Source organism: Ranitomeya imitator, chromosome 10, assembly GCF_032444005.1.
Source record: "Ranitomeya imitator isolate aRanImi1 chromosome 10, aRanImi1.pri, whole genome shotgun sequence".
NCBI lineage: Eukaryota > Metazoa > Chordata > Amphibia > Anura > Dendrobatidae > Ranitomeya > Ranitomeya imitator.
In genome coordinates, this window is record NC_091291.1 from 119161225 (window position 1) to 119223866 (window position 62642).

At 44.2% G+C, this 62642-nt stretch overlaps 1 protein-coding gene across 1 annotated transcript; it reads left to right on the plus strand.

Annotated features, from left to right (window-relative positions):
• The first annotated feature begins 207 nt into the window (after positions 1-207).
• Positions 208-45089, plus strand: SDF4 (stromal cell derived factor 4). Its single transcript, XM_069742425.1, has 7 exons — positions 208-290; positions 9299-9656; positions 25851-25987; positions 26504-26617; positions 29794-29952; positions 39141-39316; positions 44357-45089. The coding sequence occupies exons 2-7, from the start codon at positions 9349-9351 to the stop codon at positions 44531-44533; spliced, it is 1071 nt and encodes a 356-aa protein (XP_069598526.1). The 5' UTR covers positions 208-290; positions 9299-9348; the 3' UTR covers positions 44534-45089.
• The last annotated feature ends 17553 nt before the right edge of the window (positions 45090-62642 follow it).

Here is a 62642-nt window from a genome sequence, read left to right on the forward strand (position 1 = left end):
TTTTACGCAGGAATTGCAGCTTTTCCTATCTGCAGGTTGCGGTTTCCTTTTCTCCTGCACTGGTCACACAGCTGTAGTGCAGTACAATGACCCAGAACCGCACTGCACCAAACCAACTCCATCCCCCTCCCCCTCCTGCAGCGGCCGCCAGGTGGAGGCGGAACCTTGTCTGCTGGTGCAGGCGTGTCCTCTATTCCACCTTCCCCCAGCTCCTGTCACTTCCGGTTTCCGGTTTGTGGCTGAGCCGTGCAAAAGACAGCAGCCAGGATCGGTGACGACGTGTGTAGCAGGTAAAATGTTACATATACATAATATACCGGTGCGTGGGTGTTTGTGTTCCTTTATCTCAGCACTACGCGCACAGATGTGCTGCTGTCATCGCACTTTCGGTTCCATTGTAAGAGATGACGGCTTCATGTTGTACTGTTCATGGTTTTTTAGTATGGTGAGTAATGAGTGTAGTAGGTAAGGCTTGTGTAAGGGAAACATGCCCCCCATCCTTAATTATTTAACATAATGCAGCAGCCAGTATGGGCAGAGCTGCAGTGTAAAGCAAGGTGCAATGACTCCTCTGTAAATGAATTAGGCTTCAGGTTATGTTCACACGTGTCAGGTTTGTATGTTGCAAATCCTACATGAAATGACTGTATGATCCACATAGGGCGAGCTAACCCTCTGCTTTTTTATGTGTTTTGTGGAAATAAAGAACCTGCTCGCAGGTGAAAATACATGTGGAATTTTTCTGTTCTCATTCATCTTGTAGATGTGGGAGAACTTTCATTTCTAGTGCAGCTTCCTTATGGTTCAATAGTAGTGATGAGCGAACGTCCTTGGGCAAGGTGTTATCTCAGCATGCTCAGGTGCTAGTCAAGTGTCTTCAGCTTGCTAGAATAATATGTTTGCGTCCTCGCGGCTGCATGGCTTATGGCTGCTAAGGTATGTACACACATTGCGGATTTGCCTGTGGAATTTTCTGTGCGGATTCTGCATCTCTTGGCAGAAAACGCAGGTCAAAATCTGCGTGTTTTTGTTGCTGATTAATTGCGTTTTGTTTACCCCTGCGGATTTCTATTATGGAATGGGTGCAGAAACGCTGCAGATCCGCACAAAGAATTGACATGGTCCTTTTTTTAAGCCACTTAGCACAGCATCTTTATTTTCCCATTGATTTACATTGTACTGTAAGTCACTTGTGGATCTGCAGCGTTTCTGCGTGGCTCAGTCTAGGTGACCAAAAAGAGGGAAAGACAGAAACATGCAGAACGGTCAAACCTAATGTAACGATGAATTGCAAAGGGGTCACCCAGGATGAGACAACAGCGAGCGGTGTGCATAACGTCACGATTCCCCACTGTGACCAAGTGGTCATGTGACCGCAGGTATATTATTTGCGTACTTGAGGTCGTGTGTCGGCTAGAGTCTCTTCAGTTTTTCTTAATTCACTTCAATTGTGAGAAGCGCAGAAGTGCATGTGGGGCGCCCCCTGTCACATGGCCAACTTGTTCAAAGGCCAGACAACTACTTTAATTTTCCCCCCTCGCGGACAGCCCTCCCCTGCACATAGACACCCCACAGACAGCCCCCGGGTGTCTGTTTCCGGGGGGACAGATGGACCCCCTTCCTCCGCTGACAGACTCCTTTGCTGACGGAACCCCCTTCCTCTGCTGACGGACCCGCCGCTGACAGACCCCCCTTCCCAGCGGAGGGCAGAGGGGTTCATCGGAAGGGGGGGTGTCCGTCAACGGAGGGATCCGTCACCACTAGTGTGGTGAGTGAACGTGTTATCTGAGCATGCCCGGGTGCTAACAGAGTGTCTTTGACGTGCTCGAATAATATGTTTAAGTCGCTGAAGCTGTTAGACAGCCGCAACACATGCATGTATTGTCTGTTAGGTCATAAACTTTGCTTATTTGGTTTCACACAGATTTGATTGCAGAAGGTTGAAAGCTTAACCCCTTTCTGCCATCAGACATACTATTCCGTCCATGTGGGGTGGGCTTTACTTCCCACGGACGGAATAGTACGTCATAGGCGATCGGCCGCGCTCACGGGGGGGAGCGCGGCCGATCGCGGCCGGGTGTCAGCTGCTTATCGCAGCTGACATCCGGCACTATGTGCCAGGAGCGGTCACGGACCGCCCCCGGCACATTAACCCCCGGCACACCGCGATCAAACATGATCGCGATGTGCCGGCGGTGCAGGGAAGCTTCCCGCAGGGAGGGGGCTCCCTGCGTGCTTCCCTGAGACCCCCGCAGCAACGCGATGTGATCGCGTTGCTCCGGGGGTCTCTCACCTCCTCCCTGCAGAAAGTCCCGGATCCAAGATGGCCGCGGGTCCTGCAGGGAGGGAGGTGGCTCACCAAGTGCCTGCTCAGAGCAGGCACTTGGTAACGCTGCAGCGCTGTTTGACAGATCGGTGATCTGTCAGAGTGCTGTGCAAACTGGCAGATCACCGATCTGTATTGTCCATCCCTGGGACAAAGTAAAAAAGTAAAAAAAATTTATTACAAGTGTGTAAAAAAAAAAAAAAAAAATCCTAAATAATGAAAAAAATATATATATATTATTCCCATAAATACATTTCTTTATCTAAATAAAACAATAAAAGTACACATATTTAGTATCGCCGCGTCCGTAACGACCCGACCTATAAAACTGGCCCACTAGTTAACCCCTTCAGTAAACACCGTAAGAAAAAAAAAAAAAGAGGCAAAAAACAACGCTTTATTATCATACCGCCGAACAAAAAGTGGAATAACACACGATCAAAAAGACAGATATAAATAACCATGGTACCGCTGAAAGCGACATCTTGTCCCGCAAAAAATGAGCCGCCATGCAGCATCATCAGCGAAAAAATAAAAAAAGTTATAGTCCTCAGAATAAAGCGATGCAAAAATAATTATTTTTTCTATAAAATAGTTTTTATCGTATAAAAGCGCCAAAACATAAAAAAAATGATATAAATGAGGTGTCGCTGTAATCGTACTGACCCGAAGAATAAAACTGCTTTATCAATTTTACCAAACGCGGAACGGTAGAAACGCCCCCCAAAAGAAATTCATGAATAGCTGGTTTTTGCTAATTCTGCCTCACAAAAATCGGAATAAAAAGCGATCAAAAAATGTCACGTGCCCGAAAGTGTTACCAATAAAAACGTCAACTCGTCCCGCAAAAAACAAGACCTCACATGACTCTGTGGACCAAAATATGGAAAAATTATAGCTCTCAAAATGTGGTAACGCAAAAAATATTTTTTGCAATAAAAAGCGTCTTTCAGTGAGTGACGGCTGCCAATCATAAAAATCCGCTAAAAGCCCGCTATAAAAGTAAATCAAACCCCCCTTCATTACCCCCTTAGTTAGGGAAAAATAAAAAAAATTTAAAAAATGTATTTATTTCCATTTTCCCATTAGGGTTAGGGTTAGGACTAGGGCTAGGGTTAAGGCTACAGTTAGGGTTGGGGCTACAGTTAGGGTTAGGGTTTGGATTACATTTGCGGTTGGGATTAGGATTAGGGGTGTGTCTGGGTTAGAGGTGTGGTTAGGGTTACCGTTGGAATTAGGGTTAGGGGTTTCAGTTATAATTGGGGGGTTTCCACTGTTTAGGCACATCAGGGGCTCTCCAAACGCGACATGGCGTCCGAACTCAATTCCAGCCAATTCTGCGTTGAAAAAGTAAAACAGTGCTCCTTCCCTTCCGAGCTCTCCCCTGTGCCCAAACAGGAGTTTACCCCAACATATGGGGTATCAGCGTACTCAGGACAAATTGGACAACAACTTTTGGGGTCCAATTTCTCCTGTTTCCCTTGGGAAAATACAAAACTTTTGTGGGGAAAAAAAAGATTTTTTAATTTTCACGGCTCTGCGTTATAAACTGTAGTGAAACACTTGGGGGCTCAAAGTTCTCACAACACATCTAGATAAGTTCCTTTAGGGGTTTAGTTTCCAATATGGGGTCACTTGTGGGGGGGTTCTACTGTTTAGGTACATTAGGGGCTCTGCAAATGCAATGTGACGCCTGCAGTCCATTCCATCTAAGTCTGTATTTCAAATGGCGCTCCTTCCCTTCCGAGCCTTCCCATGCGCCCAAACGGTGGTTCCCCCCCACATATGGGGTATCAGCGCACTCAGGACAAATTGGACAACAAATTTTGTGGTCCAATTTCTCCTGTTACCCTTGGGAAAATACAAAACTGGGGAATAAAAAATAATATTTGTGGGAAAAAATTTTTGTTTTATTTTTACGGCTCTGCATTATAAACTTCTGTGAAGCTCTTGGGGGGTCAAAGTGCTCACCACACATCTAGATAAGTTCCTTAGGGGGTCTACTTTCCAAAATGGTGTCACTTGTGGGGGGTTTCAATATTTAGGCACATCAGTGGCTCTCCAAACGCAACATGGCGTCTCATCTCAATTCCTTTGAATTTTGCATTGAAAAGTCAAACGGCGCTCCTTCCCTTCCGAGCTCTCCCATGCGCCCAAACAGTGGTTTACCCCCACATATGGGGTATCAGAGTACTCAGGACAAATTGTGCAACAACTTTTTGGTTCCAATTTCTTCTCTTACCATTGGGAAAATAAAAAATTGGGGGTGAAAAGATAATTTTTGTGAAAAAAAAATATATTTTTTATTTTTACGGTTCTGCATTATAAACTTCTGTGAAGCACTTGGTGGGTCAAAGTGCTCACCACACCTCTAGATAAGTTCCTTAGGGGGTCTACTTTCCAAAATGGTGTCACTTGTGGGGGGTTTCAATGTTTAGGCACATCAGTGGCTCTCCGAACGCAACATGGCGTCCCATCTCAATTCCAGTCAATTTTGCATTAAAAAGTCAAATGGCGCTCCTTCGCTTCCAAGCTCTCCCATGCGCCCAAACAGTGGTTTACCTCCACTTATGGGGTATTGGCGTACTCAGGACAAATTGTACAACAAGGTTTGGGGTCCATTTTCTCCTGTAACTCTTGGCAAAATAAAACAAATTGGAGCTGAAGTAAATTTTTTGTGAAAAAAGGTTAAATGTTAATTTTTATTTAAACATTCCAAAAATTCCTGTGAAACACCTGAAGGGTTAATAAACTTCTTGAATGTGGTTTTGAGCACCTTGAGGGGTGCAGTTTTTAGAATGGTGTCACACTTGGGTATTTTCTATCATATAGACCCCTCAAAATGACTTCAAATGTGATGTGGTCCCTAAAATATAATGGTGTTGTAAAAATGAGAAATTGCTGGTCAACTTTTAACCCTTATAACTCCCTAACAAAAAAAAATTTTGGTTCCAAAATTGTGCTGATGTAAAGTAGACATGTGGGAAATGTTACTTATTAAGTATTTTGTGTGACATATCTCTCTGATTTAATTGCATAAAAATTCAAAGTTGGAAAATGGCAAAATTTTAAAAATTTTCGCCATGTTTCCGTTTTTTTCACAAATAAACGCAGGTAATATCAAATAAGTTTTACCACTATCATGAAGTACAATATGTCACGAGAAAACAATGTCAGAATCACCGGGATCCGTTGAAGCGTTCCAGAGTTATAACCTCATAAAGGGACAGTGGTCAGAATTGTAAAAATTGGCCCGGTCCATAACGTGCAAACCACCCTTGGGGGTAAAGGGGTTAAAGACTCATTCAGAATCGCCCTCTGCCCCCCATAGAAAGGAAATTAACCGTTTTTCATCCATTTTTGGTCCGTGTCCTTTTTTTTTATTAGTGTTGCATAAGGTTTTGTCATATGCAAAAAATAATCATTTCCAAACTTAATCCATTAAATTGTAGAAAGCTGCACTGAAATGACACACAGACGACCTGTAAGTGCTGAGTTTTTTCATTGATTGGTGATTTTGATTGGCTTAAAAAGAGACAGGTTTCTTTTCTTTCTTCCGGATAGTCGATCTGCAAAGTTTATATCAAGAACTTTGCACTCACATAAGGATGCAAATGTGAATTCTTTATTCTACTGATGCAATCCACAACGATATATAATTGGTCTGCAAAAACCACGGGCATGTAAAGAGTCTATAATGGGTACATGTTCTATCCAAGAGAAGCACGGATGTGTGAATCGGGAATAATACGGTACAACCCAAGTAGCTGAGACAGAGATAAATCTCAGTCACACCTTGTTGAAAAATTCTGCACAAAAAAATTTGTACTGTGGACTTTCAAATCTGCAGCTAGTTAATTCTTTTTTTTTTTGTGGATTTTCTACCCCTAAGGGTACCGTCACACAGTGCAATTTTCATCGCTACGACGGCACGATTCGTGACGTTCCAGCGATATAGTTACGAGATCGCAGTGTCTGACACGCTCCTGCGATCAGGGACCCCGCTGAGAATCGTACGTCGTAGCAGATCGTTTGAAACTTTCTTTCGTCGTCTAGTGTCCCGCTGTGGCGGCATGATCGCATGGTGTAACATATATCGTATACGATGTGCGCATAGTAACCAACGGCTTCTACATCGCACATACGTCATGAAATTATCGCTCCAGCGTCGTAGATTGCAAAGTGTGACAGCAGTCTACGACGCTGGAGCGATATTGTTACGATGCTGGAGCGTCACGGATCGTACCGTCGTAGCGATGAAAATTGCACTGTGTGACGGTACCCTTAGATAGATCAGACATGTTGGGTGTTAACATGCCCTGCCCTTTTTCTTTTTTTTTATTATGGGAGATGATGTTAGAGGATCACTTGCTCCTCTCTCCCTATTATGGACGATTGCTTAGCCAAGTTGATAGACCCCATATTTGAGGGTAATAGCTGTTTGCCAACAGCTGTCTATGGCGTATTCCACCATTGCTCTGCAGTTCTGCTATAATGGAGGATGTGTGGCCATAATAGCTTGGCTACTGAAACCTTTAGCAATCTCAATGTCCGGTGCCTAGGTATGCTTCACAGGGTCAGCAGCTGGTAGATCATTGTCTATACTTTGATCAGTGTCTGGTCTATAAACCTAGATAACTGTGTGCTGACACATTGATTACTGCTGGTTGTATTAACACCATTGACTATAATCTTTGTCTTTTATAGTCTGTAGAATGTTTGCATGAAGGTAACTATTTCTATTCATTACGCAGCCATTAGAGCTATGGCTAGATACATATTAGAACAGCTTATCTTAATTGGCCTTATCAGTGTTCCAGCAAGATTTTGGCATTTTTGCCAAAAGAAAATAACCCTGCAGACATTACTTAATTACCTAATGCCCGATCACTGATATATGCACCTTGGAGTGAGGTATCTGTATCTTATAACACATGTGACCAGGACTCAGATGCACCTACTTGCTACCATCTTGTACTGAAAGATGTAAAACAAAAACATGCAATAAAATATAGAAGTTTTAAGGCCCCCATCCAAATTAATCTAACATCGGCCGATATCGAGTGGTTCAAATGACATCCTAATGTGGGGGACCTGGACAGATGATTGATGGGGGAGTTAAGGGTGCTGCATGTCTGACTTTGGACTACCTATTCTTTTGTTCTCCTTGAGATAATCTGTCGCCAGAGCGAGTTGTCTAACGAGTTGTCTATAGAGCAGAGAGGGTTTCCGGCTGAACCATGAAGCCTTCCATAAAGCACCCAAGGTTTATGGGGAGCTTAACTCTTAACGCTTAATGACATATGTCCATTGTCAGGGAGTACGATACAGATGAGATATACGGTTTTGTATACAGAGTGTATAATACAATGGGGTTTTCTGTAGCCAAAAGGGCTGAATCCAGTTGTCTAAATCAGTGGTGATATCCCTCACTGCGTGATATGAAGGTGGTGGGCTGATGAAGGATAAACGGGACCCTTTGTATGTATATTGGGGGTAAAGAGCTCACAGCTTCAAACACTTCTGTGATCACAAGGTGAGACATAGTGTCTCCAGGTTAGAGGGGGAGCACATAGAAGGGGTATAAAAGACTGAAACATAGCCCAGACCTGGGAGTGAGGAAGAAAGGAAGAAAAGACATTAAGAGTCCCTAGGGAGGATGGAAAGGATTCAGGTAGGACTCCTTGGAGGAGAGAAGAGCGTTCGGGAAGTCATCTCTTGGAAAGGGGGTACAGGGAGCGATGAAGAGGGCCCTGCCAATGACCGGATGGTCCACGGTGCTGGGGGCTCAGGAGACATAACAAGGAGGCTCCAAAAGAGAGGAAATGATTGGAGATACAGAGCCAAGTGTTGGATGGGTTCCTTCTTGGGAACTGTGACATTAAGGAAATGACTGAACGATATTGTGTTTTCTGGGGTAACGATCGCCGTATGATTCCTTGTAATAGTTGCTTGCAGGATGACCGAAGGGGTGGATAGGAGGGAAGGCTGGTTCATATCTGTGTTTTGCATCATAATGCAGAAAACTGACGGATCGCATTAGACGTCAGTGGGGTCAGTCTGGCGACATTCGTCATGTATCAGAACCGTTCCTGGCATAAACTACATTTCTATAAATTAAATTCTAGTCTTAGTTCACACGGTCTGCGTGCAGATCTTCTGGCCCAAAATAATTGCCCCGTATATGCCTAGGACACTTTCAGTTGGTCTGGACATTGTGGTCCGGACACAGACGTCTGAATTCAGCCTAATAATATAGAGTACTGGACTTCATGACCCATTACTGTGATTGGCGTATAATTAATACGCACGCCAGATCAATTTTCTGGCAGATGATGCCCATTTAAATCCATCAGCTGGACATTTACACACCAAATCCTGACTATATTGATCTGACTGGACAGAATATTGGTCAGATATGTGGACTTGCAAAGTCAGAACCCACACCCTGAGGTTTATGGGAAGAGTCTGCTGCCGGGATCCCATTATTTGGCTTGTTCTGCAGAATTTGCCTGCTCAGTTCTGTGACCTTACCCTCCTCCGTCCTTGATGTTGTGTTGTCGCAGCCGGTTTATTTATATCGTACGTTTTCTATCATTACATTGTTTTGCACTTTGCTCATTCAAAGGATCGAGCTGCAGCTGCTTTGGTAATCCGGACATTAGCACAATAAATATTTGCGTGGCATTGTGTAACCCATAGTGCCATGTTTGCTTATAAACAGGGTCCTCCACCTTGTGCTTTACCATAGCAGGTTCATAGGAAAGTTGGAGCTTGTTGCCAGCTTCTACGTGGCTGCTTTCTGCCAGAAATGATGCCCCCCTTATCCATAGTCTGTGTCTGGTACTGCACCTCAGCCTTATTTGCTGTATTGGGTCTAGACGTGAACTTTTTCGAATGATTATGACATATCGGAAAAGTGAAATGGCAAATAATTCCGGTTCCTTATCAGCCTTTTTTTGTCTCTTGCAGGAAGGAAATCGCTTCACAACTGCATCGTATTTCCCGATCTATGAAGGATCATGGTGTCTAAGCAGGCTTTCCTTTTCAGCTTAGGTTCCCTCTACCTATCCCTCCTATTTATATTCCTCCTCATGGATGTGTATGCCAGGCCGGCAAACAATTCTGCCTTAAAGGATAAACCGGTGGACAATAAGGACGAGAACGAAATCTTGCCCCCAGACCACCTTAACGGGCTGAAGATGGAAATGGATGGTCACCTCAACAAGGAGTTCCATCAAGAGGTCTTCTTAGGCAAAGAAATAGAAGAATTTGACGAGGATTCAGAGCCAAGAAAGAACAGGAGGAAGCTGACGGCCATCTTTTCAAAGTAAGTCAACGATGGAGCTTGGATAGTGGTACCATGTATGTGATCAGATGTACTGGTATAAACTGCTCCTGAAAGGATCATAGTCAAGTCAGACCTTGGTTTTACCTTTTTTTTTTTATGGCCAAAAAGTGGGTGCACCTCTAAATAACATGGGGTTAAAACACACGAGTTCACTGCAATCGTAACCTTCCATATAAGAAAAGAAACACATTGCTTAAACTGCATAAAAATATGTGTAAAATGGAGAAATTGACCATAAAAGGTGAATGTATTGCTCTTTAGCGGATGCTATTTTCCACCCCATCAAAGGGCTCTAAAAGTGAACCTGGAAATTATAGGCCAGTAAGTCTAACCTCTATTGTTGGTAAAATATTTGAAGGGTTTCTGAGGGATGTTATTCTGGATTATCTCAATGAGAATAACTGTTTAACTCCATATCAGCATGGGTTTATGAGAAATCGCTCCTGTCAAACCAATCTAATCAGTTTTTATGAAGAGGTAAGCTATAGGCTGGACCACGGTGAGTCATTGGACGTGGTATATCTCGATTTTTCCAAAGCGTTTGATACCGTGCCGCACAAGAGGTTGGTACACAAAATGAGAATGCTTGGTCTGGGGGAAAATGTGTGTAAATGGGTTAGTAACTGGCTTAGTGATAGAAAGCAGAGGGTGGTTATAAATGGTATAGTCTCTGACTGGGTCGCTGTGACCAGTGGGGTACCGCAGGGGTCAGTATTGGGACCTGTTCTCTTCAACATATTCATTAATGATCTGGTAGAAGGTTTACACAGTAAAATATCGATATTTGCAGATGATACAAAACTATGTAAAGCAGTTAATACAAGAGAAGATAGTATTCTGCTACAGATGGATCTGGATAAGTTGGAAACTTGGGCTGAAAGGTGGCAGATGAGGTTTAACAATGATAAATGTAAGGTTATACACATGGGAAGAGGGAATCAATATCACCATTACACACTGAACGGGAAACCACTGGGTAAATCTGACAGGGAGAAGGACTTGGGGATCCTAGTTAATGATAAACTTACCTGGAGCAGCCAGTGCCAGGCAGCAGCTGCCAAGGCAAACAGGATCATGGGGTGCATTAAAAGAGGTCTGGATACACATGATGAGAGCATTATACTGCCTCTGTACAAATCCCTAGTTAGACCGCACATGGAGTACTGTGTCCAGTTTTGGGCACCGGTGCTCAGGAAGGATATAATGGAACTAGAGAGAGTACAAAGGAGGGCAACAAAATTAATAAAGGGGATGGGAGAACTACAATACCCAGATAGATTAGCGAAATTAGGATTATTTAGTCTAGAAAAAAGACGACTGAGGGGCGATGTAATAACCATGTATAAGTATATAAGGGGACAATACAAATATCTCGCTGAGGATCTGTTTATACCAAGGAAGGTGACGGGCACAAGGGGGCATTCTTTGCGTCTGGAGGAGAGAAGGTTTTTCCACCAACATAGAAGAGGATTCTTTACTGTTAGGGCAGTGAGAATCTGGAATTGCTTGCCTGAGGAGGTGGTGATGGCGAACTCAGTCGAGGGGTTCAAGAGAGGCCTGGATGTCTTCCTGGAGCAGAACAATATTGTATCATACAATTATTAGGTTCTGTAGAAGGACGTAGATCTGGGGATTTATTATGATGGAATATAGGCTGAACTGGATGGACAAATGTCTTTTTTCGGCCTTACTAACTATGTTACTATGTTACTGACCTATCGGTCTTCATGATTTTGTGAGTACAGACAAGCCGATGTTAAACAGCGGCCCCCCGGGACTGCCGTTATTAGGCCATGCCAGAGATGTGCCCTAGTACGTGGTCTGTCAGTCCTTCCAACACTCATAGGCTACAATGCTTTGTAATATTTTGTACGCCAAAGCATTATTCCACCAATGTAATGATCGCTGTAAATAAAGTTTAATAGTTTCATAAGTTTTTGTAATTCAATATTAGATATAATTTGAGATAAATTATTATATACACCACATGTTATAATCAGTATGTTTAAAACAAAAAAACACTGAAAAAAAGTTATACTTTTTTAATTATTTATATTTTCATTCCTTGAAGATAAAGGAGTTGTCTCCACATAGAAATGCAGTAAACTGATTGGACAACTCCTTTATCTTCATTCAGTGAAAGTATAGGTAATTTATTACAAGTGATGAGTGAGCGTGCTCGGATAAGGTGTTATCTGAGCATGCTCGGGTGCTAACAGAGTGTCTTCAGTGTGCTCCAAAAATGTGTTCAAATCTGCACCGCTGCATGTCTCGCGGCTGTTAGACAGCTGCAACAATTGCCTGTTTGTTAGACAGTCCCTGCATGTATTGCAGCTGTCGAACAGCCGCTGGGACTCCGGCATATTATTCCAGCACACCTCAAGGCACTCCGTTAGCACCTGAGCATGCTCAGATAACACCTTATCCCAGCACATTCACTCATCGCTATTACTTATCCGACTCAGATCCAGCTACATCTCTGCTGCTGACCTGGACGGCGCGCGAATTTTTGCCTGTAGGACATTATTGCAAGAGAGCTTGGCTGAGTAGATTACACAAGAAGGAAAACACACAGCAAGTCAGCAGGATCTAGGAGCAACATGGCAGATGTGACAACCTACATGGTGAGCTGCAGCATGTGCTACATGTTCACAGATCGACCAGAAGAAGAATCCAATTTCACCTGTCAGAAGTGTAGACTAGTGGCCCTTTTAGAAGAAAAGGTGCGGGGTCTGGAAGAAAGAATAGCAACTTTGAAACTCATCAAAGAGAATGAAGACTTTCTAGACAGAACAGAAGCATCTCTACTGGTCACAGAAGGTGCAAAAAGTGTCAGAGAACCTCCAAAAGCAGATGAGTGGAAGCATGTGACCAAAAGAAGCAAGAAGACCGTGGAGAAATCACCAACCACACAACTGAAGAATCGATATCAAATCTTTGTAGAGGATGAAGATGGCACACCTAAGAATGAAGCAATACCAGCAAGCAAAAAAGAAAAGGGCACACAGCAACAAGTGACAGCAAAAAGTACAGCCAAGAAGCAACGAAGAGTGGTGGTGGTGGGAGACTCACTACTGAGAGGCACCGAAGCAGCCATCTGCAGACCGGACATAACTGCAAGAGAAGTATGCTGCCTTCCAGGTGCGATGATCAAGGATGTGACCGATAGGATACCAAAGCTCTTCAGCTCCAAGGACGTCCACCCATTTCTTCTGATACATGTTGGCACCAATGACACGGCAAGGAAAGACCTACCGACAATCTGCAAAGACTTTGAAGAGTTGGGGAAGAAAGTAAAGGAACTGGATGCACAGGTAGTTTTTTCTTCTATCCTTCCAGTAGAAGGGCATGGCACCAGGAGATGGAACAGGATCCTTGATGCAAACAACTGGCTAAGACGATGGTGCAGACAACAAGGATTTGGATTCCTGGACCACGGTGTGAATTACTGGTATGATGGACTCCTCGCCAGAGACGGACTACACCTCAACAAACCTGGGAAACACACATTCGCCAGAAGACTCGCTACACTCATCAGGAGGGCGTTAAACTAGAAGAAGAGGGGACGGGAAGAAAAACCTTAGACTCGAACATAGACGACCCAGGAAAACATACTCAGAAGGGAGGTAAGAACATTTCTAAAACAATCCACAGTGAGGAGATTGGAACAAAACAAAATCCTCTAAACTGCATGCTCGCAAACGCCAGAAGCCTGACAAACAAGATGGAAGAACTAGAAGCAGAAATATCTACAGGTAACTTTGACATAGTGGGAATAACCGAGACATGGTTAGATGAAAGCTATGACTGGGCAGTTAACTTACAGGGTTACAGTCTGTTTAGAAAGGATCGTAAAAATCGGAGAGGAGGAGGGGTTTGGCTCTATGTAAAGTCTTGTCTAAAGTCCACTTTAAGGGAGGATATTAGCGAAGGGAATGAGGATGTCGAGTCCATATGGGTTGAAATTCATGGAGGGAAAAATGGTAACAAAATTCTCATTGGGGTCTGTTACAAACCCCCAAATATAACAGAAACCATGGAAAGTCTACTTCTAAAGCAGATAGATGAAGCTGCAACCCATAATGAGGTCCTGGTAATGGGGGACTTTAACTACCCGGATATTAACTGGGAAACAGAAACCTGTGAAACCCATAAAGGCAACAGGTTTCTGCTAATAACCAAGAAAAATTATCTTTCACAATTGGTGCAGAATCCAACCAGAGGAGCAGCACTTTTAGACCTAATACTATCTAATAGACCTGACAGAATAACAAATCTGCAGGTGGTCGGGCATCTAGGAAATAGCGACCACAATATTGTGCAGTTTCACCTGTCTTTCACTAGGGGGACTTGTCAGGGAGTCACAAAAACACTGAACTTTAGGTAGGCAAAGTTTGACCAGCTTAGAGATGCCCTTAATCTGGTAGACTGGGACAATATCCTCAGAAATGAGAATACAGATAATAAATGAGAAATGTTTAAGAACATCCTAAATAGGCAGTGTAAGCGGTTTATACCTTGTGGGAATAAAAGGACTAGAAATAGGAAAAACCCAATGTGGCTAAACAAAGAAGTAAGACAGGCAATTAACAGTAAAAAGAAAGCATTTGCACTACTAAAGCAGGATGGCACCATTGAAGCTCTAAAAAACTATAGGGAGAAAAATACTTTATCTAAAAAACTAATTAAAGCTGCCAAAAAGGAAACAGAGAAGCACATTGCTAAGGAGAGTAAAACTAATCCCAAACTGTTCTTCAACTATATCAATAGTAAAAGAATAAAAACTGAAAATGTAGGCCCCTTAAAAAATAGTGAGGAAAGAATGGTTGTAGATGACGAGGAAAAAGCTAACATATTAAACACCTTCTTTTCCACGGTATTCACGGTGGAAAATGAAATGCTAGGTGAAATCCCAAGAAACAATGAAAACCCTATATTAAGGGTCACCAATCTAACCCAAGAAGAGGTGCGAAACCGGCTAAATAAGATTAAAATAGATAAATCTCCGGGTCCGGATGGCATACACCCACGAGTACTAAGAGAACTAAGTAATGTAATAGATAAACCATTATTTCTTATTTTTAGTGACTCTATAGCGACAGGGTCTGTTCCGCAGGACTGGCGCATAGCAAATGTGGTGCCAATATTCAAAAAGGGCTCTAAAAGTGAACCTGGAAATTATAGGCCAGTAAGTCTAACCTCTATTGTTGGTAAAATATTTGAAGGGTTTCTGAGGGATGTTATTCTGGATTATCTCAATGAGAATAACTGTTTAACTCCATATCAGCATGGGTTTATGAGAAATCGCTCCTGTCAAACCAATCTAATCAGTTTTTATGAAGAGGTAAGCTATAGGCTGGACCACGGTGAGTCATTGGACGTGGTATATCTCGATTTTTCCAAAGCGTTTGATACCGTGCCGCACAAGAGGTTGGTACACAAAATGAGAATGCTTGGTCTGGGGGAAATTGTGTGTAAATGGGTTAGTAACTGGCTTAGTGATAGAAAGCAGAGGGTGGTTATAAATGGTATAGTCTCTAACTGGGTCGCTGTGACCAGTGGGGTACCGCAGGGGTCAGTATTGGGACCTGTTCTCTTCAACATATTCATTAATGATCTGGTAGAAGGTTTACACAGTAAAATATCGATATTTGCAGATGATACAAAACTATGTAAAGCAGTTAATACAAGAGAAGATAGTATTCTGCTACAGATGGATCTGGATAAGTTGGAAACTTGGGCTGAAAGGTGGCAGATGAGGTTTAACAATGATAAATGTAAGGTTATACACATGGGAAGAGGGAATCAATATCACCATTACACACTGAACGGGAAACCACTGGGTAAATCTGACAGGGAGAAGGACTTGGGGATCCTAGTTAATGATAAACTTACCTGGAGCAGCCAGTGCCAGGCAGCAGCTGCCAAGGCAAACAGGATCATGGGGTGCATTAAAAGAGGTCTGGATACACATGATGAGAGCATTATACTGCCTCTGTACAAATCCCTAGTTAGACCGCACATGGAGTACTGTGTCCAGTTTTGGGCACCGGTGCTCAGGAAGGATATAATGGAACTAGAGAGAGTACAAAGGAGGGCAACAAAATTAATAAAGGGGATGGGAGAACTACAATACCCAGATAGATTAGCGAAATTAGGATTATTTAGTCTAGAAAAAAGACGACTGAGGGGCGATCTAATAACCATGTATAAGTATATAAGGGGACAATACAAATATCTCGCTGAGGATCTGTTTATACCAAGGAAGGTGACGGGCACAAGGGGGCATTCTTTGCGTCTGGAGGAGAGAAGGTTTTTCCACCAACATAGAAGAGGATTCTTTACTGTTAGGGCAGTGAGAATCTGGAATTGCTTGCCTGAGGAGGTGGTGATGGCGAACTCAGTCGAGGGGTTCAAGAGAGGCCTGGATGTCTTCCTGGAGCAGAACAATATTGTATCATACAATTATTAGGTTCTGTAGAAGGACGTAGATCTGGGTATTTATTATAATGGAATATAGGCTGAACTGGATGGACAAATGTCTTTTTTCGGCCTTACTAACTATGTTACTATGTTTGACTGCAGCGATGTGATGTAACCGCTGCAACCAATCGCTGACTAGCAGGCTTGCACCGTCTACATCGAGCAAAAAGAAACGGACAAACCGAACAAAAAAAGTCCAAGACCGAAAAGATAAACACACAATAATCTATGGAAGCATCAAAATGTAAATTTTATTTATATTACATGGACATTTGTATATACATTTATATGCCCTTTGTACTTTGTATATATGTTTGTTTTCATAGTTTCTATGGGCTATATTAGTGACAGATGTTTTCTTACATTTTGTCCATTTATATTTGTGATATATCTATTAGGTGTGTTCTGTGTGGACTGATACACATTGTGTTTTGGTACCGCATTACCAGGTTTTTCTTTCTTCTTTTGTCCCCATGTACCATAAATAAAATTTACATTTTGATGCTTCCATAGATTATTGTGTGTTTATCTTTTCGGTCTTGGACTTTTTTTGTTCGGTTTGTCCGTTTCTTTTTGCTCCAGTTTTGCCGAATGGTCTGCCATTCTTATAGTTACCCCTTATCAAGCTTGGTGATATATATCTTTTTCACCTCAAGGTTATGTTTTTTACATTGCTTGTATAGTGTGCTATTTTCTTAACGTCTACATCGGTAGAGCCTCTCTGCCCAAATGAATAGCTGCGGTGATGTTGACATTCGGCACTGCCACCAATTACTGATGGAGCCGCTGCCCCGGCACTAATGACAGGTGACGTATAACGCCAAAATCGGCTCTGATCTTTGCTCCCTTTAGTGGCCGTTCGTGCTGTTTCTTCGACTTTGATCCGCGGCGGTGACTGATGAATGAGCTGTCAGTCTGATTAATCCCTGACTAATGTGATGTGCCAGACTGATGTGACCTGTCACCGAGGTAGAAATGACATCTCACTTCCTGCAGCTTTTCATCAGTTCATGTGAAACCTCTCTTCTGTGTATGGTTTACCATAAAGGTCTTCCATTACTATATACTTCCTGTCAGCGGATTCTCACTGGCACATACAGGGTGGTTTTATGATCACGGGTCCTTGTCAGGACTTTTAACCTTTTTTTTAAAGGGAATCTGACAGCAGGTCTTTGCTATGTAATTCGAGAGCAGCGTAATGTAGGAGCAGAGACGCTGATTCCAGCAATGTGTCTACTGAGTGATAGAATCAGTTTTGCACTGCCGCAGATCTCTGAATGCTAAGCCCTGGATAACCCCAGCCCACACCACTGATTGGCCGCTTTCTGTGTATCCTGTATATTGACAAAAAGCTGCTAATCATTGACGAGGGCGTGGGTTGGACTAGGAGGCGCAAGACACCTAGTTCTCTAGTAATAATCTCCTGCTGATAAAACTGATTGAATTGAAATGGCAACACAACCCAGTAAGTGACACATCGCTGGAATCGGGGTCTCTGCACCTACATAATGCTGCACTTAGATTACATAGCAAAATCCTGCTGACAAGTTCCCACTAACGACGTGTGATATATATTTTTGGCAGTATATGGAGTGGCTCAGAAGCTTTGCCCTCCCCACACGGCAGGTGCTGGTTCTGTTATAGAGCTGACCGTTATTAGCAGCGACCATAGTTGGCTCTGGTCGCTCCTGTCTAATCAGTGGCCATAGCGTTTAAACGGTGCATTCCCATGTACTTGCCCAATGCCGATGGGTTGTCGGGGCCCTAAGAAAGGCCCTTGTCACCACTGTAATGGTGATCCCGCGGATCCCAGCCTGTGGGCTGAGCTTATAGCTGATGATTTGTGCTATATACCGCAGTACAATCGCAGGTTCGGGTCCCCTATGGGGACTGAGAAATACAGTGAGCAGTAAAGGTAAGAAATGGATATATAGCAGTTTTAACAGATGAAGCCTGGCCTTCATGCATGTGCCTCAGCCCTATACCGATGTGGACCCACATGATACCTGGGTCATCTGTTAAAAATGAGCAAGAAGGCTGCACCCAGCAGCTCCGCCATTGTGATCGCGCAGAGCGCAGCGATCGTTCATCAATGTCTGCCGCATCCGTTGTACTGAGAATCTTTTAGTAGAATTGCCAACAGGTAAAACCCCGACCATCGATTTTTGACTTTGATGATAACGTCCTCGTACAGAAAATGTCGTCATTCTGAGAAAGCCAAACCTACATAGTCGGTAATGGAGCCTTGCTTCACTCTTCCTGTTGGATTCGCCGTTTCTTGTGGCACCTTTACAAGAAATCATATATATAATTTTTTTTTTTATTGTCGAGGCAGACTAAAAAATCTGAAACGTGACTGGTTATTGTGGTTACTGAAAAGTCGCCCACGCAAAGGTGCAGATCTGTGTTACCGTATGTGCCGAGCCTGATCAAATGTGCCCTGATGGGAACACAGCCATATCTATAGGAAAGGTCCGGTGCCCCAGGTCTGCGCTAGTATTGCGGTATATAGCACAAGGGATCAAACAATCCCCTATGGAGGAAATAAAAAAACAAAACAGTGCAAGAAAAATAAATAAAAGTGAATCTCACTCCTTTTTTGCATCTACAAATTAAATTTAAAAAAGCCGATTTTTGGTATCGTCGCACCCATAATAGTCCCATCTATCGCACTATAAAAAGTTTTAAGCCATAAAGTAAACACTAAAGAGGAAAAGAAAAAAAGTAAACCCCCAAATTATCGTTTTAATGTCGCCTCACCTCCCTGCAAAAAATACATTAAAAAGTGATCAAAACAGTGTATTGTATTGGTATCAATAAAGACCACTACTCCGCATGCAGAAGGCAAGCAGTCAAAAAACAAAAAAAAGGGTCTTTAAAAATAGTGTCGCAGACCATTAAAATATTTATCTATCTATTATCTATCTATTATCTATCTATTATCTATCTATTATCTATCTATTATCTATCTATCATCCATCTATTTATCTATCTATCAAATTTTCTATATTTAAGTTTGGTATCACTGTGATAGCACTGACCTAAAGAGTTACAGGTCCTTCTCAAAAAATTAGCATATAGTGTTAAATTTCATTATTTACCATAATGTAATGATTACAATTAAACTTTCATATATTATAGATTCATTATCCACCAACTGAAATTTGTCAGGTCTTTTATTGTTTTAATACTGATGATTTTGGCATACAACTCCTGATAACCCAAAAAACCTGTCTCAATAAATTAGCATATCAAGAAAAGGTTCTCTAAACGACCTATTACCCTAATCTTCTGAATCAACTAATTAACTCTAAACACATGCAAAAGATACCTGAGGCTTTTATAAACTCCCTGCCTGGTTCATTACTCAAAACCCCCATCATGGGTAAGACTAGCGACCTGACCGATGTCAAGAAGGCCATCATTGACACCCTCAAGCAAGAGGGTAAGACCCAGAAAGAAATTTCTCAACAAATAGGCTGTTCCCAGAGTGCTGTATCAAGGCACCTCAATGGTAAGTCTGTTGGAAGGAAACAATGTGGCAGAAAACGCTGTACAACGAGAAGAGGAGACCGGACCCTGAGGAAGATTGTGGAGAAGGACCGATTCCAGACCTTGGGGAACCTGAGGAAGCAGTGGACTGAGTCTGGTGTGGAAACATCCAGAGCCACCGTGCACAGGCGTGTGCAGGAAATGGGCTACAGGTGCCGCATTCCCCAGGTAAAGCCACTTTTGAACCATAAACAGCGGCAGAGGCGCCTGACCTGGGCTACAGAGAAGCAGCACTGGACTGTTGCTAAGTGGTCCCAAGTACTTTTTTCTGATTAAAGCAAATTTTGCATGTCATTCGGAAATCAAGGTGCCAGAGTCTGGAGGAAGACTGGGGAGAAGGAAATGCCAAAATGCCTGAAGTCCAGTGTCAAGTACCCACAGTCAGTGATGGTGTGAGGTGCCATGTCAGCTGCTGGTGTTGGTCCACTGTGTTTCATCAAGGGCAGGGTCAATGCAGCTAGCTATCAGGAGATTTTGGAGCACTTCATGCTTCCATCGGCTGAAATGCTTTATGGAGATGAAGATTTCATTTTTCAGCACGACCTGGCACCTGCTCACAGTGCCAAAACCACTGGTAAATGGTTTACTGACCATGGTATTACTGTGCTCAATTGGCCTGCCAACTCTCCTGACCTGAACCCCATAGAGAATCTGTGGGATATTGTGAAGAGAAAGTTGAGAGACGCAAGACCCAACACTCTGGATGAGCTTAAGGCCGCTATTGAAGCATCCTGGGCCTCCATAACATCTCAGCAGTGTCACAGGCTGATTGCCTCCATGCCACGCCGCATTGAAGCAGTCATTTCTGCCAAAGGATTCCCGACCAAGTATTGAGTGCATAACTGAACATTATTATTTGTTGGTTTTTTTGTTTGTTATTAAAAAACACTTTTATTTGATTGGATGGGTGAAATATGCTAATTTATTGAGACAGGTTTTTTTGGGTTATCAGGAGTTGTATGCCAAAATCATCAGTATTAAAACAATAAAAGACCTGACAAATTTCAGTTGGTGGATAATGAATCTATAATATATGAAAGTTTAATTGTAATCATTACATTATGGTAAATAATGAAATTTAACACTATATGCTAATTTTTTGAGAAGGACCTGTATATTACGGGGTAGATTTTATTGCACATTAAGGCTGTGTGCACACGTTGCTGTTTTTTTCGCGTTTTTTCCCGATAAAAACGCTATAAAACCGCAAAAAAAAACGCATACAATAAGCATCCCATCATTTAGAATGAATTCCGCATGTTTTGTGCACATGATGCGTTTTTTTCCACGAAAAAACGCATCGCGGTAAAAAAACGCAGCATGTTTATTAATTTTGCGGGTTTTTTGCGGATTTCCCACTACAAAATTCATTGGCAAATGTCCGGAAAAAAACGCGGCAAAAACGCATGTGGATTTCTTGCATAAAATTTCAGGTTTTTCTCAGGAATTTTCTGCGAGAAATCCTGAACGTATGCACATAGCCGAAAGTCACAAAATTTAATTTTTATTTATTTATTTTAATGAACTTTAAAAAAAAAAAGTACCCTAAAAACTGAGTAATGATGGTAGATATAATGTTTATCTGCTAAACAAGTAACGTAATAAAGAAGCCGACCTGCCGGCAGCTTAGCTGGGAGGAACGTGTCTCTCACTTTCACGCGGCGCGCTCGTGCTGCTCGCCATGTCTGTCGGGGTGATATCTGGCTCTGTCATAAAAAGGGGTCGGCAGCACGTTACATGTGGTTTCCTGGAGAGAGCACACCTTCATTATCGCACATGAAGCTGGCGGCACATGTGGTTTTCACTGATTTATTTTTCAGACTTTTTTTACAGTAAAGTGAGACCCAAACATAAGAAACGCTGCGAGGAGCGTCGCTCACTTTAGGCTACTTTCACACTAGCGTTTTCTGCAATCCGTCACAATGCGTCGTTTTGCAGAAAAAAACGCATCCTGCAAAAGTGCTTGCAGGATGCGTTTTTTCCCCATAGACTTGTATTGACGACACATTTGCGACGGATTGCCACACGACGCATCCGTCGAGCGATGGATGCGTCGTGCTTCTGCGGACCGTCGGGAGCAAAAAACGCTACATGTAACGTTTTTTTGCTCCTGACGGACCGCTTTTTCCGACTGCACATGCGCGGCCGGATCTCCGTCCCCACCTCCCCGCACCTCACAATGGGGCAGCGGATGCGCCGGAGAAATGCATCCGCTGCCTCCGTTGTGCAATGCGCTAAACGCTAGCGTCGGAATCTCTCCCCGACGCATTGTGACGGGGAGATTCCGACGCTAGTGTGAAAGAAGCCTTACTTGCGTGCCGAAATCATTTATCAAACCTCACACTTGCAGATTAGAAGTGTTCGTCACTAATAATGTGGCCGGTCCCTGGTAGCGTGTGTACCTCTACCGGCACCACGCCGTTTACGTCTACGGAAGCTGTAGCGACAACTGTCACCGTAGATGGTGTGCAAGGGTGACCATGCTTTATTACTACAGCTCCATTCATATGGGGGGCACAGGACCATTTTTATGATTACTGAGGGTCAATGGTCTGACCCCGACTGATCGTACATTTAGCACCCAAGGCAATGGTGCTATCCTTCCAGTTACTGATCAGTGGCGGTCTGACTGCTTGGCAATTAGTGACCCCTGGATTGTTGCTCTAAAATCCGGAGAACGGAGCGCTTTGCAGAAAAAAACGCATCCTGCAAAAGTGCTTGCAGGATGCGTTTTTTCCCCATAGACTTGTATTGACGACACATTTGCGACGGATTGCCACACGACGCATCCGTCGGAGATGTGCGTGCTCGGCCTCTACTTCATTCATTGACGGCGGGTGAAAGTCCAGTGCAGCGATCCGCTATTTCCACCTGACAATAAATGGAGTGATGGCCGAGCATGCGCCGCTCAATTAATAGCCCCATGCTCGGGGCTCCTGAGACCCGATCTCTGGGGGTCCCAGCAGTAGGACCTCTAGTGATGGACAATTCATTCTAAGGGTGAAATAAGCGACTTCTATCAATAGTGTTCAGTGAATCCCCATGTCATGCACCGCCCCGTCATGCCTTGTGCTAGGTAGTCTTACTTAAAGGGGATGTCTCGACCAGCATTTATGCAACTCCGTGCACTTTTAATTCTATGGATCAGAGCTTGCTGATGCAGCCTGGTTGTCTTTGCAAGGAGAACAGCACTTGCAAGTTCTTTTCTATGGAGCTTGCAAGCGCTGTTCTGATCTTGCCTGCATCATGCTCCTCCGGTGCTGCAGAGACACAGCTGCCTCCGCTTCCAACATGGGAGGGCGCACAGTTCGGGCCAGTGGCACCACCGTGCCGCAGGTCAGAACTGTCAATCATCGAGGGATCAGTACTTTCCTGAGAAAGGAACATGAGATCAGCCCTTTAAATTGTCCTGTTCGCTGACTCTTCTCGGGATTTCATTTCTTGGACCAATAGTTTGGGCTCCAGAGTTTCTCCTCATATCTTGGAGTCGGACGAAGCCATGAAGGACGGTCTCCTCGTCTCACCAGTTCTTCACACACTTGTGTTCTCCTGTCTGTCATGCCGATCTATGTATTTGGAAGGTACCGGTCCTGTGAAGTAGCACCACTCTCATTCCAATGTCCACCCCTTTAAAGGGGTTTTCCACTATTTTGGGAAACTTAACAGGATAGTGAGAGATGTAATACTGACCAATGGTCTCTGCCAGTCACCGGACCCTGCAGCCAGTCTGTTGTCTGAGAAGTCAGGGGGCTGATGATCAGAACATTATCCCTTCCGGGCCTGGCAGAGACCCCCAGGACGGCAGTGCTGGAGCAGAAGTGGTAAGTGTTACTTTTACCGATCCTCTGGTTTTTCTTTTTTTCTAAAAAACCCCTTTACGACATCCATTCGTTGCAACGTAGCCTACAATCGATAAATGAATTTATCTATAATTTTAGTATAAACATTACAAATTTAATTTCACTGTAAGAATAAATTGAAGAAGCGACCGTTCTGCTTTTGCTTTTCTTGCATCCTGCTGAGTCCGATATCAGATTTGGGGAAAGAACAGCGCGCGTAACGTGCGCCCACACAGCCCCACTGTCTATTCTGGGAGGCAGAAAGCTTCCACCACCAGCAAATGTCAGAAAATGTCACCCGCTGCGCGGAGACTGCGCGCGGAGAGCTTCCTCTGCGCAGGGCGCCGGCCGTACAGAGCCTGATCAGAGGAGGAGCGTTCACATAGTAATCTGCTATGAAGCTCCCTTCGTGTGTGGGAACCGTAGTGGGGTCTGTGGGCGTAGCGCGCTGCAGATTGATGACACCGTCTTTTTTAGCACAGTAAATATTTACATAAAATCTTTGTCGTTCTCGCACTTTTTTTTTTCCCCTGTGACTGGTGTGAAGAGTTTTTACTGTACGTCCTATCAAGTTCTTCTCCAGGGGACGCTGGTAGTGCAGAAGGCTGTAGGGGGCTCAGTGCCAGGGTGTGTTACCTTGTATGTCTCCCTTCATAGATGGTACAGCCATGGTCACTGGGCTGTAATAGTTATTTCCTATCCACAGAACAGGTGACAATGATTAGATCAGTGAGCGCCGAGACCCCCGCGGATCACCGGTACCAGGGACATGGACCTCCAGTAGGAATGGCATTGCGGCAATGCACGTGCAACGCAGCTTCGTTTAGTGCAAAATATTCAAGCGTTGTCTGTGGCAATCAGTGGGGGTTTAAGAGGTCGGACCCCCACTGATCACCTATTCTGTGGAACACCCCTGTAATTTCACCAATTAGCCTGATATACCTTTTTTAAAGGGGTCTTCCAAGTGTTCTCAATTTTATCTTATCTTGAGCAGTAATGCTATTCAAAATGTATATTTCATGTTTACATGCTATAGTGCAACTTTTGTTAATTATCCAAAGCATAGGTCATCAATATCATAAGTTGCACTATAGCATGTAAACATGAAATATACATTTTGAATAGCATTACTGCTCAAGATAAGATAAAATTGAGAATACGTAACACCTAATTTGGCCAATTCATGCATGCCATCAGCCAGCGTCAAGGCGATCTTATTTTGATGGGGACCTATCCTAGTGTGAATCCTCTCCTGTGAAGTCTGCATTTATGGTAGGATCCTGCTGCAGTTAAAACCGCCATATGCTTGAATGGTCCAAATTATGTGCGAAGTATTCTTTTTTTTTTTTTTTCCTATTTTTTTTTTTCCTATTTTCTAGGCCGGGTGCGACCAATCAGCGAAGCGTGGTTCAAATCCCGCACCAATTCGCCGTCCTTGCCGTGCCCCTGGGGTCCTGCCATGCTTGTGTTTATTACCCCATAAAATAAAGCTTGACCATTTGCATTATGCTGTACTTCAGTCATTCCTCCGAGAAATATATAAATTAAGAATTGTTATCAACCCTCTTGTCATTCTGTGTCCCTACACATTTAGTCTAATAATGGCTGACTGTGTGAGACTGCTACAATGGGACTGAGGACTCCAATTTGGCTATGAAATGCTGGTCAATGTCTTTTTAAAGGGGTTGTTCACTACTTTGACAACACTTTCTCAGTCTCATTGTTTGCCTATAACACATGTACTCTCCTCCGGTGCCGTTCCAGCAGAGTCGGGACTTGCGTTCCCGGGGCTCACTTGACATTGTCACGTGAGCCCTGCACCCAATCGGTGTCGGCTTCATTGTCCTCCACCTTCAGACAAGTCGAACGTCAAGAGGAAAGCAGAGCGCAGCCGCATCCCTGACTTCTTGTTCATGTTCGATATGTCCAAAGGCGGGAAGAATGAAGCCGGCTCTGATTGGCGTCACAACCTCCCGTGAGCCTCGGGAAAGTACTGGAACAGCGTCTGCACCAGAGGCGAGTAGAGGTGTTTTTTTTTTTTTATTTTAACAGGGGCAGGCCTTCACATTGAGAATGGGTTGTCCTAGTAGCGGACTACTCCTTTGGTAGCACCAACCTGCCCCCTGGACTGGCACCACCACTCCGATCTCCCTGTAGTCATGAGACATTCTCATGTGACCGCTGCAGCCAATCTGTCCACAGCTGTCCGACTCATCTGGTGGTAAATGGCCTCAGCGGGACCCCCACCCTATTTTAATACCATATACAGTAATTCTCATATGTTATTCTTTCTTTAAAGGGTGGACATGAATAAGGACAAGCAGATCAGCGCTCAGGAAATGCAGCGCTGGATCATGGAGAAGACCGAAGAACATTTTCAAGAGGCCGTAAAGGAGAATAAACTTCATTTCCGGGCTGTGGACCCAGATGGTGACGGTAAGTAATGACCTTCTCATGGCGACAGCTGCACGCTCCCTTTACAGCAAAGTCTCTTTAATCATTATGAAAGGTAATCTGTAAAATCTCCTAATTGGTGGGTCAGTCATAATCCAGCGGTGGGGTGCGGGCAGGCTATTTGTACGGGAGTTTCCATATTCAGGTAGTATGCTTCTGACGGGAGAGTGCACCAGAGCGTAAGGCACTCAGACGTCCTCCCACATCCTGATTTACTGACATTGTGCCTACGTCTGGCACATAATCTTGTGTTCTATTTTCTTACATCATATTGATGACGATCATGATCTAGCCCCATTCTGGTGGCTGTTTTGTGGGGTTTTTTTAATGTCTTTTTTCGTGGAATATCCTAAATTTAACAAGGCCATATGGGTGTCCTCAATGAAGGCTTCTTGAGCTGAATCACGTACATCCCCCCCCTCCAAGACCCTAATCCCTTTATGAAGTTTTCACATGTACGACTCTTAATATAGGATTTCATATGTTTCCTTAATCCAGGGCATGTGTCATGGGACGAGTACAAGATCAAGTTCCTGGCCAGCAAGGGCTTCAATGAAAAGGAGGTGGCAGAGAAAGTGAAGAACAACGAGGAGCTGAAGGTTGATGAAGAAAGTAAGTTCCACATCAAGTTTACATGACAAGTTTATAATGACGTTTCTGCCATTAATGTCATTATAAAAAGAAAGGTTTTAAGTAAACAAAAAGTAATTACCAAACTTCCGATTTTCTCATACTTCACATTTCAGGTGAAATTCTTCAGCTCCACCCAAATCTTTTTTTCAAGCTGTTGCTTGTTTTCAAAGTCCATTGACAAAAGATTGATCAGGGGGGGAAATTTTTCTTATTTTTGGAAACTATCTGTCACCCAAAGAAGCTTCCTTTCCCTGCGCAGGATTCTCACTATAAACGAGTTGGCGTCGGCTCGGTTTCATTCTCAATCACTTTGACATGAGGGTAACAAGGTCGCAACCAAAATCTTTACAGCTGCAGGTTAAAAGGGAAGAAGGAAAACATCATTTTAATATATTTGCGGTTGATCTGCCATCCCCAGTTACAGGGGAAATTCAGCCGTCAGGTCCTGCACCATCACAGAATCCATCGATCACAGGATGGCTAGTATTGCTTCCTGAACGGTGTCCCCAGCACTCATTCAGCAGTATGGTGCGATTCATTACGGCTGGCATTGCACACGCCAGTCTTGATGAAGCGCTCGCTGGAGTACGATGCACCACATTAATCAAGCAACGCGCGCCTTTAATGAATCTGGCACATCATCTAACTGATGTGCACTAGAAATCCTACTCCAGTCAGACCTGGAGTAGACTTTCTGGCATCTAAAACGGCAACAGTTCTGCTGAATGTGACAGTCAGGCGATCAAGAAGGCAAAGACTGATCTGCCTTCTCACTCTAAGGCTGCGTTCCCAGGTCCATGTTTTTGGTGTTGGTGACCTATTTTAATTAATGGGTGCAGAAAATCTGCAAAATCAAAAGCTCATTGTGGGAACGCGGCCTAACAGCAGCTCCCTGCTGCCGCAACTGCACAATATCCGTGCAGTGATGATGTAAAACATGCCCGCACAGCCAAATGTGGACTGGCCCGATATTTTATGTACATTCATTCATTCATTCATTCATTCATTCATTCATTCATTCATACATACATACATACATACATACATACACACATACACACATTCATTCATACATACATACACACATTCATTCATACATACATACATACATACACACATTCATTCATTCATACATACATACTCACATACACACATTCTTTCTTACATACATACATACACACATACACACATACATACACACATACACACATTCATTCATACATACATACATACACACATTCATTCATACATACATACACACATACATACACACATTCATTCATACATTCATTCATACATACATACATACACACATTCATTCATTCATACATACATACACACATACATACACACATACACACATTCATTCATACATACATACACACATACATACACACATACACACATTCATTCATACATACATACATACATACATACATACACACATACACACATTCATTCATACATACATACACACATACATACATACACACATACACACATTCATTCATTCATACATACATACATACACACATTCATTTATACATACATATATACATACACACATTCATTCATACATACACACATACACACACACATTCATTCATACATACATACACACATACACACCATTCATTCATACATACATACATACATACATACATACATACATACACTCATTCATTCATACATACATACACACATACATACACACATACATACACACATACATACATACATACATACACACACATCTCCCCCCTTGATTTCAAGTGATTACTTGGGAGCCACTGCATCCGGATCAGCACCAATCAGAACTTAAACCTTGCTAAAAGTTTTTATGTATCACAAAAAAAAATAAAAATCTGCTTTTTAAAGAGAACTGTTATCGGTTATTGGGCCCTTTTGCACACAGGATGTGGGAAGATGATACCAGCAGCAATATTCTCTGAACCCTGCGCTCCTGACAGGTTACTGCTAGCAAGTTCATCTTTTTCTCTCGTATTTTGGTAATTGACAGACAACTCAGCTTTTACTCAGCCAACATTACTGTTAGATTAGTCACGCTGTAATGACCGGTGTAATGTCTGATCAGCACCGGATTAAACCCAAGTGACTGTACTGAACTGTCCAGGATCGTGACCACATTGCTGCCAACAACCAGGCGCAACCACCGACTCTGGAAGAAAGCAGCCATGTTCTTCTAATCCTGGACAGTCCCGGGTCATAACGTGACCAGGACGGATTCTCATATTATGTCAGCTGCTAAGAATATACACGTCCAAGTCTATAAAACCAAGAAAAGATCACGAGGCCGCGAAGAATTCATACAGAAAGCAATTAAGAGAATTTGGGTTCCATAACACAATGAATAGAAACCAAAAATCTCCCTTCTAAAATCAGTAATTCGTTGTGAAAAATATATTATTAAAAATAATTTGTATGCATGTATGTGTGTGCATATATATGTATATATTATTCCCACAAAATACAAGTGTGGGACAGATTATATTTATTATCATAGATATAAATTTTTGACACACTCATACTTTAATTTATTTTTACTTTGACTTAAAAATCGAATTTTCCTGGTTTTATTACACAGCCTTTGTGTTCCACTGCAAATGAGTTAACTGAGAATCTGTAGGAGAGCTTGGCCAAAAGGGAGAGTTTGTGACTTCTGCCTTTTTCTAAGCTCCTCTGAGCTGATTTATGTCCACAGACCACACTATGCTTGGTTGTGCAAGGAAATAAAAGGCCTGCAAGAACCAAATTGTGCAAGATTTTTAATGAAACCAACATGCATTCATTAAAGAAAGAAGAAAAAAAATTGTCTCCTAGGCTTGACAACTCCCCAACCTTAAACAGCTGTAGGCAGATGGCCTTCCATACACCTGCGCACTCAGCCGTGCATGTACCAATGCTTTCATTAGAAAAAGGTGAGAAAGCGGCTTCCTTTTAGCAGTGCCTTATCTCCTGTGGGAGCTAAGGATTGGGCAGGTTGAAGCCAGCATGCCTGATCATTCATTTCCCCACCATCTGCTGTCTGGGAAGAGTCTAAACGCCCCACTAATCGCATTTGATGGCGTTTTATATAACGTGTGAGCATCTAAAGTAGCTATGTAATGTTTTGTTGTTTTTTTTTTTTCTCACAGCGCAGGAAGTATTAGAAAACCTAAAAGACCGCTGGTTTCAAGCTGACAACCCACCAGCTGACCATTTGCTGAACGATGAGGAGTTCCTGTCTTTCCTGCACCCAGAACACAGCCGGGGGATGCTCCAGTTCATGGTGAAGGAGATCATTCGTGACCTAGGTGAGCACACGGCCGTACGGGAGTATACAGCCTCTCTATTATTATTATTATTATTATTATTATTATTATTATTATTATTATTATTATTATTTGTATTTTTTATTTTAGTAGTATTTTTAATTTTATTATTTTTTAATTTTATGAATAATGAAATTATTATTTTTTTTTTTTTTTAGCCTCCTGATCTGATATTCTCTCCCCCTACTGAAAGGCACACCTATCTGTCCTGCCATATAAACCTACTTAAGTGGAAACCCCCTTCAGATCTCTATCAGTGTTTGCTGCGTATTTCTTTTTCGTACACGTCCGAGCGTCATCTATGTGACCGCAGGACTGGAAAGTGTGCCGACCTTCTGCGGGACAGGTGCAGATTAGTCACTCCTCGTACCGCACAGCTCTGCTCACAGTGATGCGGTTACAAATGCAAAGTGTTGGGGTTTTTTGTAGAGGTGGCGATGGTTCACCTTTGGGGGGTGACAGGTACGGCTTCTTTAACCCCTTCCCGACCCATGACGCCACGTAGGCGTCATGAAAGTCGGTGCCATTCCGACCCATGACGCCTATGCGGCGTCATGGAAAGATCGCGTCCCTGCAGATCGGGTGAAAGGGTTAACTCCCATTTCACCCGATCTGCAGGGACAGGGGGAGTGGTAGTTTAGCCCAGGGGGGGTGGCTTCACCCCCTCGTGGCTACGATCGCTCTGATTGGCTGTTGAAAGTGAAACTGCCAATCAGAGCGATTTGTAATATTTCACCCATTATAACGGGTGAAATATTACAATCCAGCCATGGCCGATGCTGAAATATCATCGGCCATGGCTGGAAATACTAGTGTGCCCCCACCCCACCCCTCCGATCGCCCCCCCACCCCCCCCCCCGATCTGGCCGGTACTTCTCCGGCTCCCCTCCGCCCTGTGCTCCGCTCCCCCCCGTGCTCGTGTCCGCTCCCCCCGTGCTCCAATCACCCCCCCGTGCTCCAATCACCCCCCCTGCACTCCGATCCACACCCCCCCCGTGCTCCGATCCACACCCCCCCCGTGCTCCGTTCCACCCCCCCGTGCTCCATTCCAGCCCCCCGTGCTCCGTTCCACGCCCCCCGCGCTCCGTTCCACCCCTCCCGCGCTCCGATTCCCCCCCCCCCCCGCGCTCCGATCCCCCCCCACCCTATCATACTTACCGATCCAGCCGTGGTCCCGTCCGTCTTCTCCCGGGCGCCGCCATCTTCCAAAATGGCGGGCGCATGCGCAGTGCGCCCGCCGAATCTGCCGGCCGGCAGATTCGTTCCAAAGTGCATTTTGATCACTGAGATAGATTATATCTCAGTGATCAAAATAAAAAAAATAATAAATGACCCCCCCCCCTTTGTCACCCCCATAGGTAGGGACAATAAAAAAATAAAGACATTTTTTTTTTTTCCACTAATGTTAGAGTAGGGTTAGGGTTAGGGCTAGGGTTAGGGCTAGGGGTAGGGTTAGGGGTTAGGGGTAGGGCTAGGGTTAGGGTTAGGAATGTGCACACGTATTCTGGTCCTCTGCGGATTTGATAAATCCGCAGTGCTAAACCGCTGCGGATTTATGGCGGATTTACCGCGTTTTTTTCTGCGCATTTCACTGCGGTTTTACAATTGCGATTTTCTATTGGAGCAGTTGTAAAACCGCTGCGGAATCCGCACAAAGAAGTGACATGCTGCGGAATGTAAACCGCTGCGTTTCCGTGCAGTTTTTCCGCAGCATGTGTACAGCGATTTTTGTTTCCCATAGGTTTACATTGAACTGTAAACTCATGGGAAACTGCTGCGGATCCGCAGCGTTTTCCGCAGCGTGTGCACATACCTTTAGAATTAGGCTATGTGCACACGGTGCGGATTTGGCTGCGGATCCGAAGCGCATTGGCCGCTGCGGATCCGCAGCAGTGTTCCATCAGGTTTACAGTACCATGTAAACATATGAAAAACCAAATCCGCTGTGCCCATGGTGCGGAAAATACCGCGCGGGAACGCTGCGTTGTATTTTCCGCAGCATGTCAATTCTTTGTGCGGATTCCGCAGCGTTTTACACCTGTTCCTCAATAGGAATCCGCAGGTGAAATCCGCACAAAAAACACTGGAAATCCGCGGAAAATCCGCAGGTAAAACACAGTGCCTTTTACCCGCAGATTTTTCAAAAATGGTGCGGAAATATCTCACACGAATCCGCAACGTGGGCACATAGGGTTAGGGTTGGAATTAGGGTTGTGGTTAGGGGTGTGTTGGGGTTAGTGTTGTGGTTAGGGGTGTGTTGGGGTTAGGGTTGTGATTAGGATTATGGCTACAGTTGGGATTAGGGTTAGGGGTGTGTTGGGGTTAGTGTTGGAGTTAGAATTGAGGGGTTACCACTGTTTAGGCACATCAGGGGTCTCCAAACGCAACATGGCGCCACCATTGATTCCAGCCAATCTCGTATTCAAAAAGTCAAATGGTGCTCCCTCACTTCCGAGCCCTGACGTGTGCCCAAACAGTGGTTTACCCCCACATATGGGGTACCAGCATACTCAGGACAAACTGCGCAACAATTACTGGGGTCCAATTTCTCCTGTTACCCTTGTGAATCTAAAAAAATGCTTGCTAAAACATAATTTTTGAGGAAAGAAAAATGATTTTTTATTTTCACGGCTCTGCGTTGTAAACGTCTATGAAGCACTTGGAGGTTCAAAGTGCTCACCACATATCTAGATAAGTTCCTTGGGGGGTCTAGTTTCTAAAATGGGGTCACTTGTGGGGGGTTTCTACTGTTTAGGCACACCAGGGGCTCTGCAAACGCAACGTGACACCCGCAGACCATTCCATCAAAGTCTGCATTTCAAAAGTCACTACTTCCCTTCTGAGCCCCGACGTGTGCCCAAACAGTGGTTTACCCCCACATATGGGGTATCAGCGTACTCAGGAGAAACTGGACAACAAATATTGGGGTCAAATTTCTCCTGTTACCCTTGGGAAAATTAAAAAATTCTGGGCTAAATAATTATTTTTGAGGAAAGAAAACGTATTTATTATTTTCACGGCTCTGCATTATAAACTTCTATGAAGCACTTGGGGGTTCAAAGTGCTCACCACACATCTAGATAAGTTCCTTTCAGGGTCTAGTTTCCAAAATGGGGTCACTTGTGGGGGGTTTCTACTGTTTAGGCACATCAGGGGCTCTGCAAACGCAACGTGACGCCCGCAGAGCATTCCATCAAAGTCTGCATTTCAAAACGTCACTACTTCAATTCCAAGCCCCGGCATGTGCCCAAACAGTAGTTTACCCCCACATATGGGGTATCAGCGTACTCAGGAGAAACTGGACAACAACTTTTGGGGTCAAATTTCTCCTGTTACCCTTGGGAAAATAAAAAATTGCAGGCTAAAAGATCATTTTTGAGAAAATAATTTTTTTTTTTATTTTCATGGCTCTGCGTTATAAACTTCTGTGAAGCACTTGGGGGTTCAAAGTCCTCACCACACATCTAGATTAGTTCCTTTGGGGGTCTAGTTTCTAAAATGGTGTCATTTCTGGGGGATCTCCAATGTTTAGGCACACAGGGGCTCTCCAAACGTGACATGGTGTCCGCTAATGATTGGAGCTAATTTTCCATTTAAAAAGCCAAATGGCGTGCCATCCCTTCCGAGCCCTGCCGTGCGCCCAAACAGTGGTTTACCCCCACATATGGGGTATCAGCGTACTCAGGACAAACTGGACAACAATATTTGGGGTCCAATTTCTCCTATTATCATTGGCAAAATAGGAAATTCCAGGCTAAAAAATCATTTTTGAGGAAAGAAAAATTATTTTTTATTTTCATGGCTCTGCGTTATAAACTTCTGTGAAGCACCTGGGGGTTTAAAGTGCTCAATATGCATCTAGATAAGTTCCTTGGGGGGGTCTAGTTTCCAAAATGGGGTCACTTGTGGGGGAGCTCCAATGTTTAGGCACACAGGGGCTCTCCAAACGCGACATGGTGTCCGCTAACAATTGGAGCTAATTTTCCATTCAAAAAGTCAAATGGCGCGCCTTCTCTTCCGAGCCCTGCCGAGTGCCCAAACAGTGGTTTACCCCCACATATGAGGTATCGGCGTACTCGGGAGAAATTGCCCAACAAATTTTATGATCCATTTTATCCTACTGCCCATGTGAAAATGAAAAAATTGAGGCGAAAATAATTTTTTTGTGAAAAAAAATTAATTTTTCATTTTTACAGATCAATTTGTGAAGCACCTGAGGGTTTAAAGTGCTCACTAGGCATCTAAATTAGTTCCTTGGGGGGTCTAGTTTCCAAAATGGGGTCACTTGTGGGGGAGCGCCAATGTTTAGGCACACAGGAGCTATCCAAACGCGACATGGTGTCCGCTAACGATGGAAATAATTTTTCATTCAAAAAGTCAAATGGCGCTCCTTCCCTTCCGAGCCTTACCATGTGCCCAAACAGTGGTTTACCTCCACATGTGAGGTATTGGTGTACTCAGGAGAAATTGCCCAACACATTTTAGGATCCATTTTATCCTGTTGCCCATGTGAAAATGAAAAAATTGAGGCTAAAAGAATTTTTTGTGAAAAAAAAGTACTTTTTCATTTTTACGGATCAATTTGTGAAGCACCTGGGGGTTCAAAGTGCTCACTATGCATCTAGATAAGTTCCTTGGGGCGTCTAGTTTCCAAAATGGGGTCACTTGTGGGGGAGCTCCAATTTTTAGGCACACGGGGGCTCTCCAAACGTGACATGGTGTCCGCTAAAGAGTGGAGCCAATTTTTGATTCAAAAAGTCAAATGGCGCTCCTTCCCTTCCAAGCCCTGCCGTGCGCCAAAACAGTGGTTTACCCCCACATATGAGGTATCAGCGTACTCAGGACAAATTGGACAACAACTTTCGTGGTTCAGTTTCTCCTTTTACCATTGGGAAAATAAAAAAATTGTTGCTAAAAGATAATTTTTGTGACTAAAAAGTTAAATGTTCATTTTTTCCTTCCATGTTGCTTCTGCTGCTGTGAAGCACCTGAAGGGTTAATAAACTTCTTGAATGTGGTTTTGAGTACCTTGAGGGGTGCAGTTTTTAGAATGGTGTCACTTTTGGGTATTTTCAGCCATATAGACCCCTCAAACTGACTTCAAATGTGAGGTGGTCCCTAAAAAAAATGGTTTTGTAAATTTCGTTGTAAAAATGAGAAATCGCTGGTCGAATTTTAACCCTTATAACTTCCTAACAAAAAAAAATTTTGTTTCCAAAATTGTGCTGATGTAAAGTAAACATGTGGGAAATGTTATTTATTAACTATTTTGTGTCACATATCTCTCTGGTTTAACAGAATAAAAATTCAAAATGTGAAAATTGCGAAATTTTCAAAATTTTCGCCAAATTTCCGTGTTTATCACAAATAAATGCAGAATTTATTGACCTAAATTTACCACTAACATGAAGCCCAATATGTCACGAAAAAACAATCTCAGAACCGCTAGGATCCGTTGAAGCGTTCCTGAGTTATTACCTCATAAAGGGACACTGGTCAGAATTGCAAAAAACGGCAAGGTCTTTAAGGTCAAAATAGGCTGGGTCTTGAAGGGGTTAATGTGTAGTGTCATTGTGTCTTACTTTTATTCCTGCACTATAAGAATAGAAGTAGGCATGCACAAAGTTTTTATGGTAAAAGGAGAGATTTATCCCCAAACTTCCCCTTTAATTGCTGTTTATATAGGTGGCTATAGGTAGAACGGTCATCATTTGGCCACTGGGTGTTAGACCCCCAGAACTGCTCCTCTGCTGGAAAACTCACTTGGACTGGCTAGCATGTCCAGAGCGATCCTACAAGTCACAATCAACCCTTTAACGAATCGTGCAATATGACTTAGGATAAAAGCCAAATCAGTATCTCAATTCGCAGACACGGTGTTTCGGGCTGTTTGCCCTCGTCAGTGTGAAGCATGAGAACTGATTTGGCTAGGTGAGAGGCTCTGGACTGGGGTCTAAGGGGTATCGTTTCTCCTTGTGGAGAGTGACATACCAGCTGGCTTGTCAAGGTAAGGAGGCTTATTCGCCGTGCAATGCTCCTCTGGGAAATTTGATATGCAAATTGCCTCTTCTGAGAAAGAGAGGACTTCTCCTCTATAGCGCCACCTGTTGGAAGTAGCGATCCTCCAAGTCACAATCAACCCTTTATTTATTTATTACCCTTTATCTATAATTGTCTAAGGTCTACTTCCGTCTGTTTGTCTGTAACGGTAATCCCGCGTCGCTGATTGGTCGCGCCCAGCCCGGCCGCGACCAATCAGTGATATTGGGGTGGGATTTAAGCATCGCTTCACTTTTTACTATTGATGCTGCCTATACAGCATCAATGGTAAAAAGATATAATGTTAAAAATAATAATAATAAAAAAAAAATCGTGATATTCTCACCTTCCGGTGTCCCCGGCAGCTTTTCCCGCTCCTCGCGATGTTCCGGTCCCAGTAATGCTTTGCGGTAATGACCCCAGATGATGTAGCGGTCTTGCGAGACCGCTACATCATCACGGGTTATTGCCGTAAAGCATCACTGGGAACGAACCTGGCGGGAGCATCGCTAAAGGCCTGGGCTGGATCTGGGGGCCGCCGGAAGGTGAGTATATAACTATTTTTTATTTTAATTCTTTTATAACAGGGATATGGTGCCCACACTGCTATATACTACGTGGGCTGTACTATATACTACGTGGGCTGTACAATATACTGCGTGGGCTGGGCAATATACTACGTGGGCTGCGTTATATACTGCGCTGGCTCTGCTATATACTACGTGGCTCTGCTATATACTACGTGGCTCTGCTATATACTACGTGGGCTGGGCAATATACTACGTGGGTTGGGCAATATACTATGTGGGCTGTGTTATATGCTACGTGGCTGTTATATGCTACGTGGCTGTTATATGCTACGTGGCTGTTATATGCTACGTGGCTGTTAAATGCTACGTGGCTGCAATATACTATGTGGGCTCTGTTATGCTACGTGGGCTTTGTTATGCTACATGGGCTGTTATATGCTATGTGGCTGTGCTATATGCTATGTGGGCTATTTTATGCGCTACGTGGCTGTTATATGCTGCGTGGCTGTGCTATATGCTACGTGGCTGTGCTATATGCTACGTGGCTGCTATATGCTACGTGGCTGTGCTATATGCTACGTGGCTGTGCTATATGCTACGTGGCTGTGCTATATGCTACGTGGCTGTGCTATATGCTACGTGGCTGTGCTATATGCTACGTGGCTGTGCTATGCTACGTGGCTGTGTTATATGCTACGTGGCTGTGTTATATTTCTCTGCTGTATCTTTGCATCATGAATCATGGTATGTGTTAAAGGGGGGCCCTCAAAAACCTGGAGCCGGCCCTGGCTTCACTGATTGGTCACGCCCGGCCGGGCGTGGCCAATCAATCAGCGACAGGCGCAGTCCGGCCGTGAATTGGCGTGGGATTTGAACCACGCTTCGCTGATAGGTCGCCCCCGGCCGGCCGAATCCTGTGTATTCATTGCATTATTTCTAAATCTTCATAAATAAACTACATGCATATTCTAGAATACCCGATGCATTAGAATCGGGCCACCATCTAGTGTAGTTATATTCATATTTAAAATTGTGAATTTCCTATAATGACTTTTTTTTTATCTTAGGGTAGGGGCACAATGTGCAAAATATGAAAATAAAAACACAACAAAAGTGAACACAGACTCCAACTCGACTTCGAATCCACAGCCCTGTTCTCAAAACCATAACAATGCTGTATTAACATCCTACTTCATGCTCTTTTGGAAGCTGCTTTGACGTGCTCCTCTGGCAAGAATCTGTACTGAACAATATTTACAAACACACTCAATGTCTGAGTATCTGGGGAGAGGCGCAGAAAAGCTTACAGGGAAATGTTTGTAAATAGTGATGGAGTACAGATTCTTACTGAGCAGCAGTTCAAAGCAGCTTCTAAAAGACCATGTACTAGGCAGCTAAAACAACCCTTCCAGCATGGTGATTGAGAGAGAAGGAATGCGAAATAATGGCATATATGATAAATATTCATAACTCCACAAAGGCTGATCAATAATTAATAAGAAAATTATAATTTTATTTATATAGCGCCAACATATGGCGCAGCAGTTTACAATTAAAAAATAATTGAATAAAGAGTTACTTTTATTTTATTTTTTTAAAGTGCTTTTAGTGACAATTTGTGCTTGTAATTAGGTTAGAAAAATGTAAAAAAAAAAAAGAAAAATACTAGTAGCTAATACATTTCTTCCCAACTTACTCTAGAATGGGCATTCATCTTCCATGACTGCTCCATTAGTGGTGCTGTCCCAACCTGTTCTCTACTAGGTCGGTGACCACCACAGTTGGGTCTTTTTGGAGATGTGACCGGAAGCGATGTCACTTGATTGGCAGATGGAGGAGGGGAGTCATTTGGGGAAGAACAGGCATCACAGGAGGATGACTGCGGACATGTTACATGGCACGTGGCATCTGTCACATGTGGTCATTAGTGAGGGCATTGCAGGGAAGGAAAAGTCACTTCTCACGGTGACAGGCATTTTTATTTTTATTAAAGGGTTTTCCCAACATAGATCAATATATCAGCTTCTGATGTCTGACTTCCAGGATCCGTACAGTACTTGGCTTTATTTATTTAGTTTTTTTCTCTATTATTTATTGGCACACCATATAAGTATCACTGGGCACTTTAGTAAATTCCTCTTATTTTCTTTTTTTTTTTTTTTAAAGATATATACCGTATTTTATTTATATATTTATTTTCAGGCTACGCAAACTTTGCTTACGCACTTCTTTCTGTTCCCAATAACAGTGGGATGAGCAGCTCTGGAGCACAAACTGCCGCTCCGAATAATTAATTATTAATCATACTAATTTTATTGTGTAGCGAAGTAGTTTAGTCTGTCGTTATGTTACTGTGATTCCAGAAACGGCACTGAACCGGTCATCAGGTTGTCTCTGCTCAGCTCCATTGAAGTGAATGAGGCTCAGCTGCATAGGACACACAACCTGGCGCTGTCATTGTAAGAAGGCGGCCATGGTTTTTCTCTTCCTGTAGAATCCCTTTAAGACGCGGTCTCATAATTCACCAGAACATAGACTTTTATTAAGCCGACTTTTTATATTTTCACCATATTAACTATTGATGTTCTGTCTTCTACGCAGACCAGGATGGCGACAAGATGCTGACGTTGTCGGAGTTCATCTCTCTCCCCATGGGCACCGTAGAGAACAAACAGGCGCAGGATATCGATGACGAATGGGTCCGAGACCGAAAGAAAGAGTTTGAAGAAGTGATCGATGCCAATCACGATGGCATTGTGACCATGGAAGAGCTGGAGGCAAGTAACCGTTCTATATAACACACCATCTGCGCCCAACGTGAGCCATAAGAGTTCATGTCAGTCATACAGGAGTAGAAAAACAGCGCCACTCTTGTCCACAGGTTGCTTCCGGTATTACGGTGTTAGTCACGCCAGAACGAACCTGGACAGGAGAGGAGTGCCACTCCAACTATATAGTAATTTGTAGAACTATAGTCACTGGATCATGTTGTGCAAGTAATGGAGACGTTCACTATTCAGGGTGCAAGTCATTTTTATTACCCACAGATCTTGAAATGCAGCTGTGGGGGTCACAGGATTTAAAGGGGTTGTCCTGCCCTGGGGTACAAGTCTGCAGATACTGTATGTGACTGCAGATTTGTGCTTCCTCGCACACCCGGATATTGCAGTTTATGTCCCAGTTACATGAATGGGGGCCATTTTTTTTTTTTTTTAGTCCCAGAGACCAGGGCTGACGAGACCAAGATTACATAGTATAGTCGTGCCGCACTGAAATCCAGTGTAACAGAGCGCCGTCCCGCATGCTCCACCAACTGCAGGACTGAAACTCGGGATCTGCCCGTGTCCTGGCTGTACCCCGTACATACAGCGGGCCTGACGGTGACTGGATCTATGGCACCAGAGGGTGCAAATCCTGTGCCGTCCCTGCGAAACACTGCACCTATATTCCTCTTAAATATACCACTGATCCCGATGATTAGGATATAATGACTTGTCACCATGTGTATTTCTTATGTTAAATTTGTATTTTTTTCTAAAATCTTGGAGAACCCCTAAATCGTTGACTCTCGACTCTGGCGCCTTTATCTGCCACTTGCTGCTGTAATGTAGTTTCATTTCCTAGAGGGACAGTGACAGGGCTTTTACTGGAAACTGAAAACCGTATTGGTCTTGTCTTCAAAAATCACCTTTTTGCGGCTTTCAGCTGTTTAGGTCCAGTAAAGCAAATGCTTCCTATTCATATTTTTGTGAATCGATTCTTGTTCCACAGTATTTTTATATGTATTCTATACATAAATATACAATCTATAAAATACTAGAATAAATACTCAAGAGAAAAAATAAAAAAATAGATGTGTATGTATATATATCTATATATATAACTAGCTATTGAACCCGTTCTACGCCCGGGTGGCGAGCATTTATATTGGTATATGGTCTCCATCCTGGTATGTGCTGCTCCATCCTGCGTCCCCATCCTGTCATGTGCTGCTCCATCCTGCGCCCCCATTCTGTCATGTGCTGCTCCCATCCTGCGCCCCCGTTATGTAATGTGCTGCTCCCATCCTGCGCCTCCATTCTGTCATTTGCTGCTCCCATCCTGCGCCCCCGTTCTGTCATGTGCTGCTCCCATCCTGCGCCTCCATTCTGTCATTTGCTGCTCCCATCCTGTCATGTGCTGCTCCCATCCTGCGCCTCCGTTCTGTCATGTGCTGCTCCCATCCTGCGCCCCCGTTCTGTCATGTGCTGCTCCCATCCTGCGCCCCCGTTCTGTCATGTGCTGCTCCCATCCTGCGCCCCCGTTCTGTCATGTGCTGCTCCCATCCTGCGCCCCCGTTCTGTCATGTGCTGCTGCCATCCTGCACCCCCGTTCTGTCATGTGCTACTCCCATCCTGCGCCCCCGTTCTGTCATGTGCTGCTCCCATCCTGCGGCACCGTTCTGTCATTTGCTGCTCCCATCCTGTCATGTGCTGCTCCCATCCTGCGCCCCCGTTCTGTCATGTGCTGCTCCCATCCTGCGCCTCCATTCTGTCACTTGCTGCTCCCATCCTGTCATGTGCTGCTCCCATCCATATGCCCCATACGCTGCTCCATAGTATATGCCCCGTATCAGGTGGCGTAAGTAACAAATAGCTGTGGCATGAAGTGCCACGGCCTCATGCCACAGCAATTTGTTACTTGCGCCACCTGATTCCTTTCCGCCGCCATTTTCTTGGTCCTCCTGCTGGCGGAATCGGCGCCTGCGCAGTCCGCGCTTTCCGGCGCCATTTTCTTGAAGACACACCTGCAGTGTGTCTTCAAGAAAATGGCGCCGGCAGTGTGTCTTCAAGAAAATGGCGCCGGAAAGCGCGGACTGCGCAGGCGCCGATTCCGGCAGCAGGACCAAGAAAATGGTGGCGGAAAGGAATCAGGTGGCGTAAATAACAAATTGCTGTGGCATGAAGTGCCACAGCTTCATGCCACAGCAATTTTACTTACGCCATTCCTTTCCGCCCATTTTCTTCGTCCTCCTGCTGCTGGAATCGGCGCCTGCGCAGTCCGCGCTTTCCGGCGCCATTTTCTTGAAGACCCACCTGCAGTGGAGCCGGAGTGTGTCTTCAAGAAAATGGCGCCGGAAAGCGCGGACTGCGCAGGCGCCGATTCCGGCAGCAGGAATCGGCGCCTGGGCAGTCAGCGCTTTCCGGCGCCATTTTCTTGAAGATACACCTGCAGTGGAGCCGGAGTGTGTCTTCAAGAAAATGGCGCCGGAAAGCGCGGACTGCGCAGACGCCGATTCCTGCTGCCGGAATCGGCACCTGCGCAGTCCGCGCTTTCCGGCACCATTTTCTTGAAGACACACCTGCAGTGGAGCCGGAGTGTCTTCAAGAAAATGGTGCCGGAAAGCGCGGACTGCGCAGGCGCCGATTCCGGCAGCAGGAATCGGCGCCTGCGCAGTCCGCGCTTTCCGGTGCCATTTTCTTGAAGACACACTCCGGCTCCTCTGCCTCTGACTGGTAAGTCAGAGGGCGGCGCTGGCGCGCATTAAGCGCGTCATCGCGCCCTCTGAACTGTCACAGCAGAGGAGCCGGGAGACGGAGCCGCACGCAGCGCTGGAACGGGCAAAGGTGAATATACTTACCCTCCTGGCGGTCCCTGACTCTCCGGTGGAGATCGCGGTATGCGTTCAGTGCTTACGCATACCGCGATCTCCTGGGAGCGTCACTCTGTGGGGGCCAGACTGTGCCGGCGCTTGCGCCTGCGCAGTCTATAAAGGCTTCGGACAGAGTGACACTCCCAGCGTTATATTATAGATTGTCTAAGGGGTACTTCCGTCTTTCTGTCTGAAACTTCCGTAACGGAAATCCCACATCGCTGATTGGTCTCGCCAGCTGTGTCTGTCATGGCTGCCGCGACCAATCAGCGAGGGACACAGTCCGATTAGTCCCTCCCTACTCCCCTGCAGTCAGTGCCCGGCGCCCGCATGCTCCCCTCCAGCCACCGCTCACACAGGGTTAATGCCAGCGGTAACGGACTGCGTTATGCCGCGGGTAACGCACTCCGTAACCGCTACTATTAACCCTGTGTGTCCCCAACTTTTTACTATTGATGCTGCCTATGCGGCATCAATAGTAAAAAGATGTAATGTTAAAAATAATAAATAAAAACAAAAAACCTGCTATTCTCACCTTCCGTAGTCCGCCGAGCCGCGCGCGGCCTCCGCCAGCTTCCGTTCCCAGAGATGCATTGCGAAATTACCCAGAAGACTTAGCGGTCTCCCCTGCCCTTTTGTCTATGCCCACTGGCTGGCCTCGACCAATGAATATCCGGGACAGACAGACGGAAGTGCCCCTTAGACATTTTTGTGATATTTTATAATGAGATTTACAAAACAATGAGAAAACAATTTATTGAGACAAGGCGTCCTCTACTCCCTACAAGTGCAGCTATGGTCTCCTGAGGCATGGGGGTCACTCTCTTCTTGAAGGGCGTCCCTCAGGTCATTGCGTTTCTGGGGTATGGAGGCGCGGGCCTCTACATGACGCCTCGGCTGATCCCAGAGGTTTTTTCTGGGATTCGGGTCTGGAGAAAGTGCAGGCTGAAAGAATTTTCTGATTGATTTATATATTTCCCCTACGATAAATTCCTACAGTAACATTTTGGCTTTATTTCCCATAATAAGATACATTTGTAAAAGCAGTAAAGCCCCTATAAGCTGTAAAAAAAAAAAAAAAAAAAAAAGAAAAAGAAAAAAAAAAAAATTTCTCCACTTCCTATGTTTCATTTTTTTTTTATAATGAGAATAGTGATCTGAATCTTTTTTTCCTCCCACCACTATACTTTTTCGACTTCACAACTTTCGACTTGTGACTTCACAATTGCAGCCGGTTGCAACATCCAGACCTAGATCAGACACCTGAAGAAGGGTGTGGCTTCACAATTGCAGCCGGTTACAACAGCCAGACCTAGATCAGACACCTGAAGAAGGGTGTGACTTCACAATTGCAACCGGTTACAACATCCAGACCTAGATCAGACACCTGAAGAAGGGTGTGACTTCACAATTGCCACCAGTTACAACAGCCAGACCTAGATCAGACACCTGAAGAAGGGTGTGACTTCACAATTGCCGCCGGTTACAACATCCAGACCTAGATCAGACACCTGAAGAAGGGTGTGACTTCACAATTGCCACCGGTTACAACATCCAGACCTAGATCAGACACCTGAAGAAGGGTGTGGCTTCACAATTGCAGCCGGTTACAACAGCCAGACCTAGATCAGACACCTGAAGAAGGGTGTGACTTCACAATTGCAACCGGTTACAACATCCAGACCTAGATCAGACACCTGAAGAAGGGTGTGACTTCACAATTGCAACCGGTTACAACATCCAGACCTAGATCAGACACCTGAAGAAGGGTGTGACTTCACAATTGCCACCAGTTACAACAGCCAGACCTAGATCAGACACCTGAAGAAGGGTGTGACTTCACAATTGCCGCCGGTTACAACATCCAGACCTAGATCAGACACCTGAAGAAGGGTGTGACTTCACAATTGCCACCGGTTACAACATCCAGACCTAGATCAGACACCTGAAGAAGGGTGTGACTTCACAATTGCCACCGGTTACAACAGCCAGACCTAGATCAGATACTTGAATAAGGGTGTGGCTTCACAATCACTTCCAGTTACAACAGCCAGACCTAGATCAGTCGCATATTAGACAGCATATTAGAAAAGTGGTTTAAAGGGATATTCCATCTCCTAAATTGATGATTTCCTCTATTTGTTAGGAGTTCTATTTAATGTGTGTTGTTTTTTGTTTTTGGCAGGAATACATGGACCCCATGAATGAGTACAACGCGCTAAACGAAGCCAAACAGATGATCGCTGTGGCGGATGAAAACCAAGATCATAATTTAGGCCTAGAAGAAATCCTGAAATACAGCGAATACTTTACCGGCAGCAAACTGATGGACTACGCCCGCAACGTTCACGAGGAGTTTTAAGGTTTCCTCCCGGGTCACCCAGATGATTCTGACCCCTTAGCTGTGGATGAAGGCCTCTTCTTCTAGTTTCATGGGAGGACTCACACCAGTTTTGCTGCTACTCTCCCTGTGTATTCTTAGTGTGCAGTATTGAGTGGGGGAGCCGTCGCCTTTTCCCACCCCCTCCACCATTTGCGACCTTTCGCGGCAGAATTTGCACATAAGTTACGGCTTTTATTTGCTTGGGTGATTGTCGTTCATCCTGTTCATACCCCTTCAATCACCTGCGGGGGGCGCTCTTCTAGGATGTCAATAACGTTCAATGACGCAAAAATAAGAAGGGACTCGGTCATGGGAAACGGTGATCCGTCCGTGTAAAGTGTATTATATATCTTTCATTTCTACGAAAATTTACCTATTTATATACATTCTGTCTTTGTTTTCATCCATATCCGTTCTTCCATGTCTGCTTCGTCAATGGTAACTAGGAAAAAAAAAAGCAAAAAGTCGCAAAATATTTAATTCTGAATGCACGATTAAATGCTGTATATGTAATTAAAATTAAATTATACTTTTATTTTTTTTTTATTTCCCTTCCCAGCACATGTGCCACTAAGTTATAAGCCGTCATCTGATCCGTAGAGAGGTCGCAGCTTTTTCCATAAATATAGCATGGCCCTTTAACAGCGCCATATACCTCAGCTGTACGGAGTCGTAATAGAACGTTTGTAAACTTTGGGGCTGCGCTATACCTCTTTATAACGAACCGCTACAACTATGGGATAGAAATTAATTCTTGCATGCGCCATCGGGCTGCTGTATAAGAGTAATCCTGTAATACTGCACCTTATGGCAACACACCGAATACCTACAGCTCTGTAGTAGCAGTATGATGTAGGGGCTGAGGCCCTGATTCCAGCGATGTATCACTTGTTAGACTGTGTGTTATAGTTTCAATACAATCAAGTGTTTTATCAGCAGGAAATTATCGCTGCCGGACTAAGTCTCACGTGGAGACCAGTGCAACTAATCTGTGTAACTCCGCCCCCACCATTGATTGGCAGCTTGCTGATAGTGTACACAGGAAGCTGCCAATCGGTGTTGTGGGCGGGGTTATATGGAACACGGCATTCTAAGCACTGCTACATCTACAGTAAAGAAAATAATGATTCAAAACTACAGCAAGCAGTCCGGTAAGTGTTACATCGCTGGAATCGGGGTCTCTGCCCTTACATCAGGCTTCTCTCACATTACATTGCAAAAACCTGTTGACACATTCCCTTTAATTTTCTCAAATGTACTATGACCTCAATATTTAACAAAAGATACAGTGCCTTGCGAAAGTATTCGGCCCCCCTGGAACTTTTCAACCTTTTCCCAGATATCATGCTTCAAACATAAAGATACCAAATGTAAATTTTTGGTGAAGAATCAACAACAAGTGGAACCCAATTGTGAAGCTGAACGAAATTTATTGCTTATTTTAAATTTTTGTGGAAATTCAAAAACTGAAAAGTGGGGCGTGCAAAATTATTCGGGACCCTTTAACTTAATACTTTGTTGCGCCACCTTTTGCTGCGATTACAGCTGCAGTCGCTTGGGATATGTCTCTATCAGTTTTGTACATGGAGAGACTGAAATTCTCGCCCATTCTTCCTTGGCAAACAGCTCGAGCTCAGTGAGGTTTGATGGAGATCGTTTGTGAACAGCAGTTTTCAGCTCTTTCCACAGATTCTCGATTGGATTGAGGTCTGGACTGTGACTTGGCCATTCTAACACCTGGATACGTTTATTTGTGAACCATTCCATTGTAGATTTTGCTTTATGTTTGGGATCATTGTCTTGTTGGAAGACAAATCTCTGTCCCAGTCTCAGGTCTTTTGCAGACTCCAACAGGTTTTCTTCAAGAATGGTCCTGTATTTGGCTCCATCCATCTTCCCGTCAATTTTAACCATCTTCCCTGTCTCTGCTGAAGAAAAGCAGAATTAAACCATGACGCTGCCACCACCATGTTTGACAGTGGGGATGGTGTGTTCAGGGTGATGAGCTGTGTTGCCTTTACACCAAACATATCGTTTGGCATTGTTGCCAAAAAGTTCGATTTTGGTTTCATCTGACCAGAGCACCTTCTTCCACATGTTTGGTGTGTCTCCCAGGGGGGTTGTTGCAAACTTTAAAGGACACTTTTTATGGATATCATTGAGAAATGTCTTTCTTCTTGCTACTCTTCCATAAAGGCCAGATTTGTGCAGTGCACGACTGATTGTTGTCCTACGGACAGACTGTCCCACCTCAGCTGTAGATCTCTGCAGTTCATCCAGAGTGATCATGGGCCTCTTGGCTGCATCTCTGATCAGTCTTCTCCTTGTTTGAGATGAAAGTTTAGAGGGACGGCCGGGTCCTGGTAGATTTGCAGTGGTATGATACTCCTTCCATTTCAATATGATCGCTTGCACAGTGCTCCTTGGGATGTTTTTGGAAATCATTTTGTATCCAAATCCTGTTTTAAACTTCTCCACAACAATATCACGGACCTGCCTGTTGTGTTCCTTGGTCTTCATGATGCTCTCTGTGCTTCACACAGAACCCTGAGACTATCACAGAGCAGGTGCATTCATACGGAGACTTGATCACACACCGGTGGATTATATTTATCATCATTAGGCATTTAGGACAACATTGGATCATTCAGAGATCCACAATGATCTACTGCACTGAAAGTAAAGGGGCCGAATAATATTGCACGCCCAACTTTTCAGTTTTTGAATTTCCACAAAAATATAAAATAACCAATAAATTTCGTTCAACTTCACAATTGTGTTCCACTTGTTGTTGATTCTTCACCAAAAATTTACATTTGGTATCTTTAGGTTTGAAGAATGATATGTGGGAAAAGGTTGAAAAGTTCCAGGGGGCCGAATACTTTTGCAAGGCACTGTATAAGGCAACTTGCTTTTAATCTATTATTGCTTTTGACATTTAATCTAATCCTCTAATAGGTTGATTTTTAACGTAAAATGACTGTCTACCTTTGCAAACTGTTAGGAAATCGATTGTTTTGTGTATGCAGCTTCTGTATATATATATATATATATATATATATATATATATATATATATATATATATATATATATATATATATATATATGTCTGCATGTGTTTTCATGGGTGCAGACTGCAATCTCTCCCCTGACATGCTGAATGTTTGTAGCAGACAGATTACAATATCACTTCTTTTTTTTTTGTCTGACTACAAAGTGTAGTCTGTATCCATGGAAACACATGAGTCTGCACAGGAGTTGTAAACCCAATATAGTGACAGACTATATGTAAAGTTTCTTGTATTGTACATGTTTTCCATCTGTGTATATTCTCTCTAAGGCTTATCTGTCGATAATATTCAATGTATATAATCAGTATCCAAGTTTTTTGCAGCCGTCCCTTGTGAGTACTCAGTTGAATGGTTATTTTATTTTTTTACTTTTGTTCTGTCACTTACTTTTCAGAAACTTTGTTTGCTGTTTAATCTGAGAGCAGCATGATGTAGGGGCGGAGAGCCCGATTCCAACAATGTGGCTGTTTGGAGCAGTTTTGATGGAATCCCTGTTTTCTCTGCTGCAGAGCTCTGAATGCTGAGCTGTGTATAACCCCGCCCACACCTCTGATTGGCAGCTTCCTGTGCATTGTCAGCAAGCTGAGGGGGCGGGGCTACACAGGTTAGCTGGACTGCCTGGCGCAGTAATCCTAGTCCTGTAGTAATAATCTCCTACCGATAAAACTCTTGTTGTATTGAAACTACAACACAGCCTAGTTTATGACACATCCTTGGAATCGGGGTCTCTTTCTTAGCATCATGCTGCTTTCAGATTAAATATTAAAAGCCTTCCCTTTAACTTTTGATGGAGCTGAAGGAAGACGCAGACATTCTGTAACACGTTCTATTGAAAGGACAGTTACAGTTCTCCATAGAACTTTACGAGCACTAACTGCCCCTTTAAGATGTAGCGGGTGAGGCATTGGGTAATATATCCCAAGCATCCATACTGGCCGAGCGGTCATGGCCTCATAGATCAGACTGCTCGGTTCCCTATGGAGATGGATACCTAGCGTCTGGCCAGGCAGTCAACAGCTCGCCCAAAAAGGGGCAAGTTACTGATGAGGAAAAGCCATCAACGCCGATATTAAACAATACTCAAGAATTCGCCTTCAGAACCTTCCTGATTTCACTTTATATTCATCAATTATTTTTTTTATATCTGTATTATATCCATGTCAACAGATAAGTTTGATCGTAGATGGCGAATTTATAGTATTTCAAAAAAGTCCTTTGTGTTGTGTTTTATGTGAATGATCTGATATTATTGTGGTTGGGTCTGTGTCTTTTATCAGTTGATGCAATATGTGTTTGATGGGCAGATGTAGCAGAGCTGATTTGGATTTATGCGTTTACGCCCCATGTCTGAACCCGGCCTAACGCTGTAGGCTTATCTGCAGTCCTATGTAAAACGCAGATGAATGCAAGGTGCAAACAACTTCTTGCCAAAAGAACGGGCTCAGCTCTTCTACATTTGTAGGCAGATCATTAGACCCAGTGGGGTTGGTTGGATTACCGGAGGGAAATGTGGACGTGATGGCGATCATCACTTAGATGCGTGTAATTTATTTTTCTACATCGGTTAATAACGAAACCTATTTTCTATAGATAACATTTGTGCACCAAAGTCATCTGTTTTATTCTGCTTCTGAAGAAATAAAGGAATCTGCGTGTCATGAATGTATCTGTGTTTTCTGGGAACATCGGGGGAGTAGGTTATTCGGCCACATGGCTGTAATTGGGCTGCACAGTAAGGTGTTATCTCAGCATGCTCGGGTGCTAACAGAGTGACTTCGGCGTGCTTGAAAAATATCTTTTTGAGTCCCCCCTGCTGCATGTCTCATGGCTGTTCGACAGCCGCCACACATGCAGGGATTGCATAACAGACAGACAAAGTGAGACATGCAACCTCGGGGACTCGGAACATATTTTTCTACACTTGGTTTGCGCTGGAGCATGCTCAGATAACACCTTATTCGAGCACGTTCATTCATCACTAGTCTTAGAGTGTCTGTGCCTCCTTCACTCTTTTTTCCGTGTCTTCCCTTTCATAAACTTTTAACTGGGAGCTGCTATCTGATTCCTCAGTGAAATGGCACTGCTTTTTAGTAAGTTATAAAGGTAGGGGCTGGAAGAAGTGGCTCACAAGTGGAGAAAGGCGCATATATCTGAGATATTTTACAGCTCTGAAGCCGTACTGTCTACATCTCTATGACTGAAAGTCAGAGGCTGCTGGGAGGAATAACGTTCATTTCCTCCCTTCAGCCCGGCTTTCAGTGCAGGCGCTGAGCAGCTTCTGAACGCTATTAACCTGCAAATTAATCCTATATAATGGGATGACACTGAATGGGAGGAGACACAGATTAGATATTAGAAAAAAACTTTTTGACAGTGAGGATGATCAATGAGTGGAACAGGCGGCCACGAGAGGTGGTGAGTTCTCCTTCAATGGAAGTCTTCAAACAGAGGCTGTACAGACATCTGTCTGGGATGGGTTAGTGAATCTTGCTTTAAGTAGGGGGTTGGATCAGATGACCCAGGAGATCCCTTCCAACTTTAACATTCTATGATTTCAACAAACATTTCCTGAATTAATTGTACCATAAACTTTATAATATAACTCATCAGCGATATATGCTCCTTTCTCCATTTACTAGCCATTTCTTCCAACCTCTACCTTTAGAGCTCATTCCCTTTAAACTATTGCAAGTCAACAATTTTATTTCTTCAAGCCCCTTAGCCATTGTTATATTGTGCAAAGTGTATTTATTAATATCCTTATACTTTGTATAGTCCACTAATGACAATCCACTGCTGATGAAACTGTGATGTTATCAAAACTACAGCAAGCAGCTCAGTAAGTGACACATCGCTGGAATTTGAGTCTCTGCCCCTACATCAGGCTGCTCTCAGATTAGGCAAAAACCTGGTACCAGGTTCCCTTTCAGTTCCAGCAAGTTGTCCACTTATGGTCAATGAACTTCTTCTTGACGGAGGCAACCCATGGTGGTCAAGTATCTGACAACCCTGGAAATCCTCTTCTGAATTGTCCATGGTGACATTGCGTATTTGGTTTTTGCGCCCCACCCTCTCATTTTTCCATTGTTACATGGAAGGTGATATTATTTTACGTAATAGACTCACAGCATGAATGAAGCTGATCACAATCACAGACCCCACATGTGTGACTGCGCCCCGTCAGATGTTTTTCTCCTTGTGGTTACCTTTGTGGTCGATTCTCGGCAGCGGAAGCTACCTGCTTCTCGTGCACATTTTCCACTAGCACGCCGTTGTTTATATGAAGTCTCTGAGCGTCTACGCTACATCCCCACCCCTTCGATACTCTGACTCTCAGCATTTTTAACACTAAGTTTTAAAAAGGACCTTTTTATTTATTTTATTTTTTATCTAAACTTCTCCCGTTCCTGCTGCTTCACTGATTCCGAAACAATTTTTCCTTTTTTCCTGTGCCCCTCCGTTCCAAAGTTATAGCCCCCTGGAAATTTTCCCTTCAAGCAACTGGGCGTGTACTACAACTCATCTGTGGGCGTGGCCATGTTTTGATTGGCTGGCATCAGAAGGGAAAAAGAGAAGTTCTGTGGTACACACCCAGTGTTCTAAAGGGAAAATTTGCATAATTATTACCCGGGGTCATAACTTTGGAATGGAGGGGCACAGAAGAAAAAGAAAAACTGTTCCAGAATCAGGCAAGCAGCGGCAATTGTAGTAGGTACTAAGATTACATTTTGAAAAAATCCAGTAAGATCCCTTTTAAATGGTTGCAAACTCCTTGGATACTAATGATCCATCCTTACTCAAGGCCTGACATTCGACACGCGCACCAATCAGCTTCTTACAGCTCTGTATACGGTGTTTGGCTGCTGTTGTGTTCAGCTCCTATTCACTTTAATAGAATCTGAGCAGCAGTACCCCAGAACGGCCACTACACAGTAAAGCCAGGTGTTGGACCCCCTGCCGATCTGATACTGATGACCTAAGTAGCAGACAATCCCTTTAAATGCTTTCCTCTTAATGTGCCCATTGCTGCCCCATAGTTGCTGATGAGGCTGGCACCAAGTTCTGGTTTACTGATTTACATTTTTTTTTTCTGGTTATTTTAATGTTCTATTGCATTTTGGAGATACTCATAGAAAAATTAAAAAAAATTAAATTTATATAAAATAATATAAAAATATATATATATTTTTTTACACACCAAGTAAATTAATATATATATTATATGTATTTATATACACACATAGAAAATAAATAATACATAAATATATATTTATATATTTTTTTAGGTATAGGCCATAATCCATATGGTCCAGGCATCTTCATGTTCTGTCAGTTGTCCGGCCATTAGGAGGCTACCGCCAACTTTCACACTTACAAGCCAGAATCGTAGCGTTTGTCTTTTTGGTAGATCCTTAAGTTCCGATGTGCAAAAACAATATATATATATTTTTTTCTACATTTTTCCTCACCCAAAATGTTGCTATAGTAATCTGATCGGGGACATCATGCGTTTTTGCTGCAGATTTGAAACAGTGGATTTTCCTGGTGCAGAGATGCTGGGATTCACCGCTTAAAAGCACAAATGTGTGTTTTTTTACATATATTTTAAAGATGGGTGTAAAAAAAATCCCCCACCAAATAAAGCAAATAAATCCCATCCGCTTTGCTTGAACTATTAAGCTCAGCAGATTTTCTGCAGAATAAATGCAGGATTTACGCTGTGTGTGAACATGGGCTGAAGCTGATCCCATCGGAGTCATTACATGTCAGTTGCTGGGTGTCCACAGACGTCAGCCAGTGTCGCACTGTAGGGAACATGTTCCCGAGGATCGTCCTTCATCTATGCAAACCATGTTCCTGTCTGCTTGTAATTGAATGGTAATCCTTTATTGTTCTCATTGTGCACGCCTGACAGATCATCAATAACCTGAAAGGTTACGTGACCCCAGAAAAGCCTCTGTCACTCCAACTCTATTCCCTGTCCAGCCTCGCTCCCTTTTGCTTGAATGATGGCCTCTATGCTGTGACTTCAAAGGGTCCATACAAGTAGGAGGAGGAGGTGCTGAACTTGGAATAGAGCTGGAGTGACGGAGGCCATTTATTCCAGAGCTCATAGCTATGTCAAACTCATTTTTCCGAGCGCTATAATTCAACCTGTCAATGGCGGGTGATCTCCAACAACCATAGGGTAGTACACAACCAATGAAACCCACATTATGCGGTTGGAAATAAGAAAATTTAATTTAAAGTGTGTAAATCCGACCTCAGATGATAGTTCTGATACATTTAGAGCTTCTCATTCACGAATGTGTGTGTGTGTGTGTGTGTGTGTGTACCACCGAGACTCGCCCCCTGCCTTTTCCTGATATGTTCACACAGTGTTAACCACATCAATATGTGACAATGACCGCGCCGGCCGACATGAGCCCACCCGTATCACTGCACCCGTATCATTGCACCTGTATCACTGCACCCGTATCACTGCACCCGTATCACTGCACCCGTATCACTGCACCCGTATCATTGCACCCGTATCACTGCACCCGTATCACTGCACCCGCATCATTGTACCCGTATCACTGCACCCGCATCATTGTACCCGTATCACTGCACCCGTATCATTGTACCCGTATCACTGCACCCGTATCATTGCACCCGTATCACTGCACCCGTATCACTGCACCCGTATCATTGCACCTGTATCACTGCACCCGTATCACTGCACCCGTATCACTGCACCCGTATCACTGCACCCGTATCATTGCACCCGTATCACTGCACCCGTATCACTGCACCCGCATCATTGTACCCGTATCACTGCACCCGCATCATTGTACCCGTATCACTGCACCCGTATCATTGTACCCGTATCACTGCACCCGTATCATTGCACCCGTATCACTGCACCCGTATCACTGCACCCGTATCATTGCACCTGTATCACTGCACCCGTATCACTGCACCCGCATCATTGTACCCGTATCACTGCACCCGCATCATTGTACCCGTATCACTGCACCCGTATCATTGCACCTGTATCACTGCACCCGCATCATTGCACCCGCATCATTGCACCTGTATCACTGCACCCGTATCACTGCACCCGTATCACTGCACCCGTATCACTGCACCCGTATCACTGCACCCGTATCACTGCACCCGTATCACTGCACCCGTATCATTGTACCTGTATCACTGCACCCATTTTGCACCCGTATCACTGCCCCCGCATCATTGCACCCGTATCATTGCACCCGTATCATTGCACCCATATCACTGCACCCATATCACTGCACCCGTATCATTGCACCCATATCACTGCACCCGCATCATTGCTCCCGCATCATTGCACCCATATCACTGCACCCGTATCACTGCACCCGTATCATTGCACCCATATCATTGCACCCATATCATTGCACCCGTATCATTGCACCCGTATCATTGCACCCGTATCACTGCACCCGTATCATTGCTCCCGTATCATTGCTCCCGCATCATTGCACCCGTATCACTGCACCCGTATCACTGCATCTGTATCACTGCACCCGTATCATTGCTCCCGCATCATTGCACCCGTATCACTGCACCCGTATCACTGCTCCCGTATCACTGCACCCGTATCACTGCACCCGTATCACTGCACCCGTATCACTGCACCCGTATCACTGCACCCGTATCACTGCACCCGTATCATTGCACCCGTATCACTGCACCCGTATCACTGCACCTCACATCATTGCACCCACATCATTGCACCCGCATCATTGCACCCGCATCACTGCACCCGTATCACTGCACCCGTATCATTGCTCCCGTATCATTGCTCCCGCATCATTGCACCCGTATCACTGCACCCGTATCACTGCATCCGTATCACTGCATCCGTATCACTGCACCCGTATCATTGCTCCCGCATCATTGCACCCATATCACTGCACCCGTATCATTGCTCCCGCATCATTGCACCCGTATCACTGCACCCGTATCACTGCACCCGTATCACTGCACCCGTATCACTGCACCTCACATCATTGCACCCGCATCATTGCACCCGCATCACTGCACCCGTATCACTGCACCCGTATCATTGCACCCGTATCACTGCCCCTCGCATCATTGCACCCGCATCATTGCACTCGTATCATTCCACCCGTATCACTGCACCCGTAATCCCGTATCATTGCTCCCGCATCATTGCACCCGTATCACTGCCCCTCGCATCATTGCTCCCGCATCATTGCACCCTCATAACTGCACCCGTATCGTTGCACCCATATCACTGCACCCGCATCACTGCACCCGTATCACTGCACCCGCATCACTGCACCCGTATCATTGCACCCGCATCACTGCACCCGTATCATTGCACCCGCATCACTGCACCCATATCATTGCACCCGCATCACTGCACCCGTATCATTGCACCCGCATCACTGCACCCGTATCATTGCACCCGCATCACTGCACCCGTATCATTGCACCCGCATCATTGCACCCGCATCACTGCACCCGTATCATTGCACCCGCATCACTGCACCCGCATCACTGCACCCGCATCACTGCACCCGTATCATTGCACCCGCATCACTGCACCCGTATCATTGCACCCGTATCATTGCACCCGCATCACTGCACCCGTATCATTGCACCCGTATCACTGCACCCGCATCACTGCACCCGTATCATTGCACCCGCATCACTGCACCCGTATCATTGCACCCGCATCACTGCACCCGTATCATTGCTCCCATATCACTGCACCTGCATCACTGCACCCGTATCATTGCACCCATATCACTGTACCCGTATCATTGCACCCGTATCACTGCACCCGTATCATTGCACCCGCATCACTGCACCCGTATCACTGCACCCGCATCACTGCACCCGTATCATTGCACCCATATCACTGCACCTGCATCACTGCACCCGTATCATTGCACCCGTATCACTGCACCCGTATCATTGCACCCATATCACTGTACCCGTATCATTGCACCCGTATCACTGCACCCGTATCATTGCACCCGCATCACTGAAATCTGCAGCACAATTTCTGAAGAAATTGACATTCTCTGCAAGTCACAAATAAGCAGCGCGTGCACGAGACTCCGGGATTCTCATTCACTTTGCTGGGAATAGGAAATCCTTCAGGTTTTGTGGCAAATCGGCATAAACACAAGAAATCTGCAATGTGTGCACAGGCCCTTAAAGGGATCCTGACGGCTGATACGTGCTGCCCGGACCATAGGCATCATGAATTAGAGGAGAGGGGAGTATAATGTGAAGATTGCAGCATTTAAAGGGAATGACAGCAGAATTCCCCCCCAAACTATTTCTACGTGTGGCCCTTTCAAAGAGAAAGCCATCAATACCTTTACATGGCCGCTCCGTTCCTCCGTTACTGAGAAATCAGCTTTTGAATTGATATGAAAATGAGACTAAAAGGCTTAGATAGATCTGTAGCCTCCGTCACTCCAGCTCTACTCCCCACCCAGCATTAGCTCCTCCTGCTTGGCTGATGTCACACAGCATAGAGGCTCTGGGTCAAGCAAGAAGAGGCGGGGCCGGACAGGGAATAGAGCTGGAGTGACAGAGGCTTCAGATCTACCATAGCTGTTTAGCCTCATTTGCATATCAATAAAAACACTGATTTCTCAGTAACGGAGATGTAAAGCTATTGCTGGACTTGTTTTTGGAAGAGCCACTTTATAAGGGGGAATATAGAAGTTGAGTTTTCTGAGCAGTGGATGATCCCTTTAAGGAATTTATGTCTCTTTAATGGTTTTGCTCATGGTTCTGTTTTATCAATTTTGCACTATTCATTTGTGAATATCGCAGCTGTTGTTCGCAACATGAAATTACACACCTGCTTTTATTTTTCATTTTTTTCTTGGCAACTGGATAACTGTATGGTTGCTATGGCCAACTGCCCTTAAACTTAGTGCAAAAACTAGGGCAATTTGTCATAGCAACCGGCCTCCACAGTAAAAGCCGGAGTCTGATTGGTGACAAAGGCAAATTATTCTAGTGTTTATGCTCTAACTTGTCCTTAGCAACCAATCAGATCACAGCTTTAATGTGCCACTCAAATATAAGCTGGGATCTCATTGGTTGAATCTAAACCAAAACAAAGAAACAGAGATCCCTAAGAAATAACTTTTAATAATATGATTAAAAAGACTATATTTATCCACAATGCAAATAAAACAGTATTAAATGTACCTAGTAGACCCTAAATCGAACTACAATGAGTCCTGCCTGGCAGTGGAGGTTGGCACCCTACTTTTCTGCGGTAGGCGCCCCCACTCCTCGACGGCTCGCCCTTACAAGCCCTATAAGGACCTACAATCAAAGAAAGGCTAGTAAGCCCTACTCATAATATCTATGATGGTCACCTGCCTAACAGTGGAGGTAGACACCCTAATTTTCTGCGGTAGGCGCCCCCACTCAGCGGCGGCTAGCCCTAGGGTCCCTAATAATCCCTATAATACGGGATAGACAAAAAGATTTTGTCCCACAAACACCACTGATACCCGTAAGAGAGAAAAAAACAAAATAGAAAAAGTAACCTAAACAAAAAAAAAATATATAAACAACAAAAAAATGTGTACTAACGCTGTACTATACCAGTGTACCATAGAGAGCAAAATAGGATGCTGTGATGGAAGAAAAATGCTCCCCTCCAGGTAATGTACAATAAAGTACCTTAACCCAAATACGGGTATACTGGGTGCAATAATATTTTTGTCCACAAGAAAATACCCAGCACTTAAATAAAGTCCAATCTTGTTACACTATATAGTATGCAAATGCTTGATGTAAAATGACAAATAGTGTATGTCCATAAATATGACATAACAACCATGACAAGGAATGGACAAAAAAGAGTAAAAAACCTCCAGGTAGCAAAACCCAACAAGACCACAACCACCACTCCGTAATGATATGAGGAGGGCTCCTCAGAGTATATACAGGTCCTTCTCAAAAAATTAGCATATAGTGTTAAATTTAATTATTTACCATAATGTAATGATTACAATTAAACTTTCATATATTATAGATTCATTATCCACCAACTGAAATTTGTCAGGTCTTTTATTGTTCTAATACTGATGATTTTGGCATACAACTCCTGATAACCCAAAAAACCTGTCTCAATAAATTAGCATATTTCACCCATCCAATCAAATAAAAGTTTTTTTTAATAACAAACAAAAAAACCATCAAATAATAATGTTCAGTTATGCGCTCAATACTTGGTCGGGAATCCTTTGGCAGAAATGACTGCTTCAATGCGGCGTGGCATGGAGGCAATCAGCCTGTGACACTGCTGAGATGTTATGGAGGCCCAGGATGCTTCAATAGCGGCCTTAAGCTCATCCAGAGTGTTGGGTCTTGCGTCTCTCAACTTTCTCTTCACAATATCCCACAGATTCTCTATGGGGTTCAGGTCAGGAGAGTTGGCAGGCCAATTGAGCACAGTAATACCATGGTCAGTAAACCATTTACCAGTGGTTTTGGCACTGTGAGCAGGTGCCAGGTCGTGCTGAAAAATGAAATCTTCATCCCCATAAAGCATTTCAGCCGATGGAAGCATGAAGTGCTCCAAAATCTCCTGATAGCTAGCTGCATTGACCCTGCCCTTGATGAAACACAGTGGACCAACACCAGCAGCTGACATGGCACCCCACACCATCACTGACTGTGGGTACTTGACACTGGACTTCAGGCATTTTGGCATTTCCTTCTCCCCAGTCTTCCTCCAGACTCTGGCACCTTGATTTCCGAATGACATGCAAAATTTGCTTTCATCAGAAAAAAGTACTTGGGACCACTTAGCAACAGTCCAGTGCTGCTTCTCTGTAGCCCAGGTCAGGCGCCTCTGCCGCTGTTTATGGTTCAAAAGTGGCTTTACCTGGGGAATGCGGCACCTGTAGCCCATTTCCTGCACACGCCTGTGTACGGTGGCTCTGGATGTTTCCACACCAGACTCAGTCCACTGCTTCCTCAGGTTCCCCAAGGTCTGGAATCGGTCCTTCTCCACAATCTTCCTCAGGGTCCGGTCTCCTCTTCTCGTTGTACAGCGTTTTCTGCCACATTGTTTCCTTCCAACAGACTTACCATTGAGGTGCCTTGATACAGCACTCTGGGAACAGCCTATTTGTTGAGAAATTTCTTTCTGGGTCTTACCCTCTTGCTTGAGGGTGTCAATGATGGCCTTCTTGACATTTGTCAGGTCGCTAGTCTTAGGGTACAGTCACACAGTGGCATTTTGATCGCTACGACGGCACGATCCGTGACGCTCCAGCATCGTAACAATATCGCTCCAGCGTCGTAGACTGCTGTCACACTTTGCAATGTACGACGCTGGAGCGATAATTTCATGACGTATGTGCGATGTAGAAGCCGTTGGTTACTATGCGCACATCGTATACAATATCGTACACACCTTTGTTACACCATGCGATCATGCCACCACAGCGGGACACTAGACGACAAAAGAAAGTTTTAAACGATCTGCTACGACGTACGATTCTCAGCGGGGTCCCTGATCGCAGGAGCGTGTCAGACACAGCGAGATCGCTGGAACGTCACGGATATATTGCTGGAACGTCACGAATCGTGCCGTCGTAGCGATCAAAATGCCACTGTGTGACGGTACCCTTACCCATGATGGGGGTTTTGAGTAATGAACCAGGCAGGGAGTTTATAAAAGCCTCCGGTATCTTTTGCATGTGTTTAGAGTTAATTAGTTGATTCAGAAGATTAGGGTAATAGGTCGTTTAGAGAACCTTTTCTTGATATGCTAATTTATTGAGACAGGTTTTTTGGGTTATCAGGAGTTGTATGCCAAAATCATCAGTATTAAAACAATAAAAGACCTGACAAATTTCAGTTGGTGGATAATGAATCTATAATATATGAAAGTTTAATTGTAATCATTACATTATGGTAAATAATGAAATTTAACACTATATGCTAATTTTTTGAGAAGGACCTGTATAGTGAGGATTCAAGGACTCAATCGTCCTGCTAGTGCAAATAGACAGTCAGATTTATTTATCACCAGTGTACTCATCTGTTTGCTGAAGTTTCATGGTGTGGATCCAGCTGCTACCAAAAATACAGAGCGGTCTCATGTAGATAAACATAACCGGCGTCTGTCAGATAGTCCCCAAGCAATGCCCGACGCGTTTCCCCCCCATAGGGAATGGCGGGGGTTCATCAGGGGTTATGCAGTCACACACAGAATGAAGGTGCTGTTGCGGTATAAGCCACTCACCAAGTCCGCCTTTATATACATAAGAGGGTCGCACTAAGGAAGCGCCGGCAGTACTACACACGTAATACTTCCCGCCAAAAAGAAAGTAATTCCGCTGCAAAACAAAATCGAGAAGTTCCAATAAAAATGTGTTATGACGTCCACAATGCACCCCTCTACCACCAGCTCAGGGGCACAGTGATGGGGAGCCCCTGTGCCCCCACTTATGCTAATTTGCTCCTGGGCTGGTGGGAGGATACTTTGATCTTTAAGGATGAGGATGAGATATGGAGCCCCAGGATTATTTTCTGGGGCCGTTTCATCGATGACATCCTTGTCCTTTGGAGGGGGGATGCCTGCTCCTTTTCTGACTTTGTAGCATATCTCAACACTACTATTGAAGGTTTATTTTTTACTTTTGAGATCAGGGGGCAGAGCATAAATTTTCTTGATGTCCATATTTGCAGACAAGTGGATGGCTCTCTCAGTACAACTATTTTTCGGAAACCAACAGCTACAAATAGCTTGTTGAGATGGGAGAGCCACCACCCCTTTCCGTTAAAAAGAGGTATCCCTAAGGGACAGTTCCTGCGACTTCGTAGGAACTGTTCCTCCCTGAATGATTTTGAGAGTAAGTCGTTGGAACTCAAGGATCGTTTCAGGGTAAGGGGCTATCCGCATGACGTGATAGATTCTGCTTATCTTATAGCACGTAGATCCAATAGAACATCATTGTTGGTACCGAAGACTAAAACTGAGGGATCAACTATTACACGGTTAATTGGGACCTTCGATGACCAATCTAGAAGGGTCTATGAGATTTTTAAACGACACTGGCAGATACTCAAATCTGACCCTGTAATTGGCAAGTTTGTATCTTCTCATCCGTCAATCACATATAGGAGGGGGAGATCTATCAAAGACAGCATCGTTCATAGTCACTTTATCCCCCAAAGAAACAGAGTACGTGGCTTGCCAATAGATCCACAGGCACCTTCAAATGCGGGCATTGCTCTTTTTGTAAATATATTGACGTGTCTAAAACTTTCAGAAGTTCTGCCACAGGCAGGATCTTTTCTATCAGACAGTTTGCTAATTGTAAAACCGTGGGCTTTGTGTATCTCTGTACGTGCTCCTGTCCCAGGGATTATGTTGGGAAAACCAAATGTGAACTACGGGTTCGTATGAGCGAACACCTTGGTGACATCAGACACAAGAGGGATACACCATTAGCGAGACACGTCAGTACTGAGCATGGAGGTGACATTGGATGTCTATCGTTTAAGGTCATTGAAGCAATTACTCCCACGGTCAGACTCGGAGATTTTGACAGGAAAATATTACAACGTGAGTCCAGGTGGACATATCTACTTAAATCTGTGAGCCCTCTGGGCCTTAATGAACAGTTGTCCTTTGCTAGTTTCGTTTAGTCATATATGGTGTGTCTTTGCATTTGAACTTATGGCCATGTATATTTATATACTTTATGTGTAGGTAGGGTCGTATAGTTTGACCCCTTTCATATTTTGCCATTTTTTTGACTTTATTTATTCTTTCTATTCCTGTCCGAATGGCCACTTACCATTTATCAGGTGTGTATACCGTACTATTGGTCTCAGCGGCGGTTCTATTATGATGTACCACGCTGTGTGTGTGGGGATATTTTTCTTCACCGCTAGTCTGCCTTTAGTAGCACCTTGTCACCGCATAACACCGTTGGGTGTCTCTTGTGCGCATGCGCTGCCGCTTCGGCCATTGCTATGGAGCCGTAAGGGGCTTAGCTCTGCTTACATCTACATCTTGTTCCTGCAGAGCACTTGTGGATCTATGCGCATGCGCAGTAGTATCGGCCATTTTTGTGTGGTCGGTCCTAGCCGCTTCTCCATTTTCTTGTGGCTGGATTCGCATTACGCACCGCCTGGCGCTGTGTATTCTGGGCGCCCTGGCGGCGTCACTTCCGGCAGACTCCACGTGTGTAGTACTGCCGGCGCTTCCTTAATGCGACGCTCTTATGTATATAAAGGCGGACTTGGTGAGTGGCTTATACCGCAACAGCACCTTCATTCTGTGTGTGACTGCATAACCCCTGATGAACCCCCGCCATTCCCTATGGGGGGGAAACGCGTCGGGCATTGCTTGGGGACTATCTGACAGACGCCGGTTATGTTTATCTACATGAGACCGCTCTGTATTTTTGGTAGCAGCTGGATCCACACCATGAAACTTCAGCAAACAGATGAGTACACTGGTGATAAATAAATCTGACTGTCTATTTGCACTAGCAGGACGATTGAGTCCTTGAATCCTCACTATATATACTCTGAGGAGCCCTCCTCATATCATTACGGAGTGGTGGTTGTGGTCTTGTTGGGTTTTGCTACCTGGAGGTTTTTTCCTCTTTTTTTGTCCATTCCTTGTCATGGTTGTTATGTCATATTTATGGACATACACTATTTGTCATTTTACATCAAGCATTTGCATACTATATAGTGTAACAAGATTGGACTTTATTTAAGTGCTGGGTATTTTCTTGTGGACAAAAATATTATTGCACCCAGTATACCCGTATTTGGGTTAAGGCACTTTATTGTACATTACCTGGAGGGGAGCATTTTTCTTCCATCACAGCATCCTATTTTGCTCTCTATGGTACACTGGTATAGTACAGCGTTAGTACACATTTTTTTGTTGTTTATATTTTTTTTTTGTTTAGGTTACTTTTTCTATTTTGTTTTTTTCTCTCTTACG

Excerpts from the sequence above, each read along its gene's own strand:
- SDF4 (XM_069742425.1), top strand. The coding sequence starts at position 9,349 with ATGGTGTCTAAGCAGGCTTTCCTTTTCAGCTTAGGTTCCCTCTACCTA. Across the intron at positions 9,657-25,850 it reads CTGACGGCCATCTTTTCAAA|GGTGGACATGAATAAGGACA; the intron begins GTAAGTCAACGA and ends CTTTCTTTAAAG. Across the intron at positions 25,988-26,503 it reads TGTGGACCCAGATGGTGACG|GGCATGTGTCATGGGACGAG; the intron begins GTAAGTAATGAC and ends TCCTTAATCCAG.